The 72,089-nt window shown below is 37.0% G+C and overlaps 1 long non-coding RNA gene across 1 annotated transcript; it reads left to right on the top strand.

The window, feature by feature from the left end:
* Positions 1-37,444: 37,444 nt before the first annotated feature.
* LOC121138746 lies at positions 37,445-63,382 on the top strand. Its single transcript, XR_005875606.1, has 3 exons — positions 37,445-37,524; positions 60,232-60,309; positions 63,238-63,382. It is a non-coding gene; the product is annotated as an uncharacterized LOC121138746 (long non-coding RNA).
* The last annotated feature ends 8,707 nt before the right edge of the window (positions 63,383-72,089 follow it).

Here is a 72,089-nt window from a genome sequence, read left to right as displayed (position 1 = left end):
GGGAAGGGGTAGATGGGAGGTGGGAGAGGGAACTGGAGGGGGAAGGGGAAACTGTTGTTGAGTATGTAAAATAAATTTAAATTTTTAATTAATAAAAAGAAGTATAAGTCAGCCGGGCGGTGCTGGTACACGCCTTTAATCCCAGCACTTGGGAGGCAGAGGCAGGCAGATCTCTGTGAGTTCGAGGCCAGGCTGGACTGACAGCCTCCAAAACAATACAGAGAAACCCTGTCTCGTAAAACCAAAAAAAAAAGTATACGTCTGTTTCTAAAATAAGTTTTATCCAAATTAAAGATTAAGATGGTCTCAGATGTATACTAGTTTAGATTGTGGAAAGGGCTATTTCAACTTTTCTAGTGTAGTAAATTCATACTTAGGACACACAGCTCACATTTTGTCTTTATCAAGTGAATTGTCTATTTTTATGTATAGCAAAGTATCTTTTTATTTGAAGGAAACTTTAGGATAGATAAGATTAAATTTCTCTTAAGAAATTATAAGGCATAGTAACTTAAATTGTTGTGTCATTTTGTGTCAGCTTATTAACTGTAATTTGTAAATGAATTCTTGCACATGTATATGTGTTTGGCTCCAAAATGTATGCATGTCTTCATATGTATATACAGATATGCATGCACTGGTGTGATCAAACATGTGGATGTCCCAAGGTAACATTAGGTGTCTTACTTGATTGCTATCAACTAACTAACTAAGGCAGATTTTTTTCAGGTGAACTCAAAATACATTAACTGAATTAAATAATTTATATTTTTAATTCCTTTCTGAAATTTCCCCTCTATCCTCTCTTCCAAGTTCCTCTCCCACCTCATGCTTGCCTTTCCATCCACTCTTCCTCAATTTTTATTCATAAAAGTGCAGGCTTCCTATGGATATCAATAATACATGGTAAATCAAGTTGCAGTAACATGTAAGAATATCCCTGCATATTAAGGCTGGGCAAGGTAACCCACTATGAAGAGCAGAGTCCCAAAATATGGCAAAAGAGTAAGAGACAGTCCCTGCTCCCACTGTCAGTAGTCCTACAAGAACACTGAGCTACACTGCTATAACATATATGCAGAAGGCATAGGTCAGTCCCATGCATGCTCCCTGGTTGTTGGTTCAGTCTCTGGGAGCCCCTATAAGCCCAGGTTACTTGTTTCTGTTAGTTTTCTTGTAAGGTCTCTGACCCCTCTGGCTCCTACAAAATAGTTCCTTCCTATATTTCACAGGATTCCCAGTAGTACAGACACTAAGATTGACAATTAATAAATATTTTCTCTTGAGACTAAAAAGCTTCTGTAAGGCAAAGGACATCATCAGTAGGACAAAACTATAGCCTACAGAATAAGAAAAGATCTTCACTATGCCCACATCTGGCAGAGGACTGATTTCCAAAGTAAACAAACAATTTAAGAAGCTAGACATCCTAAAGCCAAGTATTCCATTTAAAATTCAGTATAGATCTAATCAGAGAATTCTCAAGAGAAGACTCTCAGATTCTCAAATGGCTGAGAAACACTTGGGGAAATGTTCAACATCCTTAGCCACTAGGGAAACATAAATCAAAGGACTACGAGACTCCATCTTACACCTGTCAGAATGGCTAAGATCAAATACACTAATGAGAATTCATGCTAGAGAGGATGTAGAACAAGGGGAAAACTCCTCCATTGTTGGTGAGAGTGCAAACTTACACAGCCACTTTGGATACCAATATGGTACTTTTTCAGAAAATTATGAATTTATCTACCTCAAGACCAAGCTGTACCACTCTTGGGCATATACACAAGGAATGCTCAATCATACTACAAGGACACTTGTGCAATTATTTTCATAGCAGTTTTATTTTTAATAGCCATAACCTGGTAACAACATAGATGTCACTCACCTGAATCATGGAAAAAGATAATGTGGTACAGTTATACAATGGAGTATGAATCAGCCATTAAAAACAATAACATCAAGAAATTTGCAGACAAATAAATGGAACTAGAAAAAAATCATCCTGAAAGACAAACATGGTATATACTTAGATATAAGTGGATATTAGCTGTAAAGGAAAGGATAACATTGCTACAATCCATACACCCAGAGATGCTCGGTAACAAGGAAGACTCCAGGTGTATGCTTGGATCTCCCTGCGACGAGAAACTATAATAGATTTTGTGTGTAGACTGGGGACAGGTGAGGGTGTGAACATGAGGGGTTCTATGGGGGAGGGTAGAGGGAGAGAACAGTGAAAGAGATCACTGGCACTAGGTAGAAAACTAGTTCAAGGGAGACTCTCATGAACCTACAAAGAGGGCACCACCTAAGATGTCCCTCCCCTACCTCAAGAGTGATGGGATTGCGGATGGCCGCCACAAGTGCCCAGCTTTTACATGGATTCTGGGGATCTCAATTCTAGTGCTTATATCTGCACAGCAAACTTTTTATCCTCTGAGCCATGTCCCCTGACATACAAATAACTTTTAATATTTTAAGAAACTATTTTACCCCAACTTGTAAGATGAAGACTCTGAAATGTAGAGGTTTATTAATGTATACATGAACAAACAGGTGCTCTTTTTTTTACAATTTTATCCAAAATTTATTAAGTGGATTAGGGAGAAAAATATGGAAATAAATTATAATATGATAATTGAATTCCCCTGATATCTATAGACAATTATAGAACCATATCACTCAGGTATCATAAAAAATGATTACAATAGGATAATGATATTAAAACCTAGTGGAATAGATCTGTAATCCCAAATAATTTGGAGACCATGGCAGGAGCGTTGTGAATTCCAGGCCTGTTTATTTGGCAAATGTTTGTGTAAAGCAAAAATAATGAATTATAAAGTTATGTTTTACATTATAAGCATGTGAATTTGTTGAGCTACCTGAAGACTGTATAGTGTACCCCAGATTTTCCAGCTTTTGTGATCTGTTATCCGTGCTGGAGTGGATCTTGGTGATGCAGACATCTTTGAATCATTTCTGCTCTTGTAAGTAACCCCTCACTCATATTCCTGAAAGTAACTACAATAAAACCCGTTGGTTCGCCAAGTTGGACTTTGGTGGTATTTGTACGTAGGCCTTCATTACTAATGTGAATAGGCAAGTGTATTTCATCTCCTAAGGAAAAGGTTTGTCACATAAAACACCATGTAAAAAAGCTGAGTATGGAAGCACATGCTTGCTACCCTGCGGGTGTATCTGTGCACATGCATGCATAGGCAGACACACATACACACCACATACCATTATACTGGTTGTAAGTAGTATATGCTGAGAGAATATAGAATGCTTGTGATTGTGTCTTTCATATACAGATTGCAAAATTTTACATACAGATAAGTGCTTGTATGTATTTTCCATGCTCTGATGGCTAGAGGGGTCTTCATTCTTCACATTGCTGTCTGAGATGAAGGACCTCTCCCAGAGGAATGAGCATGTTGAATGCCTTAGAGATTACTCTTTCAACCACCAGGGTATGCATTTGCCAAGAGGAGTTGGGCTCTCTTTCCCTGTTCACAGTCCCAGATGGCATCACCTGTGAAGTATGGTTATTATGTTTCTGTCACAAAGGTGAAAGACCCATAACTCAAAGCACCTCAAGCATGAGGGAGTTACTAAGATCTTTCATACAAGCGACAGAAACGTAATTATCACTCTTCAAAGGTGAGATTGCATTTATTTTATTTCTTTGGAAAAAACAGTGAGTAAAGAGAGTGAAGTAATATGAGACACGAATTAACCTTGCCAACATGAATGAAAAAATCATCAGGAATGAATTAGGTGCTATTCTAAATTGAACTGTGATTTCTCTTCAGTATGTGCTGAAGTTTTGCTTAACTTTTGTTTTCATTTTTAAACAATGAACACCCAAGCTTCTGAGTACTTACAAAGTTTAAATACAGAAAGATGATAGCTTTAGTGTTACAGATCATCTCAGAACAGGGAAATGCTAATAATTACTAGGAAAATGATCTGTTATCTTGTGTATTTTAATCCTCACTTGAATATATATATACATGTATATATAAATATATAGTTTGATTTATTTCAACTACTTTGCCTTCTAATTTGATATTTTGCTTGCTTCTTTTTTCATGAATGATTCTATCTTTTTCTTCTTTTATGCAATTAACACTTGGGAAAATCCATGGATTGTATTCTGTTGTTTTGATATCTATGAATAGAATAAGAATCTGTGCCAGCTCATTCAAATTCTAAGAGTTCACACTTGATTTTAAGGTTTGAAGATTACCTTCCATAAAGTCTATTTTCTAAAGGTGACTCCAAGCAAATATCAAGTCTAGAATAGAATGCACAATATACACTGTACAGGTAGAAAAGCAATTAAGCAAAGTTTTAGGAACATTTACTTTAAGAACATATCAAAACATTTCATTTTGAAGAGTAATGATATCTTTAAAATGTCCTGTGCTATGACAGATGAACAAAATTTACATTACATTTATCTATAGTAATATCAATTTAAAATTTTTATTTCTATCTCCATTTCATCTTATTACTATCTTTATCTTTTGAAAATATGCTGTTACATAAAGCTCCTTGGTGTGAATTCAAATCAACCAAATGACTATAGTCATATTAATAAATTGATGATTGGGAAATTGACTGTCTTTGCAACCTTACAAAGAGCTAAGGTTTAGGTCCAAACAATAGGAATTGTGGAGAAATATGTACACATTGTGATCTATATTATTGAGTAAAACTTATTTAATCTAGTCAGGACCATGGCTGTATTTCCTATAATGTCTCCATTGTTAAATAAAAAAAAGATGAAAGGCAATGTGCCAATGCGAATGTGCTTCCCTAATAATCAGCATTTTTCAAAGAAAACAATTCATGTCATAAGAACTTCAAACTCCTAAAGACTTCAAAACCTTACGTGAAAACACAGGTACATCTTATTTGACCAAACTTTTGTTTTGCAATCATGGTTGTCCCTTATTATCAGCAGTAAGTGGGCTTCAGGGGTCCATGGATCAAATTCTGTAGATGCTCATGCCCATTACATGAAAGGACATGGTATTTGGCCATAATCTAAGAACTTGCCAGTACTTTACACACCAGATTATTCATAATTGACAGAATGAAAATTATGTATAAATAACCAATAGGCTACATTTTAAGGATAATCAAAAAGTGTCTGTACATGTCAGGACAGATGTTATTTTTTTCCCAAAGTACTTTCCATGAATGGTTGGTTGAATCTGCAAGTTTAGAACTAGTATGTGTGGATCAATGGTCTGCTCCTTTTTTTCCTGCTGCTTTTTAAGCCATCATTGGAATTGTGTGTGTGTGTGTGTGTGTTTGTGTTTGTGTCTGCATATGTGTGTGTGTTGTGTTTAATATGTACATAAGTTTAATATGTGGATTTGTGTGTACAGATAGGCATTAATGAATTGTGTGAATCGTTTGTCAGTGTTATTTTCAGCATTCCTGGCTCCTTCCCAGCCTCTTACCGGATTGTGCTGGCTGTAACGCAGGACAACTGCTTCTGTAACCCTTATATCCACACTTGAATTGTCACCAATATTTCCTTCTCTCCTAGGCAAAGGTATGACTATTTCATACAGCTTCAGATACAACTCAGGTTTGTGGGAGAAAGTGGGAGAATGTGACCCCTTTTATACAGAGCATTTTGTTGGAATGCATTACATGTGTCCCTAACTGACCACATCTGTATTCAGTAATGGCCTCCTTAGGAAAGTAATAATTGTGCTTATTTTTTTATAATTTGGGAAAACAAAGAGTAATCTGATGTATCTCAGAACTCCTCCAGAGGGAATATAGGCAATAAGAACTGAAGCTCCGACTGATCTCTGAGAATTGAACAAAACAATGAGAGCAGACTCACAAAAGGATGTCAACTGGAAGCTAGGCTAAACTGGGAAATACCCCAGGAGTCCTCATGAATTTATGGCAAATACTTTCCAGGCCAGATTGGACTTGGAATTAAGGAGCTGATAAATCACTTTTAAATACTCATTTGTAAGTAGGAATAAAATTTGGACACAGCAATACTAGATGTTGGCAGATGTTATTTGAGTAAGATTAGTAGAGATAGAATTTCCAAGGGAGATATTTCTCCTTTAAGACCTGAGGGGTTACCATATATCAACAAGATTTTTTGTTTGTTATGAGCAATATATATTTTAAACAAGTTTAGGAATATAAGAATTTCCCCCTTTCAGGTATTAAAGGAGATCCATGGTGCCAGTTTAGCTCATTAGGACATAATTTAATAATAACTTCAGTGGTTAAGCTTTGATGTGCTTTTTTTTTGTTTTGAACTACATTCTTAGACTGTGTGAAGGATATTAAAACTCCATCTTTACAATTAAAACATTACAAGTTTCAAGAGTAGATGATAATAACTTTTATTTTCAAACAAATTGCATTGAATTTGAAAGTAATAGTTCTCTAACAGAATGAATAAAACAGTGTCCATATTTTCTGTGATAAAATGCAAGATACAAGGTTATTGCTTTTTAACATAATAGTGCTAATATTCTTGTTTATTCTCTGTATAAGAAATGGAGTTGTCTAAAGTGTAATAAATGCTGGGCTGTGAAACAAGATCTACGAGGGATAGCCTGCTCTCTGATAGTATTTTCTTCCATGAGCACACAGGGCTAGTTTAAAGCCTGGAGATGGAGATGAAAACATTGGTTCAATGAGGTTTCCTCTTTACTTCATTCGATACACCAGATGTGAGCCACTTAAGTTAAAGTGAGCTGGAGGTTCAGAAAGACAGAAATAATTTAGCCAAATAACATCCTTTTTTCCAGTCTTTGAATTTCTTCTGACTATTTTATTTTTTGTTGTATTGGTCTTCTTCTTTCTATTAAAATATGCCTAACTACTGAGGAGTCCTAAGTTTGGCTGAGCTTTTCCTTCTGCTAGTCTAGGAGAAAAGAAGATCATTCCTTTCTGACACACTCCATATTTCTCTTTCTTGGTTGTTCACTGTCCCTAGAATAACATAACTCACTGGAAATAGCCTCTCTTCTTTTTTCTGCCTGTGTGGAGGCTTTGATACAGCTCCAAGAGGTACACAGATGGTGAAGACCCTTGCTTTCACTGTAAGACTCACCTAGTGATAATCTTAGAGCCTAAGTAAGATCTGCTAGTTTTGTCACAGAAAAACAGTTCACTGAGTGTGAGTTTGAGAAGTGCACAATAACCACCCTTCCCCATACAAAACCAATGTTGTTTCTGGGAAGATTTTTTTGTATGTGTACACATGCATTAGTTTCTTTCTGTGCCTTGTGTGCATGTGAGTCTGTAGGCTACAGGACTACTTTGAGTAGTTGTTTCTGAAGACTATCCACCTTTATTTTTGAGAAAACTTTTCTCACAGGTGGGTCTGAAGCTCAATATGTTGTTCACACTGGCTGGTCAAGGAGTCCCAGGGTGCACTTGTTTATATTTCCACAATGCAGTGATTACACGTACTGCTAACGTGTCTGGATTCTTTTACTTGGGTTGGAGATTACTTTCAGGGCTCCATCCATGAGAGGTAAATGTTTTATCAACTGAACTCTCTCCAACTCATCTGAGAAGTCCTTGATGTTTTCTTTATTCTTGCAGATTTCATATATAAATATGACGAAATATGATTGCATGTATCTCTACTTTCTCCTCCAAACTTTCACAACCCACTCAACATGCTCCACCCAACCTCATGTATTATTATTAATCACTACTATTAATTACCCACTAAGTGCAGCTAGTGAAACCCATGTGTGAATGGATGTTGGAGTCATCCTCCAGAGCATTGAAATCCTATCACTAGACACATTCTCAAAAGTGAGTTTCTTTCTGCTCGAAACTATCAAGTGTCTGCAGCTCCTCACTTAGGTTGGGCCTGGAGATCATCTAACTCATCGATGCTGGGATGTTGTCTCACTTGATCTTGTGCAGGTAGCCACACTGATGAGTTCATGAGTGTGATAGTCATGTCATATCCAGAAGGCAGCATTTTACAGCAGTCCCCCCTCTCTCCCAGCTTCTCCATTTGCTCTGCATATGCTTCCATGGTGCTCCCTGAGCCTTTGGTCATGATTGAGCTACAGCTGCATATTAGGGACTCAGCACTCTGTCTCTGAGTGTGGTGATATCTTGCTTGTACAAATAAAGCCTGTCTGAAGGTCAGAGAATGGAGCTTGCCACTTGTTAACCATAGAGGTCTGGAGGTCTGCACAGAGAGAGAGGAAGTGAGGTAGCTGGGTGGAAATAGGATATAAGCAGAGAGAAACAGGAACTCACTCTTTCCGTCTGCTGAGATGCTAAGGAGGTAAGGTATGGCGGAGTCTTGCTCCTTCTCTCTGACCTCTTCAGACAGGCTTTATTTATACAAGCAAGATATCACCACATTGACCAGTTATATATCTCTTGATTGATTCTTGAAAACTTCAGAAAGCTTCTCTGAGAAGCAAGATTAAGAGCAGCCCAGGTCTATGCATATAAACATAAATTTTAGAAGGTACTTTGACAGCATGACCTTAGCAGAATAACAGTTGCAGGGTCTAACCTAGGGTTTTTTTCCAGTATTACAATACAAGGCACAAAATCCTCTCTTGTGGAGTGACTTCAAATCTAATCACAATCCCACAGTGGTTGTGCTTATATTGCTGTAGTGGATATATCTTTCCTGATAGGTCTAGGGCTTCGCACTGGACAAAACTACTCATTTGATTTCTTCCTCAGAAGTCCTCAAAGCATAACACTTTCTGATATAGCAAAAGCTGGCCATATGGGGCTTGGGTGGAGTGGAGCATACAGGAGTATTTGTATATGGTTGAGTTCACCCAAAATTTACATCTCATCTTCTTTATGTCCTCATTGAGAGACATTGCATCTTCTTTTTATTTGTTTTCAGTATTTGTTTGTCACTCTGGAATTGAAGTACAGTAGATCAATGGGAATGTAAAACACAGAGAAAGTTTCACGATTCTTTTCAGGAATTTCGGGAAATTTTTTTTTCAGTTACTAGGAGAGGAAGAAAAGGTATGGAATTAAGTAAGTTCCTTTATGTGAAGAACCTAAAAATTTTCTGTAATTGAAACAATTTCAGCTCACCAAGGAACTCTCATTTAGACCCTTTCTTAGTTGTAGCACAGAGATTTGTGACAATGACTAACTTGAATTTTGAAAAACATTCATGCATTATAAAGAAACATATGAATATTTCTTTACTTTATACATGAATACATTTAGATATACATATAAAATTTGCATGCATGACAATACCTCATAGAGGAATATAACACATCTGCAAAGTGTAATATGTTAAGATTCATAGAAATTACAGCAATTTCAAGGAAGTTGGCTAGAATGAATGACTAGTATAATCCATCTCGGATACCAGTGGTTCTCTGGATAATTCCCATTTCTTGATAGTTTGGCTTGTCTATGAATAAGAATCTAAGGCAAGGATTTTACATAAAAGAAGTAGTGATAACGGTTAAAAAATAATCCAGCCTTGGAGATCTGGAAGTACATGTTAAGGTTCTGATATTATTGAAAATAAGAATTAAATGCTATTTCTTACTTTTCTCTTTGAAATGTCAAATAAAGCAAAGAAAAAACAGTTTCTGAATTACAGCAGAATCTTAGTAAAAGCCACAATAACAATAAATTGGAAACACTGTTTAATTATTGTTTCTCAACACACAGTTCTTTCTGCCTTCTTTGCAAACTTCGTAGCACTTAGTTTTGATTCTTCTTTTATCTTCATCTGCTGATGTTATTTACATATGGAATTGTGGTGTGTTTGCCATATTATTAAAATAGAACTGACTTTTAATTAAATAACATTTCAGGATCACAGCTTCAAGCTACTTGCCAACACTGATGCTGATCAATAGAAGTTGTTGAACAAAGACGATAAATAGATTTTCTGAGTACTCAAATATTTCTTTCATTTCCCTGTCTTCTTCCTCCTCCTCTTTTTTGGCATTTCTACTCTCTGTAGACGTGTTTGCTAATTCCCTTTCTCTGTGCTTCCACCTGCTTAATGTTTCATATGATGCATAACTTTAATTTCCTGTGGATGTTTTCTATAGTGTACATTCAAGCTCTGGAAACTGGAGATGCTGACTGCCAGAGCATCATGTTTGCTAATTCACAAACCTGCTTTGAGTTGCCAGTTCCTTTGGATTAAGCATCTTTGAAATGGCTTCTATTATATGCTTTTTAAAGAATTATAAAATGTTATTTGCTTGATTATGTATTTATTTTGCAACAATTAATTCACCCCGAGTTTTTATTTGGAAAAAATCTACCTCCTGTAAGAAGTAAACAGTTCTAAATGTTCCAGAATATTGCAACTAATTATGCATTTATGTTTATAAAGACACAACATTCCTTCTCGAGTTTAGCATTTTATTTCATTGAATTCTTTGTAAAAATGTTGATTAGAAAAATTCAGAATTTTAGCTTTGGAAGAGCTGTATTGATTTTCACATATGATTCATGTGATGAGATATTTGGTGGTATACCTTAATGACAAATTTTTTCATTGTATACTGTTTCACCTTTTAATTTATATAGTCACATGGTTTTGACATAGTATATAAATATAAAAAATAATTTTCCACTTATTTATATATTTATTTTAAAATTGTTCATCCATGTCTGTGCACCATATGTATGCCTAGTATCTGTGGAAGCTAGAAGGGGCCAACAGAATTTTTAGAACTGTAGATACAGATAATTGTCATCCAGTATGCCAGTGCTGATAATTGAACCTGAGTCCCCTGGAAAAATACCTAGTACACTTAACTGCTGAGCCATCTCTTCAGTCCACATATTATAAAGACATTCCACTATCCCTCATTTTACACTACAAAGAACTACTCATTATGTTAAGAGAAGCTTTCCTTTTGCTAGCCGCTTTGGTTTATCCCCCGCCAGTCGCCTGGGCTCTGCCGCGCCAGCCTGGTTCTAGATCCGCATGAGTCCCAAATAAACACACAGGAGGCTATATTAATTATGAAGCTGTTGGCCTTGTTTGTCTCTTACTGGCTAGCTCTGCCTTAAGTAATTACCCCATAATTGTTAATCTAAGTATGTCTCTTACCGGAGAATAGTTCCAGGCTTCCTACCCCCAATGGCGTTACATGTTGACTCTCTTGTGTTTCTCCTACCCAGACTCCTCCTGGATTCCTAGCCCCACCTATCTAGATTCCTATTGGCCAGACAGTGCTTTATTAACATAAGACTTCCCCAACATCATTATTCTATCAAACTATGAGTATGATGTCACTTAAATCCTGAATACCTAATGAACTACAATAACAACCAGGGTAGCTTTCCATTTTCTCTCTCTATGTCTTCATGCCTAAAGTAAAAATGCTTTCCAAATCCCCAATCCCATGCAGCTTCATTGACTCCAACATGCTTCTTTCCCTTGGGCTGTTTCCACTCCCTGTTAGCAGGTCTCCTCAGTAGGTATCCCCTGACAGTGGCATCTTTAACATCTTCAGTTCTTCAAGGCAATAGACTTGAAACTTCACAGCTACACACAATAGACACTCTACTAGGTCTCGATTCAGAGACACCATTCACACATACCTGGCCTCAGCAGCTATCCTAAGGCACAGAGGCAACTTCTAAAACATGCTTCTTCTATCTTTAACTCTAAAGTCAGAACTACATGCCTGAAGTGGCCAAGGCCTGCTTCTTGCTGGGGCTGGAACATGTTTTCCCTTGTTATTTAAATCTTCCCCTGCTTTCTGTTTTTCTATATTGCCTAGGCTTGGCCATCTTTGTACTTGATCTTTAGACCAGGCTAGCCTGAAACTCAGAGATCCACCAGTTTCTGACTTCCCAGTGATGGGATTCTTCGCATGCACCACATCACCTAGCCCTAAATTTTCTTCATTAATTTCTTTCTACAAGTTGAAAATGTAGCTGAGTGGGATCTTGCCCTAAGGTCACCATTCCCTTTCTTCCATTTCTTAATCTGTTATTCTCCTTAAACAAAGAACTTTGTTGTATTCTGCTTTCTGGTGCCCACTTTCTTTCAAATATTTTTCCTTGTTTAGCTTGCTCCTTTCCTTATATATCTTCATTAGAGTTACCACTAATAACTACACATTAGTGTCTATAATTGGCTGGTCTGAGATTTCTTTTTTGTCGTTTGTTTATTTGTTTTTTTTTCTTTTTTGGTTTTTTGAGACAGGGTTTCTCTGTGCCTTTGGAAGCTGTCCTGGAACTAGCTTTTGTAGACCAGACCCTACTCCTGGTACCAACTTCTCTCTTAGGGTTTTTTATTGCTGTGAAGAGATCCTATGACCATGGTAACTGTTATGAAGAAAATATTTAATTGAAGGTGGCTTGCTTACAATTCCAGAGACTCAGTCCATTATGATCATGAAGATAAGCATGGCAGTATGCAGGCAGACATGGTGCTGAAGCTGAGGGTGCTACATCTTACAGGCAAAGGAAGTTGACTCACACTGAAGAAAGCATGATAGCAAGAGACCTCAAAGCCCACCCCCACAGTGACACACTTCCTCCAACAAGGCCTTACCTCCTAATAGTGACACTCCCTTTGGAGGCCATTTTCTTTCAAACCACCACAGAGTTGATGGTTTAGCCTGCTTACAAAATTAATTGTGCTTTTTGTCTTCTCCTCCTCTTCCTCTTCTTTCCTTCTTTTATTTTTAGTATAAACAACAGATATTTTGCATATGAGATCATTTATCTCCACTTCTCTGCAGTGCCAGATTTAAGTGAAGTTAATATCTAGATGAAACATCAATTCTTATATTTGGATAATATGAAATGTATAAATCTCAGAACCATCAAATTCTAGATGCCAGGCATGAAAACTACAGGCATGTTTTGTGTCAAAACCTTTCTCAAAGGTTCATTAAAGGTTGTATTAATTACATTCTTCTTTATTGAGACCACATACCTGATAAGCAATTGATGAAAAGAAGTATTTGTTTTGATTAATAAGTCCATAGGACATAATCTATCATGATTGGGAAGGCATGGTATCAAGAGCAGGAGGTCAAGTTGTCACATTGCTTTGGAAGTCAGGTAGCTGAGAAGGAACAGGAAGTGAGTACGGATAATAAAACCTTAAGGTTCACCCACAGTGACCCATTTTCCTCTAGCACGGATACATTACAGAAGGTTCAGTAACCTTCCAAAACACCACCAGCAGCGGCAGACTAAGTGTTCAAACACAATGCTATGAGGGACTTTTCACATTCAAATCACATTCAAGGTTGAGCAGTCTTCTTCTCCCTGTACAGTTTATTTATGGGAGGGAGGGAGGGAGGGACAGAGAGTGGAGAGGGAGGAGAGAAGAGGAGGAAAGAGAATATGAATACTTAATTTGTAGTTATATGTGAAAAAGTTTAAAATGATTTTTAACTTTTCATACTTGAAATATTCTTTCCTTGGAAGAATAATTGTCATACTTTATTCAAAGCAAAATGGAGTAAAAGGTTGATGCATTAATATTCCAGATGTATATTGCAGATAAATTGGCATGTCAAACCTTCCCAAGGTTAGAATTATCCCCTCTTACCAGTGTGGAATAATGTAATGCAAAATATATAGGTTTATATTTCAGGGAAAATACTCTGCTATAAACCATGCAGGCTCACTCAGAGTGAGATATTTGTCTCTAAATAAACATGTTTATGCCTCACATTAGAAGTAAAATAGCAGTTCTGTGAGCAAGCTGTTCTTGGGATAATCCTACCTGACGACATTGTCCTTGGAAGTTTGACTTCACACTTGGAATGCTCATTGGAGCAGCCACTTTTCTCATGTGTGAAAACTACAGAAAGTTCTTTCTTAAGTGCAAATATGGGTGGAGAATGGAGCCATTAATTTGTTGTTTCTTTCATGGAGAACATGGTACCAAGGGATATAAATACCAGCTGGATACCAGAGAACACTTTTGTTATGAAAGCTGATGAGCAGGAAACTTTCCTTAGTTTCTTTACACAACCCTAGGGGGTATTGTTATGAGATGACAATGTATGCTTTAAAGCCTTGTCTAAGATCACATAACCAGTTGAGTTTGATATTTTTCTCCTTATTTCCATGCAATGAGAGCTAAATTTTATGTTAATATGGCTCAAATGAAGCCTTTGCTTAGTTCAAAATTCTTGTTATTGTACTAGCATCCTCTGGAGGATGTTCAGCCATCTAAGAATGGTACATGCAATTCATTCCAAGTAACATTTGTCGGTGCACTCAAGGCTTCCACAGAAGCTCTTCTCATGGTCCTTTTTTGTTTTAGAGTCAGAGGCAGTGGAGTTGGAGATAGAAGGGTGACTGGGAAGAAAGAATCACCTGTGCCTACATGTGACTTACAAAGCATTTGTCAGAGGGTAATACAGCACAGGAACTCACTGGTGATATGGCTAGGACCCTGGAATTCCTCAAGGCCTTGTGTTTCTGAGGTACTATTTATCTAAACAGGAGTGGTTACAGAGAAAGCCTATGTAATAACAATTTTCGCTTTCATGGCTATGGCAGTCTTTTGATAATTTGTGTTAAAAATGAATTTGAGTTTCTCAAAAAGAGAAAGCTGAGGGGATGACTTAATTACTATCTTCAATATGTGAGAGATTGTTACAGCATTTGGAAGATGACAACCAGCTGTTCTCTCTCTAAAGAGGAAAACAAGAGAAAATGAATTTGCAAAGTGGTAGGACTTAGAGGGAACAGGATTATTATGTGTTGTGTTAACTGTGGCATAGGAGGGGTGGGGACTTTTGAAATTGTGATGTTTAGGGTACATGCCAGCTGGTCTACTCTCTTCATGCCACATAAATATACAATGTATGTTCTCATACACTATTGAGAACAAAATCAATAGGATCCTATCTGAGAAGGGCTTGATAATCACCTGACTAAATTAGTCTCCACCAGAGCCTTTTAATACAGATTTGTTAGGGAAATTAATTTCAGGTAGAAATTTGTTTTTTCTAATTCACAATCATGACATTAGAAATAGATATGAATGTTACCTTTTCCTTCACCAAGGCACCATTTTGAATATTTACAGTACAAAGAATACCGTAGCTGTCTTCATTAGTGAACCTCGGCTTGTGTCTATCTTGACAGCTGGACATCACTGACACAGGAGTAATGTGTAGATAAAGTAAGCTTTTGCAAAAATGGATCTCTTTTCTGTGTTACCAGAGTTTTTAATGATTATTAGAAAGATTGTCTTTGCAAATTAACATTCTCAGTTGTAACTCTTCTTCCCAGAGTGGAAAAGACTCTCGAAGATGCCAATTCATGTGTTGGTGTGCATGTTATTAGGCTCTAGCTGTTACAAAGATATGAATAACACAGAATAACCCTTAGAGACTCCACAGGGGTGATGATAAGTCACTGTCACATTCTAGTCCAAGTAATGAACATGAACCAATTTTATGGAAGAATTTGAAAGGAAAGCAGAATCATTTTTTAATTCACATTTTCTAGTTAGATATATGCTTATACTTTCACTTTCTCTGTCTTAACATATATAATATGAAAATATGTTTAATAATTCAATTCAGTGAATGGTTAACCTAGGCCAACTTTCCTGATCACCTTTGATTTAATGGCAAGTTGTTAGCTATGGTTTAAAATTTTGGAGCTGAATTTTGTTGCAGTTAATGTTTCCAGAATGGGGTTTGAAACTTATTTAGCAGATTTATTTTCAGTGTGCTTTAAGATATGAGCTATCTGCCGGGAAGTGGTAGTATGTGCCTTTAATCCCAGCACTCGGGAGGCAGAGGCAGGCGAATCTCTGTGATTTCGAGGCCAGGCTGGACTGACAGCCTCCAAAACAATACAGAGAAACCCTGTCTCATAAAAACCAAACCAAACCAAAACAAAACAAAACAAAAGATATGAGCTATCATAGTCCACCATTGTGTATTGCCATTCTGATGTTACGATGAATGTGAAGAGAGGAGGAGGGGCAGTAGAGTTTTGTAAATACTATGGTAGTCTTTTTCCCCCCATGAAAGCCTGCATTTCATTTGATGTGATAAAATGGCCCTCCATGCACTTTCTGATGTCAATATGAGTTGTTTACCTGTCTGTGAGTAGCAATTAGGTTTCTTGTTAATGATCACTGTGTAATTGAATGCTGCTAGCTAGTCATTAAAACCCAAGGGATCAGAAGAAACAATTTCTCAGGCTCATGGCACCTTGCTCTAGAGGTTTTAAAAATAACTTCACATATACATATTTTTCCTCCTCTGAAATTGCTTCAGAAGTAAAAGGGTGCTCGGTTCACAGCACATAGTTCACTAGAATAAGCCTTTGCCTTTAGAACTTCCATTTCAAGATCATATGTACAAAGACTGAGGTAGGACAGCTTGTACTGAAAGCAAGGAATAGCCTATGCACTGTGAAATTTAACTGTAAACATCTACCCTAAATACATCTTTGGATGGGAACCCAGCAAGGTATTCTGAATTAGTCTTTCCTTCTCCATTTCTAACAAATCCCTCCCTCTTACCTCATGTCATAGGTAATGAGGAAGAACAGAGTCATTTTTCTCCTCTCTCAAGCTGCATATTAGAACACAGGAGAGGCCAGGGAGGAGTTGTCTTCTCTATGGACGCTGGAAAGATTCCTGGGAACCCAGTGTTCTCATTTTGCATAACCAGCAGGGCTTTGTTGTTCACTGTTCCGCTGGACAATATAGAAAATACTTGTTACTTGAGCAGTTGGAACATACCAACAGCTATTTTAGCAGCTATTCTGTCATTTGCAAACACCCGGATTTATGAAACACTTTGCCATTAAATAAAGTTCACACACACACACACACACACACACACACACACACACACATATATATGCATACTATTACATTTACCAAATATTCCTAGATACATGGTACGTACAAATAAGTACAAAATTTGTATATATGAATGATCTCTAAAGTCATTTCAGAAACTGTTCAGAAAATGTCCCCTTCTGATCCAGTCAATAAAGCAATGAGTTTTCCTGAGCCTTGTCAAAGACTGATTGCTTGGCAGAATAAATTGTTTAAAACTTTTCTGCCCTTTAACTTTATTAAATGCCTGACATTTAGCAGCATCAGCTGACGGCAGAAGATGAGCCTGCTCTGTGTGTTATATCCTGGAACATGATGCAAGGCATAAAAAAGAAATCTGGACAGAAATGTTGCCGTTAGTTTGGAAGTCACTGTCGAAGCTGAGTTATTCAGGGAGGAAAATGACTCACAGGATCTAAGTGTTCATAGGGATTGCGATGTCGTAGGAGGCTGGCCTAACTCTTCATTAATCTTGTTTCAATTAGAACTCTTTACAGCCTGCAATTAGAATGCTGCTGCTGTGAGGAATCCACACTGTACATGTATCAGCGAGTATTTTCTAATGAAGAAAAACAGGCCACTTGGCATTTTAAAGGCAGATTTCCATTTTGGGTAATTCAATAGATGTGTATGCCCTGCCTACGCTCTCTGAACTCCTGGAACTATTCCCCCTAATGCTAGTAAAATGTTTTCAATAAATTTTAATCATGTCAAACACAACTCTTGTACATCTTCTAGAATGTGTCTTCACTGTGAAGGAACACCCCCATAAAATTGGATTATTTGGATGTTATGTAGAGTGATCTGCAAACGTTTTCTTGCACAGCAAGACAGTAAATATTTAGACTCCAAGTGACGCTGGTCTTTGCTTTTGACCATGAACAGCACTAACTACTCTTCTTATCCTTCCCAGACTGCCCTGTTCTTTGTATTGGCTCTTCCTGTGACTGACAAAATCTCAACTGCTTCCTCTGGTAAATCCTCTTTGCATGTGTAGATCCTATTATGTGTTTCCTCTTTTATCTGTAAACATTGTTTAAGAGGCATGTGCTATTTAAAAGCAATAACAGGAATATGCTATAGCATGTGAGACAGTAGAATCAACATAGGACTGAGATTAATAAAGCTTTATAAACACACTAAATTGATGCCAATACTGACATAAACCTGGCTAAAAGCAAGAAGAAATGGTAGAGATAGAACATGATTTCCAAAATGAGGTAGATCTGGAGATGCACTCAGAGTTCTAAGTTCTCTACTGTTCTCTACAGGCAAGTTATCCACCCTCTGAGTGTCAGTTTCTTTATTCATAAACAGAGATGGTTAATAGCTGCTCTCACTGGGCTGCTTTTCAGTGCAAATAGCTATACTATAAGGAGATAATGGCAAGATGATGCTATTAGGATGGTGCCAATTCTAAGTTATGCATTCATTGGTGACTATGCCAAGGGGAAGGAGGAAGAGCATAACTTTACTTGGCTTGCTTTACTGTGAAGAGGAGCTCTTTAGAACACCCATGTACCAATCAGTGCAAAGAGGAATCAGGTAGACTTTGGGGGGATCCAGTAGAACTGGAGTTCAGTTGAGGATCCCTGTGGTAAGTGGCCTCCATGAGACAGGATTGGGGACTTATACACATTCTTGGAAGAAATAAGAGTCACATAGCTAATAGTATTCCGACTTCACACTTTCTAGGCTTTAGTATGGTGAGATAATATTACATTACCATCCACATATATTTTCCTACTCCCTCCCTTATTTTTAGTTTTATAACGGTGATTGAAATCCAGGTCTTATGCCTGCTAGGCAAATGCTACCACTAAGACAGACTCCCATCAGTTTGTGATTAATTTTTAAAACCTGAAACCATCTCACTAAACTTTCCAGGCTTACCTTTAATTTTTTATGTAGTCTAGATTGTTCTCAAACTTGCAATCTTTGTTTCAGCCACTTGAGAAACTAGAATAACTGATTTGCATTACCATGTCTGCTTCTTTTTGTTCTAATTTTTGTACTTCCATTTATTTATTTTTTTTGGATGACACTTGATTCCATGAGCCTTTCCCTCTTCCTTCATCTTTTGTCTCTGCATCCTCCTTCTTTGTCTCCCTCCTTTCTTCCTTCTCTTCTCCTTTTATTCATTCAAAAATTCCTTCAGAATTTATATATAACTATAAATTATAAAATTATATTTGTATTTTATATGCTTCGTATAAAATGAGAAACTTTTCCTTTCTTCTTCCCCTTCCACCTTATTCATTGTAGACTAGTTATTTTTGGTAGATGAATTAGTGTACTTTTTCCTAAATTTGTGCTTTTGTATTTTTACTTTTGTAACATTATAATCCATTTTTTCCCAAAGATAGAAATACAAATCAGTTTTCTATCTTGAATTGTGCTAGGAAAGATTTTTTTTTATTTCCACTTAGTTCTGACTTTAAGTGACAATTTTCTTTTGCCACTGGCATGTTTATTGCTTCCTGCTTTTATTTTGAAATTATTTTAAAACATCCAGTGCTCTACAATCTGAGCTTTTATCATTCAAATAAGTGTTATAATTATTATTATCAGTTCTTTTGAGACCTTCTCTAGCCTTGGATTTTTATTCACTTTTTTTTAATCTCTTAATCTTCTTTTTCTTTCCTTTTTTTAAAAGTTAGAGACAAGCATGTTTCACATGTCAATCACATCTCCCTCTCCCTCCCCACCAGACCTCCCCCCAGGCCCCATCCAATCTCCACTTGGATCTCCAGGGAGGGTGAGGCCTTCCATGGTGGATCCTCAGAGTCTGTCATGTCATCCAGGGCAGGGTCTAGGCCCTCCTGCAAGAGTTCCAACTGAGAGAGCCTTCCATATTGTGGCATGGGGACTCAAAGTCTATTTTTATGCTAGGGACAAATACTACCCAAGGCCCCATATATTAACTAGGCTTCCTCACTGACACCTACATTCAGAGGATCTGGGCCATGCTTTCCACACAGCCATCAATCTGGGGTCCAAGAGCTCCCCCTTGTCCAGGTCAACTGTTTCTGTGGGTTAAACCAGCTCAGTCTTAACTCTTTTGCCCATCAGTTATCCCTTTCTGACACTGGATTCCAGGAGTTCAGTTCAGTGTTTGTGGGTATCTGCCTCTGCTTTCATCAGTCATTGGATGAAGGTTCTGTTTCCCAGACTCACTGGCAGTGGGATTGTAGGCTGGCACTCCCCTGATCCATGCCAAAAATCCATAATTGAGTGAGTACATACCATGTTTGTCTTTTTGTGACTGGGTTACCTCATTCAGGATGGCTCACTTCTTTGTGCATGTGCACATATGAAGGAATATGTGTGTGAATGTGCAAGTGGTAGGCAGTGTAGACAGAGCCCTGCACTTTGCTTAAACGTTAGTGGATTTTCTTTCACTTAGGTGACTGGTGCATGGTACCTACAATAGTACTCAATAATGCATCTTGAATGACAGCACAGTGCATATTTATCTACTAATATTGTTAAATAATATTGTTTGATTTTTAACACGCTTAAGTTATTATCAAATTAGAAAAGCATCAGCTTCATTTGGGAAAAAAAGTATATTCAGCTACAAGTGAGAGTTTCAAAATCCCCCAGTACCAGTTTTCCTGTTATGCACACGTGCTTCTTGGTGGTCAGCACTTCAACTATGGTTATGAATCATCTGTATTAATTTTAAACCTCTTATGTTCATTTTCACATTAACTGCTGTGATTTCAGGAGTTTTATAATCTCAACATGTTACTTGGAGTAGACCATGTTCCTTCTCTCATTTAATAGCAGAACAGGGTATTCTTGAGAGGTTAAATGAATAACCTGAGCTGTACATCAATGGAACAAGGTGTTCAATTAGAGTTCAGCTGCCCTGACAGTTACAGCTTAGACTTCATGCTGCATCTTAATGCATCTTTTAAATATGTCTGATGAAATTCTTCACCAACCCCAATGTGCTGATTTTCCAGAGTCTCCATTCTCAGCTCATGTGTGCCTAATACCCTACCATTCCTTTCTAAGCTTCAGCTGAAAACTATAAGAAAAAATGTGTATATATATTGAACAGAATGCACAATCAGATTTTAATAGATACTTATAATAAAGTTATCTTCTTTGCTTTCATGTTGGGCAGCTGCAGCTGCATTTTGTGTTGCTTAGTTTTTGCGATGCTGGATCACTGGCTTGTTTTGACAATTTGCTCCCACACATTGTCCTATAGATACTTTCTCATTATGTGCTTGTGGCAAAAGTCATCAAAGGAATAATAGATTTGTTTCGTTAGAATTTTAATGGGTAAGTTATACTTCAGCACACTATAAATATTTTTGATATTGTGAACCAATACTTTTAGTTTTAATTACAATAAATGCAGCCACTCCCAGAACTGGGAGATTTCTAAATGGTTAAGATGTTTTCCAGTGAGTACTGGAATTCTGATCCCTAGAACCCGTATGATGACCCTGGAATTCCAGCCTCATGGCATTCCCTTAACAAACTGGCTGGGAGCCTCACCACATTATTAGGGAGATACGGGTTTGCTTGGGAGATCCTGACTTAATGAATAACCTAGATGAATGATTAAAAATGATTTCTCACATCAACCCAATATCTCTATATGCCTATAAGCACACATACATACACAAGAAATATAAAACATGAAAGCTGAAAAATAAAAGAAAGTTACTCCAGAATGCATTTTTAATATTCCATAAAATCTACATTCCCTCCCTCTACACACTTTGGCTATAATTTGTACATATACCCATATGTCAGACTCCTATAACTGATAACACATCTGTCTCATATTATTAGTTAGTAGTAATATGTTTGAGAAATGACATAGTTAACAAAATATTTAAATTTTTTTTCTAAATCTCAGACATCTATTTGATGCATCATTGAAAATAAGAGTGTCAACAAAAAAGAAAGCTTTTTAGTAGACTATTAGACCTTAAAACATCATGGTAAATTATACAGATTATGTGAATTTCAACAAAATACAACACCTTAAAAGCTTTGTTAAAAGAAAGGAGGGTCCTAAACTAGGGTCCTTACATTTCTGCCCTGTAGTCCTGTTGCCAGGACTGCAGACCGCTCTTTTTGGCATCCTTATATCCTTTGGGTTGTGACACTTGTGCTTGCTAACACTGTGAAATCTTGGACTCACTAACTTATACCAAAACACCCACACTAGGTATACTTCTCTACCACAATAAGTTCACTTTCCCACCTTCCTGGCAGAAGGACCTTTCCTCGAATTTCAGTCACTGACATCTAAATGAGACATTTCTAGACAAAGTTTCTAAGGTTTGTATAATACAGTTTTACAAAGATCTGAGTGTTTATGAAAATCTTGCATGAAGACTTTTCTTGTGGTGATATATATATATATATATATATATATATAGTTTATGATTTAATAAAGCTTGCTTGGGGATCAGAATGCAAAGCTAGCTACAGTAGTTAGCCATAGATGCCAGGCAGTGGTGGCACACACCTTTAATCCCAAGACTCAGGAGACAGAGCTGGATGGATATCTGTGAGTCCAAGACCACCCTGGGTTACATGAGAGTTCATCAGTCTAAAAGAGAAACAGAGCTCATGCCTTTAATCCAAGTACTAGAGAGGCATATAAAGAAGAAGCAAAGGGTCTCTTGGGAGATTCAGTTTACAGTCACAGGGAAGACAGGATCTTCATTTCAGCTGGTAGAGGTAAGAGCTACTGGCTTGGCTGCTTTGCTTCTCTGATCTTCAGCTTGAACCTCAATATCTGTCACTGGGTTTTTATTATTCCTTCTACATTGCCTTACGTTTTTAAAAATGTGTGTAAAATTTGTTTGCATGCTTCATTAGAGTATGGGAGAAACTTCTGATTTACTTAGTGGAAGACTGATTTAACCTGGATAACCTCTTAGAAACAGAATTGTAAGTATGTACTTCCAAAAGGGAATAGAGGGAAAAAAGACAGGCAAATGAATTCAAAATTAGGAAACAGAAACTCCAGATTCTACATTAGAGGGCCAGTCTAAAGCAGAAACCATCCTCTTTGACGTCACTGCAAGTTAAATTTATTTTTTCTAGTGAAGGGTCCTGAGATGCTAACTGAGATTCTAACAAAGGAACAAGTAATAGGAACAAGCCGGAACCTGGATTCATATATAACTGTGAATCCCAGTGTAACATGATAAATAAAGGTCCCAGAGACTGATATTGGGGTTCAAGCTACAAGCTGAAGATCAGAAAATCAAAGCAGCTGGCCACTAGCTCTTACCTCTACTTCAGGCCAAAAGGACGATCCTGGTTCCACCAAACTGCTATGCTCTCTTCAATGGAGCAGCTGGAGAATTAATCTCTACATGAGACACTTTGCCTTTTAAATCGCCCTAGTGCTGGGAATAAAGGTGAATGGTTCCAGGTGCTGAGATCATCTTTTTGTGAGCTGTTTCTCTTTAGGACTGGCTCAGCTTCATGTAGGTCATTGTGTACCTGAACTAACAGAGATCCATCTACCTCTAGTTCCCAAGTGGTGGGATGAAAGCTGGGTACCACCACTGCCTAGCTTCTATAGCTAACTAGTGTGGCTGGCTTTGCTTTCTGTACCCTCAGGCAAGTTTTAATAAATCATAAATAATATATCACTACATCCCAGAAGTACTGTCTAAATGGAAAATACCTAGCTCTGTCAAAAGCTCTGGAGATGCATGTCTCATAAGCAATCAAAGTTACAAGTTATACTGTGTTGGATTCTAGAAACATATTTATGTCATGGCCTGGTGTGGTTATTCTGAAGCCAAGAAACTATGAAGTGAACAACATACTCATATAATTCATTGTTCTTCTTGGAAATATAAAGGCACCATCACAATGTAGAAAGTTTCCAAAACAAACAAACAATGGACAAAAACAAAACACACACAAAGCAAAAAAAAAAAAAAAAAAGACAACATCAACAAACAAACAGGCTACCCAAAACTCTTAGAGCTGGCAAAAATATAAAACTATGAGAGTGTGGAGGACCAGAAATAACTTACCAGGAACCTGGGGAGGGAATCAGGAAGGTATGGCAAAGGCATGTAGGAAGGACTATGAATAAAAATAAGGGATAATGTTAAAGAAGTCTAAAAGACAGTTGAAAGGAATGTTCTGAGCTTTCACATAATCCACTGGTTGTAATTTCTTCATGTTTGTCATGCATTCTTTTAATGATATTTATACTGTACCCTGAACATCACACACACACACACACACACACACACACACACACAGGATTTTTATTTCTTAATTTTAAGTTTGTTCATCTATATTTCTTTCCTCTATTCCTTTTTGTAAATGAGATTCTGTTTCTAGTAGAAGATGGTCTCAATTATATCATTCTTCCACTTAAGCAAAACAAGAAGCTTCTTTTTCCACTCTATTAAATCATGTAGATTTTTCATATTTATTATTAAGTATATATGTATACATATGTATTTATGTGTGTGTCACACAATAATCAGTTACATTTTTGTGTGACAAATGATTGTAACCATTACTATAAAATGTTCTAATTTCATCAAAAAATTACAAGCAAAAATGAACTAAATTTAATGTTTCCTGTGAGGAGGGCCTTTCCTTATACTTGTGCAAACTTTCTTATGAAGGTCTAATTTCTTTAGAGATCCTGTTTTCTTGGATTTGTTTATTTTCAGTAAATAAATTTCATAAATCTTCACATTTCCTAATACCAGAATAAGGTATGTATTTGCATCATTACATATTCAAAATATGTGGTACTTTGCATATTCATGACAACCTGTGTCCTACACAAAGTGATTTTTCAAGGCTACTCAGCTACAAACAGTGCCTTTCTATACTATTTTTTCCTGGGCGTTTTTTGTATTTTATTTCATATTCAATGTTCTCACTCTGAATTCAGCACTGTGATTATGACTTGTCTCAGCTGAATTTCAACGCCAGCTTTTCCAATTGTTCCTAAATGCTTACTTCCTTACTTATGTGCCATAGCTGTCTCATACCTTATAGAATTCCAATTAACATTCCTCGGGGCACTTTGCATTCTTTCAAAACCTTCCTTCCCAAAGTTAAAGAAAAAAATACGCCTGCATTGTTTCTCTTCATGAGTAGCACATTCTCTGGAGCATTTCAAATCAAATAATAAGTTGATAACTAGATTTGAGATGCTCCTAAGCTTCAATTAGATTTATCATACTTGACTGAATTTTTAGGGAAAAGTTCCAGGAAATAAATAAATAACAAAACAACAGCATGAGAAAACTTCTTTCACTTTAGAGTAGGCAAGGAATCTCTCAGAGACAGAAAATAATGTGCTGGGTGGACAGAGTGTTTGCTCTTCTCTATAATTAAAATTCCATTATCCTAATCAATATCAGAGTAATTAAAATCTTTCATGGTCGATATTTCAGCCTTTCCTTGATTGTGCATTGTTAGACTTAAGAAAAGTTACTCTTCTCCCTTTTTCTACAGGTTGTTTTTAGGTAGATAGTGCATTTTACAGACAATGGTTCTTAATTCTTGAAGTGGGATGTTATTCAAAGGGAGGAGGATGAAGAGAAAAGAGCATCCCAACTCACTCAATGGGGCAGATAGCACAGTCATTCCTCAAATCACAGTATTTTTCTGGGTGAATGTTAAAGCAGACTGGTTTATTCATGATGCATTTGTATCATGTTACAAAATATCTTAGTTCTTGTGGATACTCCCAGATATGCTCAGGTCTTGGACAGTAAGCCTAACCTGAAGACAATGAATCTGTTTCGTATTTTAGGGATACCAAACCTCAGGACTGGAGAGGTAGCCCGGCAGTTTCAATTGGCCACAGCTTTTGCAGAGGACCCAGGCCCATTTCCTGCTCCTGTGCCAATCAACTCCCAATCACATGTAACTTCTCCAGGGGATCTGATGCCTCTGGCCTCCAAGAATGCCTGCGTTCATGTGCACACGTCATTGTCTCCAACACACCCAAAAATAACATCTTTTTTAAAAAATCATTATCCTCTTGAGTTAAATCAAGAGAAAGCATTAATAGGGAAAGCAAGACGTTGTACTCGATAATTTTATCTGTAAGGCAGTAAAAATAATGACATCTTGTAATTTGCAGACAAATGGACAGAACTAGAAGAAATCATCCCAAGTGAGGTAACCCAGACACAGGAAGAAACACATGGTATGTACTTATTCATAAGTGGATATTAGACATAGAGCAAAGGATAACCTGCCTGCAGTTCACAACTCCAGAGAGGCTAGGAAACAAGGAGAGAGCCATACATGGACCCCCTGAGAAGGGGAAAGGGACAAGCAAAGGAGAGCAAGGAAAGAGATACATCGATAGAGGGAGCCCTTACACACTTAATGAGAAACATGTCATGAGGGAAATTTCCAGGAACCTACAAGGATGGCCCCAATTAAGGATCTAAGCAAAAGTGGAGAGGCTACCTTAAATGTCCTTCCCCTATAATGAGATTAATGATTACCTTAAATGCCATCATAGAGCCTTCATCTAGAAGATACATGAAAGACCAATTAATGTTTAAAAATTTTCAAGATTCCTAAGTATCAGGGAACTTCTTTGAGATTCTATTTCAACCCAATCAGAATGGCTATAATCAAGGAAACAAATATAGGCAAGGATATGGGAAAGCAGAACCCTTATCAGTTGCTAGTGGAAGTGTCAGCTAATGTTGCCTGATGGTGGATGTCCTCCTGTATGCTGTGAATAGATGTTTCTTTCATTGGACAATGAAAAAAGCTGTTTAGGCCAATGAAAATCAAAATAGGGATAGAGAAAGGTACTAGGTGGTGTAAAGGAGAGATGCCATGTAGCTACTGGGAAGGTTGGACGCCTACGCATTCTCTGGTAAGCCAAGACCATCTAGAGATACATAGATTATTAAAAATGGGTTAGTAATTAAGAGACAGCTGACCAATAAGAAGCCTAAGCCACTGGACAAACAGATTATATTTAATATAAACCTCTGTGTGTTTACTTGTGACTAAACAGCTGTGGGACTGGGCAGGACAGAAACTTCCTTCTATAGTAGCCACTACAGAAATCAGTCTTGTTGTTTTCCCAAAAAGTGGAACTACCATGTGACTCACCCATACCACTCCTTATCATATATCAAAAGATTCAACATTCCACCACAGAGATATTTGAACAACAATTCCCAATAGCAAAGAAATGGAGCCAACCTAAATGTCCATCATAGAAATGTGGTATACAAACAATGAAAATTTGTTAAGAAACTTAACATTTAAGAAAAATGAAATTTACAGGAAAATAGTTGAGAGCTGAAAAAGATTATATTAAGTGAAATGGCTTAGTCTCAAAAACACAAAAATCAGAAGATCTCTTTCATATTTTGATACTATTAATGTTTCTGTGTATTAAATAAGGCATTGTGGTTTGACAAAATACCAGAGAAGAAAAAAAGATTTTTGGATCAAAGATTTTAGTCCAAGATGCACGTACTCCATTACTTTGGGGCTGAGATAAGCAAAGTGTTATGGTCCTAGCAGCATGTGACTGAAGATGCTACTTCCTGGTAGGCAGCAAGAATGAGCTGGAGAGACAGAAGGAAGACAAACATATACCCTCTCTTGGTGACCTATTTCCTCCAACCAGGCCGCACTTCCTCTTCAAACATTTGATTAAAAATCATTGCTGGATTAATTCCTCATCTTGTTGACTTTGCACCTTTTCCCAGTCTTGAATCAGCTTCATAATCTGTGGTAGGACCATAGTGAGAAGGGGCTATGACTTCAAATCACAAGTCATTTTGGTAGACATTGTTTATAGAAACCATGTCAGTGAGCAAAACCATTAAATCGGAGACACAGGAGGTGACAACTATATATCTTGTATAATTAACACATGCAAGAATCCTCCTATAAATAACCAAATAAAAGGTAGATGGATGGATGGATGGATGGATGGATGAGATATTATGAGAGTGGGCATAGACTATGAAACCTGAGAGGAAACCGTGAAAGAGACGCACAATAGGTATTGTGAAAAGAAGGAGGGAAGGTAACGATCATCTGTCTGATGTGTAAGTGAAAATGAGGCTACTGGGTGTGAGAAGGCACAAAGTAATGAGAGGGGGTAATAACGAAATAAGGGGGTAGAAAAGGAAAAAGTATTCTGATGGTTGCTTTATTTTCAACTTGACACCACCTGGGATTGAAATGAGATTCTCAATGGATGATTGCCTATATCAAGTTAGCCTGTAGGCAGGAATGTCTGTAGGGGATTGTCTTAATAAATTAATTCATCTGGGAAGATCCAGCCCACACTGGGTGGCGTAAGTCTCTAGGCAGAGAATACTGAATTCTGGAAGAATGGAGAAATTGTGATAAGCACAAGAAAGCAGGAAATCCAGCAGACATGTGTTCATTCTCTTTCTGCTCATGGTTATGGATGTGATATGGCCAGTTATCCCAAATTCTGGTTGCTGTGACTTCCTTGCAGTGATGAAGAGTAACCATGAATTGTGAGCTAAAATAAACTTTCTCCCCTAAATGGATTTGTGTTAGGGTATTTTGTCTCAGCAACCAAAATGAAACTAGAGCACAAATTGTACTGGAAGCATTGAAGAGTGCTTCTCTTCCATTTTTTGTCTTTAAAGTTAATATTGTACTGTTTGACCTGCAGTATACATGTTATAGCCTAGTGTTTGTAGAGATTAGCAAAAGCATCCCTCCTCCAAGATACGGAAACTGACACAGCTTGGTTTTCTAGAGCCTTCTTAAGTCTTTTGTCCCCAACAATGACTGGACTTGATGTTGACATTTCTTGTTCATCAAATTCATAGACAATAGAGGTATTTACTACTTCACAGTAGGAGGTTTATGAAGAAAAGAGAGAATTCACAGATGGACAGAAATGCTTATATCTGAATGTAAGTAAATTCTAGCCCCAGGATGAAAATCCCAATGGGACATCAAGTTCTGATTAAGAGGTTCTGATAGTAGTAAGACAACTAAGAAGATGAACGTCATGACAAGAAACATTGAGGTTTGTGACTAGCATTTCTCAGCAGTTCCTCAACAGTCTTCTCACTGAAAATATAAATAAGGCCCTACTTGCTTGATTGGACACAGTCCTCTCAAACCTCCTCAGCTTTGTGTTTGTACAGGCTTTACTCTTATGGACCTTTCACATTTAATCAATTAGGGGTATGGCTTTACTAATTTAATTTCAGATATAAAATCTGTCTTTAAATCATATGGGCATCTCAGGATACATATCTCTGCCTTAAAATATTGTGAATTATTTTTCCCTGAAAGAATATTTGTATCATGTCTCCATACAGTCTTAAGTTTCTTGGAAATAAAAAATATAACTGGGGAGATGGCTCAATGGATAATGTATTTACTCTACAAGGTTGAAGAGCAAAGCTTGTTTCCCTTGAACCCAGGTAAAGTTGGAAGTGGGAGTACACAGATGTAATTTCAGAGCACAATGGCAAACAATAGGGGATCCTGCTTTAAACAAAATTAAAGATGTGTACATGCCACCCCATCCATACATAAATGTATACATCTAGCTTCCTACAGTTTAAAATGTCTCACTTGCACTCTCTACCTTGCTGTCAGACCATGTCTCTTCACATATAAGAAGAATCAAACATTTCCTAGGAGTTATTATGTACTATCACAGATCATTTGTGCATGTTATCTTAAAGACATTTCTATAGAGTATCCATAATATTCTATTTAATAAATGATACAATTACAACTGAGAGATATGACTTGTCCTACCATGTTGATAGGGCTTTAGTAGTCTCAATTTTAATCTATTTCTCTTTGACCCTGAATTCATGTGTGTAGGGTGTTGTTTGCATAGGTTGCCTTCTAGTATATGTTATGTAAACTTTAGGTATCATTTATAAATATACTTGTCTAAATTATGATTCAAAAATTAGGGCTTATTACTTATAGTGTTATAGCTTCTACATATTTTCATTTGGAACTTATATAGATTTGGGAAATGAGGCATATTTTAATTATTATAGTCATTTAATGCTTGGAAATCTGAGGCTTTATTACTGCTTAATAAATAGCCTAGGAAAGAAGAAGTGAAGGGCATTTATAAGACAGTTTATATTATATCTCTAGACTTAAGAAACCTAAGTAGAATATTTAGGTTCACTCTTCTCTTTGTCTCACTGAAAACAGAATAAAATATTATTTAATCAAAAGTTATTGCTACATGCATCTAGAGAAAACTTTTGCTATTTAAAATGATTCATTCCAAACAGATTAGAAGAATAGGATATAGTTTGCTTAAAAAAGTCCCTCAGTGGAATGAAATTTTTCTTTATGAAGTCAGTGTCTAGATGTAAACACCTGTATCACTTTGAGACATTTCAAACCAGGCAACACCGATGCACAAGTTTGGGAAACTCAGACTTGAAATAGTTATTCCACCTGAGACAGTGTACTACAGCCTTGAAGCTCTGTTGATCAAGGGCTCTGACAGCAAAGAGAAGGAAGCAGTAGGTTCTTCTGTTGTACAACAAACTGGTTCCTAACAACTGGAAAGAATTCTTAGAAAAAGTATTTTTGTTAGTACGTTAGCTGACTCCCCACGGGCAACCATTCTGTTCTTCTCCTATTACTTTGTGTGGAATGTCTAGTGCATGTACAAGCAAATGACCCTAGTTGAAAACAGGTAATGACTGGGAACTGAACAAAGAACTCACAGTGCTGTATTTGTGCATGCTGCATTTATTGGAGCCATGGATGATGTCTCATTCCCAAAGCCTCTACCAAAAAATCTCAGCAGTTGCTCTAACATCTCCTTGCTTAATACAATGACAGTAATGGTACAATAGACTCACATGGGTTTCATTGGTTCCCATCTATAATTTTGCTTTTGTAGAAGTTGTTTTTCCATGGTTTGTTCCTTCTATGAAGTTTTGTTCTGCCTGTGATGAGTGTTGCATGTCATCACTGGTATGCATCTTTTCTAAAGCTTTCTGCTTGCCTTGGTTCCCTAAGGTTGTTATTTCCTACCCAAGGAATCTTCTTAATATGTCATGAGCAAGTTCTAGAGAACTTTTATTTCATGTTTACCTATTGAGCTAATAGGGACCTAACACTTAAAAAACATTCTGTATTTTAAACAGAACTGGTGAATAAAATTGATTTGGAGATTTACTGCTGATTTTGCTAGTATTTGTTCAGTTACAAGAATCCTTTCTTTCATTTTCCCCTGTTTTTCTTTCTTCTTCTTCCTTTTTTTTTATTCTTTTGAGACAGAGTTTCTTTGTGTATCCCTGGCTGTTCTAGAACTCACTATGTAGACCAGGCTAGCCTTGAACTTGACAATCATCCTGTCTCTGCTTCCCAAATGCTGAGATTAAAGACGGTGAGCCACCATACTGCCAGGCATCTTTTCTCTTATAATACAGAATTTCAACTTTTCTCTCTCTCACTTTACCCCATGAAATTTGCTTCATTTTAAGCAGACAAGGTTTATGAGCTAGAGTTTCTAGTTCTATGCACTGGCCATTGCATCCTTCTAGAAAATTCACACAAGTTGTTCCTATCAAAAACTTTGTCTGTGATGACTGATGTATTTCTTCACACAGTATTCAGTATTCAATCACACAGTATCGTCTTCTAAAGTGTTCTGTTTCCCTTAGATTCCTAAGGCTGTTAATTCTTTCCTAAGTATCATCATCAGAATAAAGAGTTTATAGCTTTTTACATGGAGAAAGTGTCGCGTCTGCTGCGTGGCCTGTGTCCGAGAACGTGCGGAGGGTGTCGGGGATTGACAACACAGAGACTTGTTCAACGATGTAAAGAAAACTTTAAGCAGGCCCCAAAAAGGCTCAAGAAAACTTCCTAAGAAAGGCTCCCTCCAGAGAAGCTTCTGCTCTCTCCTCTACCCTGGCTGGTTCTGCTCTCACACCAAAAACTGATCTGGGCGTGTCAGAAGAGGCAGTTAGTCTTTGGACAAGGTCGAGGTCAGGGCAGTTTCCGTGGGCAGGCCTTTTCCAGGAACTTATTGCCCCGGGCATTGTATTGTTTTCAGTAAACATGTTTTTAGTAAAACATTGTCTTACAGCTGCCTACTCCCAGGCAGAAGGGGAAGTGGGTCTCTGCTCAAGGTCTGGTGTTCCCACAGAAAGCTAACATTTAGGGAGTGAGTGCTATGCAGTGGCTGACAAATAGAGCATTTAAGATACTTCATGTGTAGTTCTGTGAATCAACTATTAATAACTCCATTTATTAGAGGACAAGAAACTTCAGATATGCTAAGATCCCGAATGTTTGAACCTGACTGTAATACCACAGCATACACTGAAGTGCCCTACTGTTTCTCCAAGTATTTTAATATATTTAAATTTATGCTTTTCAAATGATCACACACATTTTGCTCTTCTGATAGTTGAAATTATGTTCTTTAAAAAACGTATTTATTTTTATGGATATGTGTGTGTGACTGAGTGCCTATTTGTGGACCATGTAAGTGGATTAGTTCATGGACTTCAGAAGATGGTGTTTGTCCTCTGAAGCTAGGTGAATATGGTTGTGAGCTGCGATGCACTCTGGGAACTGGCTTGAGATTCTCTGCAAAATTAGTCACTGCTCTTCCCTGTTGAGCCATCTCCATGGCTGCTAAAGTTATGTGTTTTTTGATGCATGTAAGAGAATAAGTATTACAAAAAATGAAGTTTAGGTCTCATGTAGGTACTCCCAATTCTGCTTAGACCACACTGTTCTGGGGCAATAATGTGTGTTGCTGACTTATAGTCAATTTGTATGACAATGCATTGAGAAGCTAGTGCTCTAGAGGCAAGAATGATAACACTATCAACCTACACTACCAAGATCACTATCTTTGGTTAAGTATAAGACTCAGTGTTCAAGTCCCATAGGCACTTTATGAACATCATGTATCTTAAGTAATTTGGCATATGCAAGCACCCAATGGTGCCTGACAATAAATTTACATAAATGTTTGCTTTTAAGTTTGTTATTGTCATTACTGTTATCTTAGTTTAAAGTATGTGATGATCAAAGGAAGTCATTTCATTGACTTACTTTACAGCAAAGTAAATTAAGGGGAACAGGTTCATAGAGATTCAGTTATTTGCCTGGCTAATGAATGGTGAATTCCTGAAGTGTAGATTCAGATCCACATATATTTAATTTCTAGGGTCAGTTTTCCTTTTGCAAATATGCTGTATCCCATGGGTAGGGATGCCACAAGTGGACTTTCACTCTTTCTCTGATCTTCACCAGGTGTGAACTCCCTCCTACTGTGCCAGAGACAGTGTCATATAGAGAAAATGATTCAGAAACTGTGACTGATGCTTTTACTACACATAATTCTGTTTGGAGTCTCTAAAGTCTCAAGAAGTGGCGGCTGAGTTTCTAGGGAGGATTCTGAATGTCTCAGATGTTTTGATCACTTTGCTTATCCCAGAAAATATATCTGCTAATGCCTCTTTTCCCCAGAGCATTCTGATTTTCCACACAGGGACAGACTCTTTTCTCTATGTGCTCATCTTGTCCTCTCCTTTGTCCCTTGTCATCACTTCTTCTGAACCTGACACAAGCTCTGTGACACCTATTAACCTGTCATATTCATTGGTCTCCCTGAGAGATCAAACTGTCCCTGCAATTCCCTTGTCTAATCTTTGCTTGCCAGAGCAGGCTGACAAAACTGTCCCCTAGTAAATTGAAAGTATAGTCCATTCCCTTTAGCCCTCATAAACTCTATGCTGATGGTCAATAGATGATTTTGTGTATATTTTAAATGTTGTAGCCTCATTTAAAATGAAAAATGTTTTCAGGTAAGTCTGAGCTGATCTCCCAAGGCTGTACAGAAGTACAAAGAAAATAAACACATGGATTAAGAAAGCTTACAAACTTGTAAAATCTTTCCATTGGCATTTTCATTTTCAATGGGAAAAAAGCATGGTGTACTTTGCATCTCATAATATTTGAATTCAAACTGATTACTAATTTTATCTCCTCTTATTTGTTGGAGAATGACTATAGAGGATGAGAAAATCTCCAGGGTAGCTTAATTTGTTTATAATGAAACTCTGGTTATTCTTTTTAAATTTAAGAATGTTAGTAGAGTCTTCATTCTTTCAATGAGCCTGTTCTTAAGCCCCCATGACATTACATAAACATATGGTTTCTTCACCAAAACCAGATCCAAATTTCAGAATAATTATACCTGATTTGTTTTTTATCTGCTCATCTCCAATGACTCTCATACTGTGTTAGAAGTTTGTGTTTAATCAAACTCTTCACAAAATAACATAGGCTATTCTAGGCATCTCAAGTATAGAGATTTCCTTCTAGTAAATTTGTTAAGAATATATTAGAAGCATCAATGCAACAAAGGGGAATAAAATGAAACAACAACAAAAGTAACAAATGGTGAACAAGTGAGGAACTGCCATATCATGGGACTGAAAATTGGGGACCAACATGCAGTGGTCACTGTTTGGGCTCTCTATGCCTTCACTCATCCTGGTATCTCTGTGAAGTAGAAAGCCAGGAGACTTTTGCTCTAGCAATAAGGACAAAACTGTCCCAAAATTTCTGGGAAATTATGGGTAATCCCTTGACCAAGCTTTAGTAGGCTGTTTTCTGTGGTGGGGTGCCAGGTTCTTCCATTCCTGTCAATGTAATGCTCTGTCCTTACTTGGCTAATTATTTTTTATTTGTTAAAAATATAATTTGGGCATGGAAGCATGCTTCAGTAGATAAACATGCTTGCTTCTTGATCCTTGGGATCTGAGTTTGATTCCCAGAACACACATAAACTTTGTAGGGATGGACTTACTTCTTGAAATTTTGCTAGGACATCAACATGCATGTTGTGGAATGCATACTACCCCACATTATACATATTAATAATTAATAAATGGTTTTTGTTATCTTTTTAAATTTGGATTGTTTTTTGACACTTTCACACATGTATATAATACATAACTAACCACTATCACCCCTGCCCTCTCATCTCCCTACTACCCCTGTCTACCTCCACATTTCCCTACAACTTTCTCATTTTGTGTCTATTCCTTTTTTTTAATAACCTACCATGTTTAACAAATTATAATTTGTGTGACCAAGGCTTTGGAGCTGGCCATTGCAGATGACAATTGTTCTGCTTCTCCCAGGATCTGTTAGGAGCCAGTTGTTTGGCACTGGGATCATAAGCTTCTCAGAGTGTTAACAGAGCCAGTCTTTTGTAGGCTCAGGGTAGGAGCTGCCGTGATTGATTGCAACGTGATTTGTGGGCTCATGTGTGATTCACTAAATTCACAAAATCACAAAATATGTAATTGCAATAGTTGTATCAAGGTGAGAGGATGCCATTTCCTAATCTTTCACCCTATTTTCTGGCTTACATATATTCTCTCTCCTCTTTTACAATGTTCCTTGAACTTTGCAGAGGGTGGTATTAATCAATGTCTTGTTTAGGGCAGAGCCCACAAGTGTCACATATTCTCAGTAACTTTGGCAGCCATGAAATCTCTGAATTTACCACCATTCACTGTATAGTGAGTTCCCTCTGATCAAGGCTGTCGGTAGATCTTATTTATGTCATTTCTTTCTGATAGACAACCATGAACACTGAGGAAGCATGTATTACCTTTAAAATTATTTTGATTTTAATACCACAACATCTATTTAATACTATTTAATATCATAATATTGCTATAAAGAAACAGTCAAGATTATCATCATGTGTTTCTTTGTTCCTTTTGCTAAATTTTTTTATTACATGCATCATGGTATAAATTTTAGGGTATTTGTGTGTGTGTAAGCATACTCTGTTTGTTGAAGACCTTCTCAAGGCTAGGTCTTTCTTTGTTAATATTCTCTCAACTAGTGTAGAACCCATTAATTCCTGACTGACATCCTCAGTGTTGTTTGTATCATCTGATTTGAAAGAAGTAAAGGCACAAACAATGGAATATGTAGAATGGTCCCTGATATGAAAGATCAGGAGCAGAAGCTTTGTCTGGAACTGTAGGTATGACACTGGTGTCTTGGAAAGCTAGGCTGACATGATGTAATTTAGCATGTCTGAGCTGGAAGAAGTTAGAGAGAGCTTACAGAGTGCACCGCCATGTCAGGAGTAGACAATGGAAGCTGAGTGTATTGATTTTAGCCTGACTTTTCAGGAACCCCTGTTCTTTTCTCATTTGGGACACAGGAGTGTTATTTTATCTTACTTTATTGTGGAGGTGGGAATTTTTTGAGATTAAAAGTTCCTCCTGTTAGAACTTTCGATGTATCTGGCTGACAGACTGGCTGAGGTTTTATAATCAATTATTTCTAATCATGAAATGTTCTAATTATAAGAAGTAATGTAGTCAGGTATTCTAAATTATGTTTCCATTCACTTTGCCAGGAACCTTTCCAAACCCCTTCACACTGGCATTGTATTTCTTTCTTGTTTTTAACAATGGAGAAAACTAAGGAGGGTTTAACTTTGGAAATGGCGTTACTTAGGACACATGTAACATTATACATACAAGGGTCTAATGTAAATCACAATGCTGTACTATACCTTCCAATTTAAAATATTGATGTTTTTTGGGGGGGGAGAAATCTCTCTTAAATATCAGAGCTACATTCTCAAGTGGCTAAAAAAGAAATGACAGGAACATACTAACAATTCTTTGTAACATAAGAAATAGGGGTTTCTGTTCTTTCACACACAAAGCCTCTGTCTAAAGACAGGGGCAAACTAGATCTAGGTCAGTGGATTTTAAACAACTTCCCAAAGACTCCAGCTGATACTCAAAGGTTGTCCAAGGTGAGGAAGAGAGACAGAAAAAGGTGAGCCTCATTATTCCATCCCACTCATAATCCAAACAGATTCATTATTTCTCAACTAGTTCACTTAACTTTGAAACTATTTCATCATCTGCAGGACTTTGCTTGAAAAGGAATTTGAGTGCTGTATATGTTGCAATAAAAGCTCATACGTTATACATAAATATTCAGCAGATATACAAGTGCTGGGAAGGTTGTGTAAAGGGAGATACTGTAGATATAAATGCAAACAAATTCTTGTTTTATCTTGCCTTTTCAATTAGTTGTGTGACCTTGTGAAGCATGCTTAGTCTCTCTGAACCTTAGTTCCCCCATCATGGATGTTGTGGAAATGAAATATAATAGAGAGTTGGAAAGTCAGCACATTGCAATATTCAATTCAAACATGATTTTTTGTTGTTGTTCATAAAATGAGTCAGTAAATTAATTAAACTCTAAAGGAACAACACAGATATATCATCATATACCGTAAACTCTGAATGTTTATTATATTTGTTAATTTCATATGTCAGTTTGATTGTACTCTATGATCCCCAATAGTTAGTTAAACATTCTTCTGGGATGTCTTTGTGAGGGTGTCTTGACATAAGCTGAACATTAAAATCAGTAAAATAAAAAAAGCTTCTGGTTTTCAATAATGGGGGTGAGATTGCTCTCTTTGTGAATAGGGGTCAGCAAGAGAGAATTCTCCTGCCTGTCAGAGGCCTTCTGATCATGCCAGCATCTCTTCTTGTTTCTACAGAACCTCCCATACTGGTGACTTGAACTGGAATGTGAATGCTTTAGAGTATGGATTCATTAGCATTCCTGATCATGTGAGAAGTATTACAGTAAGTTTTCTTGTAGATTTATCTATACTAAGTATGCATTACAATTGTCTGTCTGTCTGTAAATCCATTCATCCATCCATCCATCCATCCATCCACCTATCTATCTATTCATCATCTATCCATCCCTTATTTGTTATATTTTTCTGGAGAGCCTGTTTGATACAGCTTCTATGGTGATGTTGAAATATTTTCACCAATTTCTTCTTGGAAAATAAGAAGCCTAGGCCTCCTCTCCTTTGGATGAGGGCTATATAGAGTGACTTGCTTCAAGGGAATAGAGTATAGTTAAAATAGCAGTTTGTGTCAAGATCATAAAAAAGCACGGTGGCTTTCTTCTAATTTCTGCTCTTAGTTCACTTTCTCTATGGAAAGCCAATTCTGTAGCCATGTAAAGAAAATGTACAATTCTTAACCAATAACCATACTGAATGTAGATACCCAGCTTCTCTATGATCTCTAAGTTTCAATGCCCTTGAATATACATTCATTAGCTGTGCTTTGTAGAAAGATTCTGAATCAGGAGTATCCAGGTAAACTGACATAGGACTGTACACACAGACGTTTTATGAGCCAATTGATATTTACTTTTTTAGCTGCTGTGTTTTCAGACTAATTTTTTGCAGCATTATACAATTGTTTTTATTTTGAATCTGCATTTTTGGACTAAAGATAAATAATACTTCCTGTACACAAAAGAACGCAAGCAAGGCATATTTTCACTACATTTTCTGTTTGCATTAGATATGGGAAGGAGGCCAGCATTCAGAAAATCTTGCTCAAAATTTGAAATGTCCTTGTTGATCTGTGTAGAAAGTCAAGCCAACGCAAATGAGTGTCAACGAGGGCAAGGATAAAATAGTGGGTTTTGGAGGGATAAGCAAACCCTTGATCAGCACAATGAGGAATAATTGGCTATGTAAATACAAAGGTCAGAGTCCCTGCATACTTTTAATAGTTGTTCAATACATATGCATTGATTGTTGTTGGTTGATTTATTTTGAGTGCTAGACAGATTGTGAGTCACAGTGTTGCAAGGCAGCTAAAAATAAAGGTTCACCATGCTTAGGAGAGTCAATATGAACAGTGAAAGTGAAGGAGAAAGTTTGGTGATCTCTCCTTCTTGACATGAGACTCCAATTTCTGGAAAGGAAATGGGCTTCCAAGTTGGGGGAAATGAAGGACAATATTCAATGGAAAGGATGTTGCCACTATAGCCTGATGAATCGTTTTTAGTTAGGACTTTTCTAAGGTTAGGACAGTAGAATCATTTACAAAGATGTTGAGAAAGAACTTTTGTGATTTAATGGAGAGGACATGTTGGGAGAAGCTAACTTTAGGCTGATCGTAAAAAATTAATTTGGTATAGAGAGTAAAAGCCATGTACATATATAGAACTTAAGTTTGGCTTCGTTCATTGATTTGATGAAACATTTACCGTATTTGAATTTTAATGGGATAAATGCAATTGTAGGTTGTGTGCTGCATCATATTAGAATGTTTGTTTTGGAGACTGGAGCCGATTTGAAGTAACAAAGGGGACATTGCTATGGAAATATGTTTACATTGTTGTTTTCCTAGGAGGTCTCTGTTTACATATGTTGTGTCAGTATAATTATCATAATGCCACTTTAGCTCAAAGAATTCCATCCTACACAATGTGTAATACAGGTAATGGTAGAACGTATGGAGAATCAACAGGGCTGATTGTTTAAAAACTTAATGAAACAACCCTGCGGAATCAATTAATAATCATGAGATCTTGAATGATGTTTCTAATATCTTTAACTGTGGTCATTTTAAGCTAGGAATTAAACTAGATATTCATGTATTTTGAAGTGAAGATTATATGAGTAATTATTGTGCACAAACCTCTTCATATGGTACTTGATTTGTAAAAGCACTATGAAGGCCTGAGTTCATGTAATGCTCATGAAACTATTGTGATAAACGTATATGGTGACCCTCTACAATTGAGGGCAGTGAAATATTAACAGATTAAAGTTATTCCAAAGGCAAATTATTTAGAAGACAGTAGGACCAAGTCTTGCCTTGGACTTTAAAATTGCCATTTGTGCAGATATTACAGAAGGCCAGCTGACCTCACAATCTCTTTTTGTTTCTTGTAGTTTGGTTCTTGAGTGTCACTGAAAAGACAGTCTTTATTAGCTTTGTCTTTAAGCTATTGCTTTGGGGGCATAATATGTGTATCTTTTAGGAGGTCCTTATAATAAGTGGTCCATCCCTCATCAAGGACATGCTTTGAAAGATTGTTATGGTATCCTAGCCGCTTCCTGTCTTTTTCTTTGCTTCCTGACTCATAACGTTAATATGGTGGAATTGACTTCCTGCCTTGACCATTCAGGGTGGTCTCCATAATTTCACAAAGTGTGCACACTCAGTCTTGGACTAAAATTACCAAAAATATGAGGCAAAATAATAGTTTTGCTTTTCTTAGAAAATTAATTGTCTCATATATTTCTTTACAGTGATTCAAATACAACTTTATATTTTAGAGTAAGTTTGCATGAGGTGCTATACATGTCTTCTTTTTTTTATCATCTTTTATTTTAATTTTAAATAGCTTGTTTTACATGTCAATCCCAGTTCCCTCTCCCTCCCCTCCTCCCACAGTCCCCTTCCCCCCCTCCCTCCCACCCTATTGCCAAATCCTTCCACATAGGGGATATCTAGAGTCTGTCATTTTACTCTTGGTAGGGTCCAGGCACTTCCCTAAGAGTCCAGGCTGAGAGAGCATCTCTCTTTGTGCTATAGGCACATGAAGACAGTTTGTATACCAGGGATAGACACTGATCCACAGCTCAGGGCCCCATAGGTTGCCCAGGCCTTCTCACTGACACTCACATTTGGGGGGTCCAGATCAGTCCCATGCTGGCCTCCCCACTGTCGGTCTGGGGTCCAAGAGCTCTCCCCTGTTCAGATCAGCTGTCTCTGCTGGTTTTGCCAGCCCATTCTTTGTCAATTTGCTCATCACTCCTCTCTCTCTGTCACTGGGTTCCTTGGGTTCAGTTCAGTGCTTAGTTGTGTGTTTGCCTCTGCTTCCATCAGTCACAGGATGAAGGCTCCCGGATGGTTATAGACATCAAGTTCATTATCAGGAATGGGCATTCGAGGTGGTCTCTCCACTATTGCTTAGCTTGCCAATTGATGTTATACCTTTAGATCACTCGAGGTCACTCTGGTGCCTGATCTGTCTTCGATCCTATGATTCCCTCTTCCCCCTATTCTACCCCCACCCCTTCAACTTCCTGTTCCCCCATGACCAACTCCCTTCCTCTTTACCACCTCTATTCTTCCCAGGTCCCACTCCCCCCAACCCCTCGCCGTGTTCCCCATCCATTCAGAGGATCTTGTCTCCATCCTCTTCTCTTGGGTACTATGCATATATGCATATCTTTTAGGTTCTTTCCTGTTTCTCAGACTCTTTATCTGTGGAAGTGCAGACTGGCACTATCCTGATCCATATCTAGAATCCATATATGAGTGAGTACATACCATGTTTGTCTTTTTGCGACTGGGTTACCTCACTCAGGATGGTTTCTTCCAGTGCTATCCATTTCCCTGTGAATTTCAAGATTCCATTGTTTTTTTTCTGCTGAGTAATACTCCATTGTGTAAATGTACCACATTTTCTCTATACATGTCTTCTTATTCTGGTTCAATTTTCTACTTGCTCAGAGAACGCAGGGACCATGGCTGCTCGGGACAGGAGTTTAAAGCATGTCTCTAAGTATCTTCATAGTTAGAGACCAAAGGGAATGAATGTTCTTATGTGAGTCAACGACAACTTGGATGTGTGAAGACTTCACACCTAGGGTGCTGGCCTTTTCACCTCAAGTTTTAAATTACACTGTACACTGTAGCCAAAAACGTAACAGTGCAATGCAGTATTTCTCCACATTTTAAATAAAGATTCATATCAGATTTGGAACAGAAACCTCCAATGCTTATGCTTCCTGAAGTGCATGGGTTTGTAGATTTAAGTATAACTGCTTGTCACTCTGAGGTTAGCTCATTGCAGTGTTGTGCCTCATGTTCCTTCCAGTGTTGTTTTCTCTCTGAAGTTGTTGTCTCTTTCATTGCTCAATTTGAACTTCTGAAAAACTCTGTTTATACTCTGTATTCCCACTTGCATCATGAGAATAAGCGTAGATATCAAGGTAATTGTGAAGGTGAGAAATGCTTTGTCTCATATGTCTATCCTGTTATGTCTCAGACACCAGGTGCCCTAATGCTAGTACTATAATCATAGCCAATGAAAGTTACAGTAAAGACAATAGTTACAACCAGCTTGGTTCTAATAGCATGGTCAGTTGAAATTACTGAGCTGACAGATTCTACTACATCATGTTTATGCTAGTCTCATTACATTATCGGGATTACCGAGGTTAATATCCCTCCTGGGACATATTGTTTTCTCCACAGTGCTGATTTTCTACCCTTATGCAAGAAGAACTGCCTTGTTCTTCACTGAGAGGGTGTGTTTCTCTTGTATAGACAAGCATGCTGAGAAGATTTTTACTTTTTAAAAGAGCACATTTCCATACCTATCAAGGAAATGAAAGCTTTTCAAGAAAATCCCTGTGAAAAGTCTAAAATTATTAAAAGAATAACTGTTGAAGGAAAAGAAACAAAGCGTTTAACCTTTTTCCTGTAAAAGTCAAAGACTGTTCTTCTCACAAAAGCCTCTGCAACCTCCAATTTTATTCAGCAGCTAAAGAAATGAGCTGTCCTAAAGGCTCCAAGATTTAATCTCTATTGCATAGCAGTCCTATAGAAGTCCACCAGCCTTCATTGTCACCGTTTTGTCCCCATCTTGCATCCTATGGTATAGACCTCTAATGTAAACAGAAATTCTCATCTATGAAGCCTGTTATGATAAGCCAAAAACTCAAAGATGCCAATTTTCCATAATGACTGTGCTCACTCACCTGGGCAGCACTCATCTCCTGTCCAGAAACACAGAGCCCTTGTCATCTTCCTACTGCTCAAAAGATGGGCTTGACTGCAAGGCGATAGACAAATCATCAGTACTTATGGGTCACATTCATTTGAGATAGTATTTCAAGATTCATTTTGCATGTATAGATAATTTAGTAATATCATTTTAGTTTGTCCCTTTTTGTTTTGGTGTCTGACAATCCAAGGGAGAGAAATATCAATGCTTCTTTGCTGAATAATCCTAGGAGGAACTTCAGTGACTACATAGAGATACTCTTCTTTTGCTTCTTATTTTAAGAGAAAAAAATAAGCATTTGAAATAGTTTTATATTGTGTTTTTACTGTTGATTTTCTTTCAGCCCTCCCTCCTTCTCTTCCTTCCTCTCTTTAAACCTTATTTCCTTTCTTTCTTGAACAGTGACCCATGCTGCCTAGGCTGGTTGTAAAATTTCTCTACAGCTGAAGTTGGCCTTAATCCTCCCATCTGGAGCTAAATCAGCTTCTAGATTCTAGGATTTTGCTACTTGTTGATACTTTGACTTCCATTCTTGTTATATAGACATATCTGAGGCTGCAAAATAACTTCCTACTGATAACTGAAGTACACGTGTGTCTACTTTTTTTGGATTGTTTCTTTGTTAGCAGAATTTCTGAATGGTTTAATAAAGCCAAACAAATGTTAGTTCAGACACTGCCATGTTCTCAGGATAGGGAACTGGTTTGTTTGCAGAAGGATGAGGGCTGCATTGCACATCCTCGGTGACTCTGATTCAGCCTATATGCGTGTGTTTGTTTCCTGTGTTGACACTTGTATACTTCAAGGATAAAGGATGGGCCATCCCAGAATGGCTTTTTGAAACAAAGAATGTGACTGTTTGTTTATCCCACTTCTGTTTCTTTCTGTCTGAACCCTTCCCAAACATTGGCAGTCCTTCTGGTGCAGAAAGTAGGTAGAAGGCAGGACAGCACCTGTTTTCAAATCTCACTTCTTGTGAGATTGTGGGAATGCAGATAGATAAGACAAGTCTTTAGAGCTTTTCCTTCCCAAGGGCCCATTAGAATTCTATTTAAATTAATTTGTGTCTGGGGATATGCTCTGCTCTTGTATGGGCTCCATCCTCCTCAAGTATTCCAGGCAAAGGGTCTCAGGGGAGTTCAAAATGCCTCTGTAGAGCACTGAAAGTAACTTGGGCCATCTTCCTTGTTGCATGTTTGTTAAATCTTAAAGGATCCGGGTGAATTTTGAAATCAAAAGTTATTTTAAATATCTATAGAGAAAACATTCCTTGAAAGTATTCTTTTCACATTCATTAAAAAGGTACAGAAAATAATTGAGGAATAGCAATTCAGTAGGATCCTTCGTTGTCTGAATATAGGCAAGCTCACAGAAGAAAATATCACATTGTTGGACACTGGTTTTAGAAGGATGTGTGATGGATACAGAAGTTCGTTTTTACTTTGGTAGCTGGCATTTGTTAAGTCTGTAAATATCTTTGCAGATGATCACCTGTCACATCAGAGGCTTCCTAGGAACAAGCCATTGTAGCCAAAAGCAAACCAGCTACCTTTACATGAACATGTCTAATGAAAAGGAAACTTAAGGGAAATGTGTATATTAATATGCCCCTGATGACAGATGAGGGTGTCCACAACAGCCCAATCATATAGCAGTGGTGTTCTGAAGTAATGACATATGCTTTGTATCAAAGTAAAACTGAAATCAGATTCAACTGAATATTTCCTAACTAATATAACCCATCAACACTATTACTGTTCATTTATCAGTTGCCTAGCAGTTTACTATGCTCATTGGACATCCTCACACTAAGTCCTTACAGCTGCATGCATGATCTCTTAACAAATATATTCAAGTAAGTGAGGTTGAGAATCAGTGAAGCCTGGTTTTAAACTTGTGTACTGTCCCTTATGTGCTCTTTTCTCTTAGAAAAATCTGAATGAGATGCCGATTTTCATCAGAAAACTTGGCTTAATAGTAGCTAATAGTACTGCAGAGAACTCAGTACCAAGCTTATAGGCACTGTTGACTGGTTATCTCTGTGTTTAGGTGATTTGGTTCTGGGTCCACATATATTAGGAGCCATTTTTTCAGTTTGGACCGTACGGAAAGAAGAAAATATTTTCTCATGGACCTTATATTGTGTAAATATCAGCCCATCCTTTCTGGTATTGCTATACTTCATCAACTTTTAATCATTTTGAGTATATACATACATACTCAATTCTAAAATATCTATTTCCCTTGAACAAAAGCATTTTTGATCATTGTTAGTTGCTTTTCTACCCAGGTTCTTTAGCCTTCTGTTTGTTAATACTCCATGTTTCTTAGTACATTGCAAAAGAATTTGTTTAAGTAAAGTATTGTTATAAGAAGTCCTAATATTACATATGCTGAGCCCTGATTTGTCCTTTCTAGAACAAGAAATAGTAACTACAGAGACAATGCAGATCCCCGGGCATGAAAACCTAGAGGAAATAATAGCTACGAATAGCTGATATCCATGAGGCAACTCATGTAGCCAGGCACAAACAATGCCTCTGCTTATCTGCATACCTGGGTGCAGGAGTGTGGCCAGATCTTTCTTTGTGCTCTCTGTGGTATATTTATAAAGGTGAATAATGTTTTGAAAGATATTTCCCAAGTATTTAGGTAGCACTCTTGCGTGTGCACACATACTCACACATATATATTGTGTGTGTCCATGTATCATGCCACGTTTATGAAAGTCAAAGAACAACTTGCAGGGATCATCTCTTTCCTTCCACTATGTGAGTTACAGGAATCAAAGACAGGTCATCAGGCTTGGCAAGAGCACCTTACCCACTGAGACATCTTGTTGGTCTGACACTTCATTAATTACTGTGGAACCTATCCAGCTACATTCTCTAAGTCATGATGACTTTCATACCCCAGCTTAATATCTTCTGATAGAAACTAGTGTTTCTGCAGAAAGCAGAGGAAGTATATTCATGACAAAAATATTAATTTCTCTAGAAAATTAATTCCCCTTGCTATTTACACATGTCATTGTTACTCTGCATGTAGATTTTATAATATGAACAACTAATAAATACATTTTGTGCCTCTAACTTTAGGTTCAACACTTTTAAATTAATGCATTTCAAATAGGAATGTAGGTAAATGGCTAGAGACTCATGCTACAAACTGGAGATTGTGCTATGTAGTTTTGCTGTTACTATGACAAAATATCAGAAGAAAATCAGCAAATTAAAGGAAGAAGAAATTATTTTGACTCAGTTTTGGTTGTTCTACTTGAAGGTTACTTAGATTCTTTGTTTTGAACCGAAGGGAAGCACTATGTCATGGTAATAAGAGAATGTAGCCAAGGAGGCACTTCCCTTCACAGCCCCCAGAAAGGGACAGGGAAGAGCACAAAATATACCCTTGAAAGGAACTCCTCCCACGACCTACTTATCCCAACTAGCTCTATTACCTATTATTTCACCACCTCCCAATAGAGTCACAAGCTGGGGACCATACCTCCAGCACAGGTGCTTTGGGAGGACATTCCAGGTCCAAATTATGATAGTTATCATAATGTGGGAAAAATCTGGGATTCTATTTTTCTTGCAAGCTGACAGGTTAGCTTGCAAGTCTCACAAATGGAAGTAGAAGACATCAGATTCCTGGGTCAGAGGCAAAAGGTCCTTATTAGCATGTCACAATAGGCAACACTGGCATCATGATCTCACTGTTTCATATGCTGCCCAGGTCCCACAGGCAGCACAGATGGATATAGATGAAGTCTGTACAGACATTGTGTTTGTGTCTCTGCTGAAAAACCCCAAGCTTACAAAATGCCAATCTTTAACAAGACACAAGCAAGCTGCTTAAATTTTGCCCCAGTGGGATACATTATCTTTATTATACTGGACAGTAAACAAAACTACCTTCTGGTCTGTAATAAGACATTTCTCAATGTCCCCTGGCTGTTTGCTATACAAATACCCTTGAAAAGAGACTCCTGTACAAAGCTCATCAGTGCATCTGCTTGCAAGATGTGCAAAAATCCAAGAGACCCTTAGAGTATTTTCTCCCAGTGTATGAAAGCCTGAGGAATCATTTGGCTGTGAACTAATACTGAAAAGAAGATTTGAACTTTTCTCTACCCAACCAACTTACTTAGTATTCTATCTCTATCTCCTGTTTTCTCTTTTATTTAATATCTTGATTTTTTTTCCTGGAAAGAATCTGTGCCAACAGTCCTTCTGAAGAAAACTGAAACAATGAGACGCCAATTAGCATTCCATCTCTGAGACTAGTCAATTCTTTGTTTTTGAGCCAAGTTTGTACATTTGAACTTTAAAGATTTTGTTTCATGGTCTATAGCACAGAGGGGAAATGACAAAACCAGCTAAATCCTCTAAAAGCAACAGGGAAAGTAAAGCAAAGGCATGCTGCTGGACCAATTGATTTCCCTTTTCTTGTTTCTCTAGGCCTGCTTATTTACACTGGTTGTAGAAATGTGTAGAATTGAGCCTGAAGGTAGCTGCAGAAACTGAGATGACACCAATGGGTTAACAGGAAGTGAATTGTGTCAATGCAAAATCTATTTAAAAGGAACTTTCCCAAATCAAGTTGAGAAAAGGTCAGGCTATGATATTTCTAAGAAGTCAGAGAGAGTCATTGATGTGTCTTTATTACATTTCTGTTGGTGAAGTATTTCTCACGATTTTTAATTATTTGTTTTTCATTTAGAAACTTGGTTTTTATTATTTCAGCAAACTTTATATTATACTGCTCTTTCAATGAGAAATATATTTATCTTAAAGGTAGGAGTTGGCACAAAATAGCTCATATTTCAAATGAGAAATATATTCATTTCAAAATGCAGGCTTTGGCACAAAAGCTCATTATATTTGAGCCATGTCAAATGTTAACCTGAAATAGAAGAAGAAAAATTCTTGGAATGACCAGTTCAATTTAAGTAGCCATTTTCCTCTTGTGTTTAATAATCCTTAAGACTACATGTAAGATTATAAATATAATGAAATGAACAGCTATTTCTCAAAAGTTAGAAATAATTAAAAATTATGTCCAAGTTGATGTTTTAGCTTTTACCATATGAGCTATATTTTTCACAGATCCTTCATGTTCAGGAATAGAAAAATATTTAATCTTTAGACATAAGTAATTCTAATTTAAGTCCCAATAATTAAGTATGACTAAAATAGTTTTATTATTAACCATCATATCAAAACACAATGACCTCTTAAATTGTAGGTGGTTTTCATGTACAAATTACACATAATATCATTCTTCATACATATATAGGGCAGAAACTGTTCCTTTCCTATTTTCTATCTCATGCTAACCAGAATTAAATGTATTATTCCTAATATCAATATTTCCTTCAATCCTTCTGCTCTAAGATTGCATAACTCTAAACAACCAGCAGGAAAAAAGAGTAATGTTTTTTATTTCATTATCTTCTAGTAATAGTGTGTGCAGATAGTGCATTAATCATTAAATTGTTATTTTGACCTTAATTTATGATGTATGCTTTTAAAACGTTTGCTACTAAAGATAAACAGCATGTTTTGAGTAGACAAATGTACAGTTGCATATCAAAGTATGTGTACGGAACATCTAAATAATTTCCAAGTAGTATTTTAAGGTAGTAGGGCAGAGTTGCTTTAAAAATGAAAGATCTTCTAAATTTAAGGTGGGAATTTTGTTACTGTATTAAAGAAAACACTTAGGAGTAAACAGTAAATATTTATTGCAAACATATACCAGAAAATTATGGCTTTGAAGTAAACCAAAACCAAAGTCAAACCAAACCAAAACAAAACAAAACAAAAACCCAAAACAAAACCCTCAGGTTAAGACAGGCAGACTGGGAAGAAAGGGTTTACTTAATAGAGAAAAAATAACAGTTTAATGTCATGTAATGGACAAGTGGAATTCCAATTGTGTGGGTTTTGTAAGGAAAATAAAGAAAAAGATCCACATTCTTGAAATCATGGATAAAAATCTGTAGCTGAAAAGTAAAGATGTCATAGATTTTTACATGTGGAGTAGACTAGAAATCTCAAGGCTTGCTCACTTTCTCTTAGCAGCCTGGAAAGAGCTCAGTGCAGATGAATTCTAGGATTTTAAAAACATAAATATGTTTTTGAGACACTTGGAAAGACCATTGCAGAAGGCACTGTTCCAGTAGGGTCCCAGGACCTGCATTTTTCATAAACTTGGAAGAAACAGACAAGATGTGGGTTCCTGGATCACTTTTGAATGCAAAGGAAATAGACAATGACAGAAATCAAAGTTCAGTAGATTTTCTGGTGTATCATTGTAGTTTCATTTCAGCTTCTGGATAGTAACATGAATCATCTCCTATTATCACTCACCTCTCTGTATACCATATATATATTCATTCATGCAGATAAGTAGATATATACAAACACATTTATATTCTCAATAAAGCTTCATTACAGAAAAAATTTTAAAGTGTACACTTGATCTATTCTTATTTTTTCACTGTCTTAAAACAGTAAAAAGTTACTTTTGATGTTATCTACTTTCTCATTTATGTTCTGTTATGAGTTATGATTTTGATATAATATCTAAGTAATATTCACCTAAGACATGATCCAAAAATTTTCTCCTAAAATGCTATATAGATATGGGTCTATTCTGGGTTACTGTATAGAAATAATAATGACATGAATGTTTGCCAAAGTTAATTTTTTCTTTTTTGTGTATATTCTTTTTTACTGTAACTCTATTGAAATGAGCACTGTATTCTTCAATAAATCATTTTTGCATTTCTGCAGAAACATCAACTGGAATTGGACATTTTGGCCTAATTCTCTGGTTCTCTTTTGATCTATTAATCTCTATACTTATTATTCTTCCAATATATGGATTTGGTTTTACAACTTTTATAAGAAGTGTTAAAATTAGGTATTATAAGCTTTCTTTCATTTCATTACTTTTAAAGCTGTATATATTTTCCTATAACACTATTTAAGTATATTTAAAACCTCCAATTGTACAAACTGTTTATAGGGATGTGATGTCACGGGGACTCTTACACTGCTCCTTGCCATGTAAATGTTTCTTCCACTTTTGGGCAGACCTTGTGAAGGGTTAAAGTTGAACCTTTATAATAATTTGACTCTCACCATTCATCTATAATGTATTTACCCAAAAGAATTGATAGAATATGTTCCTATAAAGAAATGTTTGCCAATTTTCATAATAGAATTTGTTATAGTGCCTAAAATTTTGAAGTAACTTAACTGCATATCAGCTGGCAGATGAACTATAAAACTGTTTTATATGAATTTAATGAAATACTACTCAGGTGTGAAATGAACTATTGACATATGACATAATAATAAACATGAATTTAATGCTACATGAGAGAATCTATGCCCCAAATATTTTCTGCATAAATTCATGAATATAAAATTATTCTAAGTGCAAACCAATCAACACTAAGGAAAGTGAGGAAACAAGAGGAAAAAGGGTAGCTCCTGACTGTCAGAAATTCATAGACCATTAGGGAATGGACAATCTATATTGCAGATTTCAGAACACTTTTCTGGAAGTCCCAATTGTTTAGTCAAAGAGAAATAATTCAGGATGGATCAAGTTCAGTACCTGAGGGTATACAGGTTTAAACAGTCACCTATTGAGCCATAGGTTTTTCTGCAGAGGTTTCTTGAAGACAGATTCCCATTTCAAGCTGACTTTTTTTTTAGCTCTAGGTTCTTTTTTTATTAATATTTTTTTTTCCATTTTAAATTTAGATAAGAAACAAGGTTGCTTCACAAGTCAGTACGAGGTCCCTCTCCCTTTCCCTCCCATCCTCCCGTGCCCTCCCCCCCATCCCCCCCCCCCCGTTATCCCCTCATTCCCCCAGGGAGGGTGAGGCCCTCCATGGGGGTGTCCATAGTCTGTCATTTCATATAGGGCAGGGCCTAGACCCTTCCCCAAGAGTTCAGGGTGAGAGTGCACCTCACATTGTTCTATGGGAGTCCAGAGACCGTGTGTATACTTGGGATGGGTACTGATCTGCTGTCCAAGGCTCAATAGATTACCTAGGCCTCCTCACTGACACCCAGATTCAGGGGGTCTTGGTCAGTCCCATACTGGATTCCCAGGCTGATGCCTGGGATTCAAGAGTTAACCTTTGTCTGGTCAGCTGTTTCTGGGGGTTCAACCAGCCCAGTCTTAATCCCTTTGATCATCAGTCCTCCCTCTCTGATACTGGCTTTCTTGAGTTCAGCTCAGTACTTAACCAGCCAGTAAATGAAGTTTCTGTTTCCCAGACTCTCTGGCAATAGGATTGTAGGCTGGCACTCCCCAGATCTATGTCTAAAATCCATATATGAGAGAGTACATGCCATGTTTCTCTTTTTGTGACTGGGTTACCTCACTCAGGATGGTTTCTTCTAGTGTCATCCATTTGCCTGCGAATCTCATGATTCCATTATTTTTTTCTGCTGAATAGTACTCCATTGTGTAGATGTACCACATTTTCTCTATCCATTCTTCGGGTGAGGGACATCTAGGTTGCTTCCAAGTTCTGGCTATTACAAATAATGCTGCTATGAACATAGTGGAACAGACATCTTTGTTATATGAATGGGCATCTTTTGGATATATGCCTAAGAGTGGAGTTGCTGGGTCTTGTGGTAGGTTTATTCCCATTTTTTCTGAGGAATCTCCATACTGCTTTCCAAAGTGGCTGAACCAGTTGGCACTCCCACCAGCAATGGAGGAGTGTCCCCCTTTCACCACATCCTCTCCAGCATAAATTGTCATTGGTGTTTTTGATTTTAGCCATTCTGACAGGAGTGAGATGGTATCTCAGAGTAGCTCTAGGTTCTTAAGTAACTTATTGTAGCCAGTGGAGGAATTAAACACACCCTCTGAGTGAACATCACATGGCTACTATGTCTCATGAATGCTTCTGTATACATCTTTCTCATATATAAGGAGAATTCAGTGTGGACCCTGTTTTCTTGAGATATGAAATTTGTTTACATGAGTAAGAGTTTTGCTTTTAGCTGGGCAGTGGTGGCACATGCCTTTAATCCCAGTACTTGGGAGGCAGAGGCAGGCAGATCTCTGTGAGTTCAAGGCCAGGCTGGACCGAAAGCCTCCAAAACAATACAGGGAAACCCTGTCTCGTAAAACCAAAAAAAAAAAAAAAGAGTTTTACGTTTTACTTTTATTTACTTGTTATATTATAAACTTCAAATCATAAGTTTTAGTTTTGTCTTTATTTAGTAACAAATAATACTTATTCAGTACTTTGTACGTACCAAGTAATCCTCATGTATTTTTTTCAAGTAAAGCTATAGGTACATTAGGCCCAGTTGTTTTAATAGCATAAACTGTTTTCTTGCTTTACTTCTTCAATGCTTTCATGAATTTTTTCTTCAAAACTTAATGACAAGGGTACCTTTCACCCATGGAGATAAAAAGTATTACTGTTTGTATGGAAATTTACTATGATATAGCACTTCATTCTTGTAATCTAGAGAGGCAAATTTGAACTCCTAGTGGCTTGTTTATGCTTATATGTTATCATGTGCCAGATCACCCTACATAAAACATGTAAAATTTATTTACAATAAAAGCTATCAGAATCCTAGCAAAGAGTTGCAAAACACTTGAGTTCATAGAGCAATGAATTTTGTTCAGGGTAGAGATGAGTGGGGTGGAAATGCCCATTAACTGCTTCTTTCCTTAGGAAGCCCTCCTGTGTGTGCTATCCGTATGCTTGTTAGCATAGTAAATCTATTTCTGTGGTTCAAAGTAACTCAACAAGAAAGATAATATGCTCTACTCTGAACTTAAGAAAACATGTGGGTATGATGCTGGGTTTTGATGATCTATTCAACCTGGAATTTAGCCTACGCGTGATTCACTAAAACTTAGATTGAAAGAAACAAAACAAACTTCATCCTCCACAGACTCCTGTTAAGTTTTGCTTTAGAGACAGATGGCAAAGTAGAAAAGCTGGCTGGAAATTGATTGAATTTGAAAAGTCAGATGTGGAAAAATCAAGTAATTCTGCCAGTCCAATAGATTGTTTTGTGGTTTCAGGATTATTCTTCATAACATCCTCTCAAGAGTATTTTGTACTATCTCATCAGGAACAACAGGTGATTATAATGACTTTTTCCATCCTTTTCCTTGGAGAATCTTTATGGATCAGTCAAAAAGTCTTCACGATCAAAAGTAGTTTCAGAAAGAATTTATGAATTTTACTGTGTTTCAACTTCATGCCATGAGTTTGCTATGAATTCTTGCTTCTTAATATATATGATCACTTAACAATTGTAGGCAGTTAACTTACCAGTAGAGCCTAAATCACACACACACACAAACATATATATACACATATGTACACACATATACTGAAAAACATCAGAGAGAGGTTCATAAATGAAACTTGAAATATTTAGTGTAATTCTTTCCTCCTTTTCTGGATTAAATTTTAGTTTTCATGTCTTGTGAACATTCTGGGCATCTTTCAATAGAAGGACTAACATTCCAATCTCACTATAAGAGAGGCTCAGGAGAAAGCCAATGGATATGATTTGGAAAATGTCAAATTAATTCATAAATTAAAGAATAATGAATTGATACTAATGCCAACCACTAGTCAGGTGTAATATAGGCTCATGATTGGTGAGGATGTCATATTAAAAGAAATCCAAGTTATTGCTTTTGTCAATTGTGTGGATTAAGGTAATAAGGTACATTGCTTCACCAGCATGTATACTATTGATATCAACTTTGGTCTCTGAGGAGTGGAAATGAAGTATTATAATCCTGGAAAGGACATGTCTCTGAAATAGGGCTGTCACTTCCATGACAAGTTGCCCAAATAAAGTGTTTAAGAGATAGATTAAAGGAGGTCCTCCAAAGCAGAACTGTCACACCCAGCTTTCCATTGGAGGAGCAGTAGGGAGCTAACTGTAGTTTATGCATATTTACCTCACATAGAATGAAATTTCACCCAATCATTTAAAAATGCTTCCCACACACTTATGCCATCTCAAACTGACTTGTCAAACATGACTTGTATAAAAGACTTGTAAAGTTCTGAAAGAAATGGAAACTCTAAGTGAAGAGGCTTAGGGTGAATTGGGTATGTCTCTGTTTGTTCTTCACATAGTGAGATGCACCATAATATATTTTTCCTAGGTTTTATTATGTAAGTTTACATTTCTAACTTATTAATCTAAATACACTGATGAACATTTAAGAATGCTCTAATAACCCAACGGGAAGGACGAAAAATGACAGGTGGTTCTCTCATTCTCAGGGTGAGTTCCAGCATTAATTATTGTATTTCTGGTTCAACTGTAGAGTTCCTTGAGCATACAGACAAGCTTAGAGCCAGGACACCAAGACAAGATCTTGAGAATTTCTGTTTATTAAAAATGGCCTCTTGAAAAGCCCAGGGCCATATGGTTTCAGTGTAGAATTCAACCAAAAATTCAGAGAACAGCTAATACCAATACTCTTCAAAATGCTCCACACAATAGAAGCAGAAGGGTCATTGCTAAATTCTTTTTATGAGGCTAAAATTACCTTGGTATCCAAAACAGGAAGACAAAACTAAGAAAGAGAATTATATACCAATACCCCTCATGAACATTGATTCAAAAATACTCAATAAAATACTGGAAAATTGAATCTAAGAACAGAAATCATCAAGCATGATCAGGTAGGCTTCGTCCTAGGGAGGTAGGGATGGTTCAACATAAGAAAATCTGTCAATGTAATCCACCATATAAACAAACTGAAAAGGAAAAGCCACATGATAATCTCACTAGATGCTGAAAGAACCTTTGACAAAATCCAGCACCCTTTCATGATAATGGTACTAAAGAGATCATAAAAAACAATAAAAAGCAATATACAGCAAGCCAACAGTCAATAATGAACAAAATGGAGAGAAACACAACATGATTCCTCTAAAATCAGGATCAGGACAAGGATTCCAGTCTCTCCATATCTCTTCAATATGATACTTTAAGATCTAGATAGAACAATAAAACAACAAAAGGTGATCAAGGGGATACAAACTGGAAAGGAAAAAGGTCAAACATTCACTATTTGCAGATGATATGACAGTTTGTATGAGTGACCCAAAAATTCTACCAGGGAACACCAAACATATGACATAAAATATCTTGGGGTGACTCTAACCAAACAAATGAAAGACCTGTACCACAAGAACTTTGAGTCTTTAAAAAGAAATATATTGAAGAAGATAGCAGAAAATGTAAAGATCTCCCATGCTCTTGGATAGACAGGATCAACATAGTAAAAATGACAATCTCACCAAAAGCAATATGCAGATTTAATGCAATCCCCATCAAAATCCCAGCACAATTCACAGACCTTGAAAGAATAACACTAAACTTTATATGGAAAAACAAAAGACCCAGGATAGCCAAAACAGCCCTGTACAATAAAGGAACTTACGGAGGCATCCCCATCCCTATTATAGAGCTATAGCCTTGAAAACAGCTTGGTAGTGGCATAAAAATAGACAGGTAAACCAGTGGAATCAAATTGAAAAACCTGATATTAATCCACACATGTATGAATACTTGGTTTTTAACAAAGAAGCTAAAAGTATTCAATGGAAAAAAGAAAGCATCTTCAACAAATGGTGCTGGCATAACTGGATGATAGCAAGTAGAGGATTCCATATATATCCATATAGATGCACAAAACCTAAGTACAAATGGATGAAAGACCTCAACATAAAGCCAACCACACTGAACCTCTTAGGAGAGAAAGTGGGAGGTACCCTTGAATGAATTGTTACAGGAAACCACTTCCTGAACATAACAACAATAGCACAGACACTGTGGTCAGCAATTAATAAATAGGGCCTTCTGAAACTGAAAAGCTTCTATATGACAAATGATGCAGTCAGCAAGACAAAACATCAGCCCACAGAATGGAAAAAGATCTTTACCAATTCCACATCTGATGGAGGGCTGATTTCCAAAATATACAAAGAACTCAAGAAGCTAGTCACCAAAAGACCAAATAATCCAATTAAAATGTGTGGTACAGAACTAAATAGAGAATTCTCAATAGAGGAATCTAATGTGGCTGAAAGACACTTAAGAAACTGTTCAACATCCCTAGCCATCAGGGAAATGCTAATCAAAACAACTCTGAAATACCATCTTGCACCTGTCAGAATGGCTAAAACCAAAAACAGCAATGACAGTTTACCCTGAAGAGGATGTGGAGAAAGACTAATACTACTCTATTGCTGGTATGAGTGCAAACTCATACAGCCACTTGGAAATCAGCACAGCAGTTCCTCAGGAAAATGGGAATCAGTCTACCTCAAGATCCAGTAATTCCACTCTTAGGCATAAATCCAAAGGATTCATATTGATACAACAAGGAAATCTGTTCAACTGTGTTCATACCTGCATTATTTGTAATAGCCAGAAACTGGAAGCAACCTTGATGCCCCTCAGCTGAAGAATGGATAAAGAAAATGAGGTACATTTACACAATGGAATACTACTCACCAAAAAAATAAAAATACAATGTTATCTTGAAATTAGCAGGCAAATAGATGGAACTAGAAGAACCCATCCTGAATGAGGTAACTCAGTCACAAAAAGACAAACATGGTATGTACTCACTTATATATGAATACCAGATATAGTGCAAGGGATTACTAGCCTACAATCCATACCTGCAGAGAAGCTAGGCAACAAGGATGACCTTAAGAGCAACATACAGGGTCCCCTGGAGAAGGAGAAAGGAGCACAGGAGGAGGGAAGAGTGAGTTAGGAAATGTGAAGGGGAGAACAGGAGGGGGGAAGAGGATATGAGGGTCAGGAATATTGAGTCAGGGGAAGAATAAAGGAGAACCAGAAAAGAGATACATTCATAGAGGGAGCCATTATAGGTTTAAAGATAAATCTAGCACTAGGGAACTGTCCATAGATCTACAAGGATGACCCCTGTCAAGAATCTAAGAGATAGTGAAGAGGCTACCTTAAATATCTTCTCCTATAATGAGATGGGTGACTACCTTATATGCCATCGTAGAACCTTCATCCAGTAGCTGATGGGAGCAGAAGCAGAGACCCACAGCTAAGCACTGACCCGAACTCCTTAAATCCAATTTTAGAGAGGGCAGAGTGATGAAAAGCGGTCAAGACCAGTCTGAGGAAACCCACAGTAACTGCTGACCCGAAGAAGGAGGAGCTCATGGTCCCCAGACTGACAGCTAACCCTAACCAGGCCACCTGAATGTGGATGTCAATTAGGAAGCTGGGGCAGTCTATGGGGCCTCTGGTAGTAGAACTGTATTTGTCACTAGTGTACAAATGGACTTTGGGAGCCCATTCCCCATAAAGGGATACTCTCTTGTCCTAGACACATGGGATTGGGGCTAGGCACTGTCCGCAATGATGTGACAGACTTTGATAATCCTTCATGGAAGGTCTCACCCTTCCTGGGGAGCAGCAGGGGGTTGGGATGGGTGGGGGGTTGGTGGGGGTCTCGGGAGGGTGGGAGGTAGAGTGAACTGGAATTGATATGTAAAATAAGATTGTTTCTAGTCTAAAAATATCTAGAAAAAAAAGAATATCATCTTGAATTGGGCATTCTAATGAAAATGGCTAAAATCAGACATGGAATGGAGAACAATTAGCCACAAATTAATGTTATTCCTATTTGACACATATGACATGACATAGAAAATTTTTATTTTATTTTTTTGGTTTTTACGAGACAGGGTTTCTCTGTATTGTTTTGGAGGCTATAAGTCCAGCCCGGCCTCAACTCACAGAGATCTGCCTGCCTCTGCCTCCCAAGTGCTGGGATTAAAGGCGTGCGCCACCACCGCCCGGCGGAAAATTTATTTTTAACATTTGATTTTTTAGTATTTATCCCTGGCATACAAATGGACTTCATGTGTCCATAACACAAAGAGGGATGATGCTCCCTTAGCCTGGACTCTTGGGGGAGTGCCTGGACCCTGCCCTGAGAAAAAGAACAGATTCTGGATATCTCCTATGTGGAAGGAAGTGGGGATATGGTGGGAGGGGTGGGAGGAGGGGAGGGAGAGGGAACTGGGAATGACATGTGAAGCAAGCTATTTTCTAAAACAATGTAATAAAAATAATGAAAGGAAAATTGATTTTTAACCTTATTTTTTGACAGAGAGAGAGAGAGAGAGAGAGAGAGAGAGAGAGAGAGAGAGAGAGAGAGATGTGTGTGTCCATAATATATACCATGGCATGCCTGTAGATTATCAGAGGATAACTTGAGGGAACTTGTTTTCTCTGCCTCTACCTTGTGAGTTCTGGGACTTGGTAAATAGTTCCTCTATATACAAACCATATTTTCTTCCCTGATACTCAAATAAAACAAGTATTAGAGAAAACTGACAATGCAGGAGGTATGCCATGACATTAGATGAAGAAACTTGTATTTTTTTTAGCATGCCCAAGCTTATGGTATTTTGAAACCTGTGTTTAAGTAGTTAAATATAAAATTAATAATATTTTGTGCTACTTGCTTTAAGAAATGATATATTGGGCATGCAACTTGGCTAATTCAAACATTGTATAGACAAACTATATAGCTATAAACACTTACATAGTGGCAGCTAGGCAGAAATGTGTAAGAACGATGATTTACAAGGATGAAGAGTTAGCATCAATCTTGAAGTATTTTTATTGTGTGATAATTCTTAGCATTATGGTTTGGTTGCAGTTGGAGATACAAAGTTATACAGCATGTTCCTGAATGTGTAAACACAATGACAGCTGCATTGATAAAGCCCTTCCTTAACACGAGTTATACTGTTGGCACTTACACATACAGATTCATCTACACACTGCTGTACCATGGAGTGTGGTGCAATTACCTTACTCCTTTCTAACTGAGGCAGAGAGAAGTTAACCAGCATCCTGCAGATCATACTGTCAGATTGTGGGTAAGCCAGAAGTACCTAACCAGTTTGTCCTTCATGTTACACATTAAACTCTATTAACTGTGATTGGTCAATCTTTTTGAGGTAAATTTTATTTGGCTATAATGGCCGTTAGTATAAAATTATCCCAGCAAATAGAATTCTGGACAAAGCTTTTAAATTATTATATATTTAATCACATATTCTCCTTAAAGTATCCACAATGTTTGTAGCAAAGAAAGTAAATTCTTTGTCATTATTAAATACAACAGAAAGAAAACCCTGCTTACTTCATCTGCAGGATATTTTTAATTGTTTTTTTTTATTTCTTACCACATCTGTATCCTGACAGTACTTGTGTATTTCATGCCTATGTGAATGTACTTTTATGTAGATTATTACATGAAAAGGTCATATTGATGAAGGAAATAAAAAGAAAGTGTTGGCATGCAGTTAATCATTAGAAAACTGAGAAAGTGAAGAGTGGATTACAAACGGTCATTATTGGGAGTGGATAGGACCAGGTAGAAGTGTGAGGTGAAAGTGGGTGAATGGGAGAGCTCAGGGAAGGAAGCATGATGGGATTTGAAGCTGGAAAGCAGGTTGTGGAGGACAGACTAGAGAAGCTGCCTCAAGGTGATGGCATTTGTGGATATTGGACTAGGTAGATGGTATCAGAAGAGATAAATACAAGGAGAAACATGTACCTATATCATTCTTCTATTAGTATAGCTATCTGTGTGTGTATTGTCAAGCTACATGGAAAGGGTGGCCAAAAAGGTGACAAATGGTGAGACACCAAAGAGTCACAAGTCACTGTTTTAGCTGAGTAAGTTGCTGTCTTTATCCCAAGTAAGTTTTTAACTTTCTAGACAATTTCAAAAGAAAAATAAATTCAATATGTAAATGTCATTCAATTATTACAATTTCAAATGTTCCCTGTAATTTCTGTTACTTAATCAACAGTGACTTGAAGCACTTGAGCACTTAGTTTCTCATTATATAAAGTTCCTAGTAATCTATGTGAATTGTTTTCTTAATAGAATGAGATACCCTTTTGAGTCCTGAGGAATTCTGTCTTTGAAATTATGGGTTTTTAAGAGTTGGAAAGTGTCCCTTTTAATCATATGAATATTGTCTGTGTATCTCTTGACCCATCTCAAGAGACTAACACAGCACACTCAAATGCCATCATTTTTCTATCTGAAATCTTTGACATTTTATCATTATGAGAAGATTTTTTTCCTTTTGACTCTGAGATTTGGATCTTAATCACTACCGTTACTATTGTTCAAAGATAAAAAGGAAGGTTTTACTGTCTAGAGGGGAGAAGGCACCAAAGTTATGGGCTGCGGCTAGAAGATCCCAATGCACTGCTATGCTTTCTCATTACCACTAAATGAGGATGGGTGCCTTTAAGGCTCCTGACCCCGGAGACTGGTCTAACTCTGGAGACATATTCCTGAGGCTTGAGAGGTTTTTGTTGTTGCATATATATGATGTGCTAAGAATATAATGAGATATTATCAAATTACTCCCTTTCTTGTTGCTGTGATCAAGTATTCTGTAAGATAGAAGTCATGGGAAGAAAGCTTATTTTGGCTCATACTTTGACGGTACAGTCTTTCTTGAGAGGGAAAACATGGTACCAGGAAGGGTTCTTGATTGTGGCACAAGAAGCATGAGCCTGTTTGTCACATCTAGATGTAACTAGAAAAAGGAGAATTCCATCACTTGACTGACTTTCTCCTTTACCCTTTTTCTTTAGTCTGGGACTCAGCCACATTTGGGGGTAATCTTCCCACATTTCCAGTAATCCTCTCTATAAAGACAAATGCATCTAAAGGTAAGTTTTCCTAATGCCATATATTTTTCTTTATCAGAACAAGTTGACAATATTAACCATAAGACCTGCAAAAACTTCACTTTATAAAAATCCTTGTGACTCTACCTATCTGTAGTGACATTCATAGGAAGAGTCAATACAAAGTTACCAGTTTAAAAAATGTCTAAAATAGAATAAGGTGGGAAATAAGAAAATTTTTATGAAATTTGCAATAAAAGAAAACAAACCTAGACCTCATAGTAATAGAGATTTAGTTAACAGCAAAGATTTTGTGAAAATTTTCCTCACATTTCTTTCTACATTCAACATGAGTTTTGTATAAATTAACATTTGAAGATTTCTTAGGAAATGCTGAGAATATAGGTGTGTTCTACAAAAGCAGAGGGCTCTGATCCATTAGTTCCAATATGAAAGATTCCTTTGAGTTGATGTGCTAATATGCAACCCATTAGAATTAATAGCTCCTTCTCCAGATCTGACAGATTTGGGTGTAATAGGACAACACAGAACTAGAGTAAAGGAGTTTGAGTGAAAAGATGTGAGGGTCATCATTTATTCAAGGAATCTGCAACATAATAGCAGAGAACTAATTATTGCAAGATATTTTTAAAGTTAAGTATTACAACATTTTAAGTATCTACTTTGCTTTTACCATTCATTGTCTTTTATACATTATGTGTAGGTATCTTCATATTCAACTCATATTAAGGGCATGTCAGAGGGAATGGAATGGAATTATTACCTTGAAACAAAACTTCTGTTCATCTCTTATTTTGACCTCTTTCCATTTTATGTTTTGCTCCTCCCACTTAGGCCCATCATTAATGATTCATGAATGAAGGTGCTTATTAGTGTAACACACATTTCACATACCTGAATTATATGATTAGGCAAACTATACAGTAAAGTCAAGGAAAATACCTCCATTGAGACAAGGAAAGGTAGAAGTTACTTTACCAATTAAAAGCTGTTATAGGGGGCTAGAGAGGGGCTCAGCGGTTAAGGGCACTGACTGTTCTTCCATACATCTTGAGTTCAGTTCCTGGCAACCACATGGTGTTTCACAAGCACCTTGAATGAGATATGGTGCTCTCTACTGGCCTGCAGGCAGAAGGCTGTACACACATTAAATAAATAAAATATTTTAAAAAACAAACAAACAAATGAAAACTTACCAAAAAAAAGATGTTATAGCTGTTCTTTGTCTCAGCCCTCTACCATCAGATGATTTATTTCCTGTGCTTGAATCACTGTAATATTCATGACTGGATAACAATACAGATGAAAAAAGGGGTGCAAATGCTGTGTGTTTATACTCCACCCTCTTTCAGGGGGAACAATCATTGTTAATAATCTTCTAACTTTGATTCTTTCTGACTCCTTAACACAAACATGATCAATAGTTGAAAGTCGGTATATGAGTTAAACAAGTCTTCTACTTCCTTCTTCCCAAGGGAAAGATTATATTGTAAGGCTTTATGTGCATAAAATAAAGCACAGTAACATTCACTGGAGACAGAAGCTCCTGAGCAAGATCATACTTGAAGAATGCTGCCAGGGCTCTGATTTTTAGATACATTAATCTAGGGATCCTACTCACCCACCTACTTCCCTCTTTTCAACTGCTACTGAACCTTGATCAATAAAGGAACGGCAGCAGAAGAAAACTGGAGTTTAAAAATATATCTCATTAAAATGTGTTACATGTACTTATTGATTTGGAGGGCAGATAATTCATATGCCAGGGTATCCATGCACCCAGCCATGGCTTTATGGATCAGAGGAGAACTTGTAGAGTTATTTCTCTCCTACCATGTAAGACCTAGTGATTAAAATCCTGTTGTCAGGTTAGGTGATAAGGGTATTTTATCCACCGAGCTATCTTACTGTCCTAATAATTGTTTTTAAAAAGGCCAGAAAGGCCATTAGGGGGAACAGAGTCTGGTCACAGGATCACCACTACTGTTGTTTGTTTAATATGAGATTTTAAAATCATCTTCTGAAAGTTTTCATTTATCCACTGTTTTGAATACTCACTGCTATTTTATCCTCAAAGTTGTCATGTGATATTAAAATATCACTTAATTAGGAAAATGATCCTAGATGATTAAAAAATAGAAATCATTGCCAAATTGTACTAAAAATACTAAGAGAGCTTGTTTAAGAAAGGCAATGAAAAACAAATTATTAGCATTTGCTTGCAAATTTAATTAATTAAGACAATAAAATGATAAACTTGTTACTGCTGGGATTGGAGCCATATCAAGGTCATTGATTAAAAAAGATTATGATTTAAGGGAATTCCTGAAGATTCTGAAACCACGTAGCCTGTTAAGACCCAGAAACAACTGTGATAAGAGCCAGCCTGGTTCCCCAGGGAGTCCCCACTTGTGGGCCTGCCAGAGGATTCCAGTACAGTGTCTCCATTATGGAAGCAAAGCAAGGAAATTCCCTCTTCTTACATTTTGTCTTTGCTTTCCAGCTCCCTATAACTGTTTCTCTTCTGAGGATAGCTCTGATTATCATTTTAGCCAGGTATTATCTGTACATAAGTATTTTGCCTAGGTATTATTCACTTAGTATGCAAAATTAATTTTTCTAGGATGGAAAATTTAAATTTAGGATGACATGTTTGTGTGTTGCTGCATTGTTACCTACAAACACATCAGCTTAAAACAATACTTACTTTTATCAGTATTTATGTGTTTCAGATGTATAGCTATTTAGTGAAGTGTCTGTTTGCAGAGTTTAGTGGAAAGTGTTAGTGGGCTAACACCATCATCAGGCACACCAGGAGAAAGACCTGCTTCTGTATTGACTCAAGGGTTTATGGACAGGCTGTAGATCCCCTGTGGCTGCTAGCCATTTCTTGCTACTTATGTGTCTCCATAATGGAGCTTCTTGCATGACATTTGTATTTCCCTACAGCAAGACTGCAAAAGACTGGGTTGGAGCAAACAAGAGAGAAAAAGAAAGGCAAGACCATAGTCAGATATGTCAGTCTGCTGCCTTTGTTGTGATCTATACAGCACAAGTATGTCCTTGGATTCAGTTTACATAGAGAAGTAAAGGATGGCAGAAGGATGAAGGTGAGTCAACAGGAACATCTGAGCCTGTAACTATCATAGCTCTGCAGTAATACATGCTTTATAAACTACCATATTTACTACCACATTTTAGTTAGAATTTTTTATTTTAAGCAAGTTTTAAGTGTCATGATCAGAAAATTAATAGTCTTCATATTAGAGAAGCATTAATGAACCATTAAATGAAAGGAGTGGAGCCTACCTCTGTGTGGAGACTTGCCATTTTCTATTTCTTTAGTTCAATCCAGTTGGGAATGTCATTGCTCAGGAATGTAGGACCACTCCCAGGAAGTCAGGTTCACCTTAAGCTATGCTTAAAGGATAGGAGGAACAATTATCTTTTTTAAGAAGTAGCATATTTTTCCCTTTCGTGATTCCCTACTCCTATCATAACCTCTTTCAGTTGCCATGATGTTCAGCTGGATCTGGCTACCCTTTTGCCTGACAGAGCTGTGACTCTCCCTCTTTCTTAAGTCTTTTTCTTTGGAATGCTAGGCAGAGTGTAAGTATGCCTTTTGGGTACTTTGGACTTCTTTACTCTTGTCTAAAGCTCTCTCCTTCACCACTTAGTTGTTTGTCTGCCATGTCCCTGATACCCATGAGTTTTTCTACTCTGATCTTACACATTTTCTCTTCTGGACAGCTTCTGAGTTTCCTATCTTTGCTTCCTGGGGATTTTTCTTTTAAAGATCTAAGAAAATTGTCCTTAAGCTTTTATTTGAGTCCTTTCTTAAATGCTTTTATTAATAACAGTAAGAATCCCAAGAGGGGAATCCCAATTTCCATAGATTCACTTAGTCATTATTAAAGCTAATTGATGTCTTTGGGCAACAAATTATCTGATTCAATGATTAATTTTGGGTATCATGGACTGGGCATGGTAGTACAGCTCAGTAATATGAGCAGTTGCAAGCATACAGGGTTCAAGGCTAACTTAGGCTATGCAGCAGTTTCCAGAAGTACGGGCTACATAGAGAAATTCTGATTTAAAAAAGTAATGCTGGGTATATGGTAGACATATTTTAAATGTAACTATGAGTAACATTTTGTATTAAAATATTGAATAAGATTGTGTTAGTAGAAAAATTAAGTTTACTATTTCTGGAACTTTTACTCAAAATAGAACATAGGCATCCTAGGATCTGTGTTTCTGAGAATTCACTAAAATAATATTATACTTTGTGAAATAACACTCATTCCATGTCTTATTCTTAAGAGATACTTCTATTTATTCACATACTAGGAAAGAAATTACCTAACTTTTTATTCTTAAACTGTCTATCAATCTATAATAAAATAACAACAATAAACTTTGTAACTTCGGTAATTCATAAATATTCCAGACAGTTATGAATACTTTGTTTGAGCCCTAAAAATCCTGTGTTTTGAAGATGGAATCACTCTCTGAAGAGCAATCTCTACAACATGTTATGATAAAAATATTTATGCCACATCCAAAAACAGCCTGCTGTGTTAGCCACTGTTTAGCATGATATGTAAAACAGGCCTGTAATCCCATTTAAACGTTTAAATACTTTAAATATTTTTGATAATTTGAGAACTTTCTAGATGTATAATCTCTTCATATCATTTCTCCTCTTCTTCCCCTATCACATTGCTACCATGTCACCCTGCTCCTTAAAACTCATGACCCCTTTTTCTTTCATTATTATCAGTACACACACATACCCACTCCACAATACATACACAAATCATGCAAGCAGAAACTTCTGAGTGTATTCAGTATTGCTTATAAGTATACGTTTTAATGACTTACCACTTGGGGTTGGTCTCAGGGATTGTTCTGGGAAAGATTATTCCCCATCTTTCAGCAGTCATTAATTGCCTGTAGTTACTAATTGCAGAATATGACCCTCTGAGATTTTCCCCATTTTCATCACCATGACAAGTAGTGACGTCATGTTGAAAATTTTATTTAAACTATCGTATTTTTGAGACTTCATGAATGCAACTTACCTATCACATATAAGATAAAATTTCACAATATATTTCCTGGTCTCCTAGCATTTATATTCTTTCTTTCCCCTCATCCATGATGGTCCCTGAACCCTAGGTGTGGAGTTTATGCTGTAGAAGTATCAATTGCAGTTATATACACTTTTTACTGAGTTCCCCATAACTAGAAATTAACATACAAAATATTGTATGCTAAGAAAAATAAGCTTTTGCTTCTACACTTCTTTGTTTTCCAGCTAGAATATTGAAAATTTGACTGACTAAACACACATTAATCTGTCAGAAAGAAACAGGGTATTTTAACACATGCAGTGGGCATGTTCACAGTGTTAAGGTGATGAGTAACACAAAGGAGAAGTGGGAGACTGCGCCTCTGGGTTATCTTAATGAATGTCACTCCACTTGTAGAAATGGGACACGGGAAACCAAAACGCCTTTGGCTTTCCATGGTAGAAAACTGAAGGGAAACAAATGTGTGCATATATGCATCTGGCAGGAGCAACCCATAGAAGATCCCAGGTCCTTCATCAATGTTTTCTTGTATATGTCGGTGCAGGTCCACCTTAGGTCATCATCTCTCAAGGTATAAAGACTGTCATTCCTTCCAGGTAGAAAAGATGTCAGAAAACACATCCAAAAGAGAAATTTATGTACTGTTTTCAGGCTAATGAGGGATGAGTCAGAGTCTCAGTTGCTTTCAGCTCAAAATAATTCATGCTAGACTGACATATTCCACTGTGTCATGCTCTGACTGTCTTCCAATTTTTAATATTAGTGTTTTATACCCCATTTGATAACTTCAAGAAACTATCTCTTGAGATTTTGTTTTCATCAATACTCCTTTATTTTGACTGTGACACATGAGTTTCATTTACATATTTTGAAAAAGTATGAATTTACTTTAGTTTTTGTCACTTTCTTTTCTATCTTAATTCCTCCCTCCTTCTCAGCCTAGAAGTACTTATATTTGGAAACTGTTGTTTCCAAAATAGGGAAGTTATCTGCTAATAGTTTTCTCTTTTTGTCTTTTCCAAGTCTGGTTTTTAATTATTTAGGACTGTCTTTTTTGATAATAAGTTTCTGCCCTCCTCAGCTACCTAATTATTTGTGTGAAATTGAGTCTTTTATAAGAAATCAAGGCTTCAATCTATTTAGAGTGTTCTCTCACTCTCTTTTTTTCTCTCTTTCTTGCCCTCTCAATATGTTGTATATATGTTTCAGGGGTAATTGTGTGAAAACAAAATATAAATAATATTCTCTCATAGTGTTATACCCTAGGAAAATAGCTGTTTTGATGCTCATCAATCAGGAAGGAAATTTCAAATCTAGACTGCCAAAATTGGTACAGAGAGTCTCTAAAGGTTCACCCTAAAATTTTCCATTTACAGTGGACCACAAGCTGGAAATAGTACTTTGAACTTGAGCCCTTCCCAGTGACAATGGTATGCAGAATTATGTTTTCTCTTGCAATGTTGTGATCAGCAGCTTCTAGTTAACCTCAGCACCACAATGACAAGGGCAAACAATCAATACATTTCAGTACAGTATGTGGTTGTTGTCCAATGGGCAGCAGTATAGTAGATGCAGTAAAGGTACTTTTAGTCTGTGATAGTTTCCATTTATAATGGTTTTATTTGGACATAGTCTCATTGGAAGTTGGGTGACATCTATATTTGATTTAGATGTAAAACAATTATGAATTCAAAGTTAAAACAAGCTCAAGGTCTTTATCACTTTTAGCAAAACACATTTTCATACAAGTGAAATTCCAGATGAATATTGTGATTCAGCAGTTTCTCATGTTAGAAATTTCTATACCATGTATTTTTGCACCTAAAATGGGGTTTCTCTGACTTCAAACATTATGTAGCCAAAGGAGGAATGAGCATATCATCAGCATGTTCACACAGTGAGAATCACTGTTTCTTAGGATTCATGTTTCCTTGTATAGGTTAGGGATCCACTGGAGTGTGTGGAAGTGATTGCCAGCCACTCAACAAGAAATAGAAGGCAGCGTTTCGGTAGAATTATCCTGAGCCTCTGCACAGACCCGTGGCATATTTAACATACTCAGTTCCTCCCTGTCTGACTTTCAAGTCCAGAAGAAAGCCATGGGGCTAAACTGCCTCAGAAATGCATTTTGTGTGCTTTTATGCAACTTCATAAATTTCCAAATGTGTTGTGCTCAAAGCTCAAACCAAACAGAATATATTTCTAATTTACAGTGGCTGCTCTGCGGGATGGTGGCCAGTTCTCTGAGCAAATAAAATGGTACATCAAGATTTGTAGGTTGCTCTCATTGTGAACATAGTGCACTGGGACAAGCATAAATGATACCATTAAAGATTCATTCCACAACCCTCACTGGAGTTCTACACAGCGACGTGGCATTACTTTTAGTATAGATTTAGAATATATTTTTCTTTCTTTTCACAGCTTAAATATTCGTGGTTTGTTTGGTTTAGTACCTGTTTATATGTTAATCTTTCAAGATGGAATACCTCCCATTAAGGTTTCTCTCCTCAGCTATTTCTCCAGGCCCTCATTAAGAGAAATGTTTGTGAGTATTTCCTTAGGAGTAAGTGCATCTCATCTGCTGTTCACACAGCCTTATCTGAGACTAGGATAAAATACCAGACTGATCTGAGTTGATTTTTTAAACATTTCTTGAGTAAGTCAACTCATTTTATGTTTATATTTAGGATAAGTTTTTTTAAGTAGGTAGCCAATAGTCCTGGGTTGGATAAAAGAGAAAGGGTCAGAAACCTACAAGAAATTTCCATTCATCAAAAATATGAAATTTCATAAGCTTCCTAAAACATATACATGCATGAAGGCAATCTAAAGAAAATCAAATAACAGGGGAGAAGGAGCTGTAGTTGAACATCTCTTGTCAACAAATGAAGCTTCTGGTGTTAGAAATAGGTTACATCTAATTGAGTTGTCAGTCAAGAGAGCCTCACTGGAACCCCCAAATAACCCAGACTATTTACAATGCTATTGGCTACTCTCCATAAACTGATGATAAATCCCTTTTGCAAAATACAATACCTACACAACTCATAGAATACAGAGAAGTCTAACTGGTGCCCACATGGAGCCTTTATCCCTACTGGCTAGAGTTCATGGTACCAGAAGGTACTGTGCATGCTATTGAAGGAGAAGGGTAAACACCAACCCAACTGCAGACACTTTGATCTACAATGATGTCCTTTTTATAAGAGTTGCTAGTGTAATGGTGGCAGAAAGCTTTTGGGACTGAGGAACCACTATTTTATTGGACTTAAGGCCCACTCCATGAGAAGGAACCCATACCCTACATGACTTGGGTGGCTAAGAACCTGAGACTAGATAGGCCAAGAACCCAGAGGAAAACCAAATACTACTGCTCTGATAAAGGAACTTACCAATAAAAATAAATATAATTTATATATATGTATATATATATATTCTGAATAGCATTCTGCTACACTCATGGATCAATGTCTTATTCAGCCATCATTAGACAAACTTTCTCATACAGCAGATGGGAACACATAAAGAGGTCTATAGTCAGACAACATGCAGTGAGTGAGAGACCTTGGAACCCTCAGTACTAAAAAGGGTATTGCTATTAAATCCCTTCACTCAGAGCTGAAGGAACCTCAAAGAAGAGGAGGCAGAAGTAAGAGGATATTGGCCATCAAAGAAACAATGCCTTCTAAACACAGTGTGACTGATGCCGATATGAGCTCAGAGAGCTAGGCAGGTACCCAGCACGGACTGGAGAAACAACACCAGCAGCTATCTCCATTTGACACCCAATAAAAAATGAAAAATTAGTTTTCTCCAATGGAGTCTCAATGGGGATACAAGCCACATCCTTTGTGTATATTATTACACCTAGTTTGTGGGATTTTGTGATTTTTTTTAAGGGATTCCTGTGTGTGTGAACATTTGTGTCTCTATTCGTGTGTGTGTGTGGGGGGGTGATTTTTGTTTGGCTCTTTGTTTTCTATTCCTATTTGTTTGTTTTGTGTTGTCTCATCTTTATTTTATTTACTATTATTAGAAACCGTTTTGTTTTCTAAGAGACAAAAATGTTGTGGATAAAGGAAGAATTGGGGGAGGAGACAGTGTAAAAAGAATATATTCTATGAAAAAATATTTTCTCAATAAAAGAAAAACAAGAGACTGCCTAAAATGCTCATGTAATTTGCTTAGTACTTCATGTGATGGTAAATATTCCAAAAATTTCTGTTTTTCCTGTGGCAAAATCTTCCCAGAGATAACAGGTGCCTGTGCAATAGAATTAAGCAATAACAATGCTTTTGTTTGTTAAAATATAAATATGTTCAGATTTTTAGAAAATATCTATTGATAGTAAATCAGTGTTTACCATGGCATACGAATGAACTTTGGGAGCCCATTCCACATGGAGGAATGATTTCTCAGCCTGGACACATGGGGAAGGGCCTAGCAGGTTTGCCCTGGATGAAATAACAGACTCTGAAGATCTCCCCAAGGAGGGCCTCACCCTCCCTGGGAAATCATGTGAAGCATGCATGCATGTTTCTAAGACATAATTTATTTTAATAAAAATTAAAAAAAAGAAAATACCTATTGGTTTCCCTCTTGATTTTTATAAAGATTCATTGATAATTGTGATGTCACAGGTTTCTATGATTAAATGGTAAGTTCATTCATTCAATTATTTAAGTAGATATCCTTTTCTTCACAATAATGAATTTGCTTTCATACAGTTATATATGCATATTGACCACCAATAATTTCTAATATTTTAGGTTAGGGTCCTATGCTAACTATCCAGATCTTTCTCAAAGTAAGAAAACACATTTTATTTCTTTTACTTTATTGCAAAAATATACTGTAAAATGATCTATGCATAAATCAAACAAGCCCTACAAAGCACAATGGTGTCTCTGTATCTGGGTATGCTGGGGCCTCTGTAGTTAACATGTGCCTTACTCTTTGAACATACATCATTCTGGGTGATGTCTGGTTTCTCTTCTCATCTCTATTCATTTAATCTCCATCTCTTCTTTAACAGGCCCCAACCATTCTACAATCTGGTAGGGTTTACATTCCCCTAAGACGGCTGTTGATCACATAGCCATGTAACTTTCTGGTTTGGGCTCTAATGAGACCTTTAAAGCCTTCAACATACTTTTTCTCTTCTTAGGATATGAATGCTAAAATATGGAGAAAACAGAGAAAAAAATATCGGTAGGTTTTCCCAACTTCTACTCAGTTTCTGTGCTATTTTACCATTTTGAGACAGTTTCTTGGCATCTGACTGTATCATTTTGCCTCAGTTTTTCCCTGAGTACCCGGATGGGATCTTGCTTTTCTGCTTGTAACTAATAAGTTCTGGAATTTAAATATTACTCTGTATTTTCTCTTGGAAGTTACACATATCCCTCAAAGTCTAAATTTCAAACCTAAACTTGTCTGCTCTGAAAAAAAAGAATTCTCTGCTACTTTTTATTTAATCACAGGTCTTTAAGTAAATTCAATTATACAATGCAAAATTCCAGTGTCATTCTATATTCTTACTTTGTTGAGTTACAGTAACTGGGTTCCACATCTTTCTGATCCAATCCCTTTCATACATACATCTCTATTTCCCTACTTCTCCCCATTTCAGAGATACTCTGAAGTATATCTGATGGGCTTGAGGATAGAGAGGAGCTCTCAATGATGCTTTTAAACACATACCAATTATATATGTACAATGGTATATATATAATAGCATAAATTATATATCATATATTATATATAACATGCATACTACACTGCTATTATAACTCTTCTCTTAAAGATTCAGCCAGCTAGATGAGGCCCATCCTATTGTTGTGAGTAATGAAATGCTTCCATTAAAATGAACTGGTTTTAGATGTTCACCAGACCTGTGAAATAACTTCACAGCAACACTTAATGTTTGAGTAAATAACCAGTGACTGTCATCTAGACAAATTGAGACATAAAACTAAATTACAAATGAAACCATATCTTAGTCTCAAAGGCAGGTTTAGGACCAATCTGGAGTGGATGATGTAACCATGATTTCATTCCCAGTAAATTCTGGTTAGCTGTGATGAGAGGCAAAGGCAGAGGAGATAATACTTCATTTGGAGGTACAATGGTCCTTGATCTTTTGCAATATGGGTAATGGATTCATGTGAAATTGTTTGTTCCTGCATGAGTTACTTTCCCTCCCAAGAGTTTTAAAGTAGGAGACTAGCAGTGCATTAGGAAGACTACAGATACAAGGATGGAGCATGTTAATAGTATGTTCCTCTGCTTGTAGCACAGCCTGGAGTCCTCCTGTGTCCACACAGGTGGCTAAGACTGTAGGGAAACCCATCTGTTTGTAGACCTTGCAATGCTCGCAGCAGCAGCTCAGTGACTTCAGTAGAGTGAAGAAAGGGCCAAGCATTAGAGTTGATAATGATTGAGCCATTAAAACTTAGAAGCAAAAAAAAAAAATAAAACCCAGAAGTAAATGGACAGCAGGTCACCAGCAAGCTATAAGCAAAGATGGAAGTAGATAAAAATAAAGACTCAATCAAAGAAGTGTGCAGCTTGAAGGGTGTGGTGATGATTGCATTCAACCCAGGATTTTTTTATTTGTCCATTTGTTTGACTTTCCTTTTGTCCTCTTGGCAGCTGAATTGTCTGCTTTTTTCCCTTGAAGCTGTTAAGGCTAGAGAAAGA

Source organism: Mesocricetus auratus, unplaced genomic scaffold (assembly GCF_017639785.1).
Source record: "Mesocricetus auratus isolate SY011 unplaced genomic scaffold, BCM_Maur_2.0 Super-Scaffold_2245, whole genome shotgun sequence".
Lineage (NCBI taxonomy): Eukaryota > Metazoa > Chordata > Mammalia > Rodentia > Cricetidae > Mesocricetus > Mesocricetus auratus.
This window is presented reverse-complemented; position numbering and strand designations above follow the sequence as displayed.